At 42.5% G+C, this 70,496-nt stretch overlaps 6 protein-coding genes across 7 annotated transcripts; 5 read left to right on the forward strand and 1 right to left on the reverse strand.

The window, feature by feature from the left end:
- The first annotated feature begins 875 nt into the window (after positions 1–875).
- Positions 876–4,155, forward strand: LOC144715007 (late embryogenesis abundant protein). The gene is made up of 3 exons (XM_078589851.1): positions 876–1,049; positions 1,143–1,276; positions 3,776–4,155. The coding sequence occupies exons 1-3, from the start codon at positions 901–903 to the stop codon at positions 3,847–3,849; spliced, it is 357 nt and encodes a 118-aa protein (XP_078445977.1). The 5' UTR covers positions 876–900; the 3' UTR covers positions 3,850–4,155.
- Positions 4,156–5,053: 898 nt separating this feature from the next.
- LOC144716610 (phosphatidylglycerophosphate phosphatase PTPMT2-like) lies at positions 5,054–8,173 on the reverse strand. The gene is made up of 6 exons (XM_078591794.1): positions 7,589–8,173; positions 6,827–6,949; positions 6,280–6,373; positions 6,039–6,121; positions 5,875–5,964; positions 5,054–5,546 (listed from the first exon to the last, which is right to left on the reverse strand). Exons 1-6 carry the CDS (start codon positions 7,787–7,789, stop codon positions 5,199–5,201), a joined length of 939 nt encoding a protein of 312 aa, XP_078447920.1. The 5' UTR covers positions 7,790–8,173; the 3' UTR covers positions 5,054–5,198.
- A 12,441-nt stretch (positions 8,174–20,614) lies between these two features.
- Positions 20,615–23,287, forward strand: LOC144715017 (ARP2/3 complex 16 kDa subunit (p16-Arc)). The gene is made up of 4 exons (XM_078589861.1): positions 20,615–20,741; positions 21,483–21,555; positions 21,650–21,750; positions 23,097–23,287. Exons 1-4 carry the CDS (start codon positions 20,650–20,652, stop codon positions 23,230–23,232), a joined length of 402 nt encoding a protein of 133 aa, XP_078445987.1. The 5' UTR covers positions 20,615–20,649; the 3' UTR covers positions 23,233–23,287.
- An 18,302-nt stretch (positions 23,288–41,589) lies between these two features.
- Positions 41,590–43,665, forward strand: SHOT1 (Mitochondrial transcription termination factor family protein). Its single transcript, XM_078591795.1, has one exon. It carries the CDS (start codon positions 41,688–41,690, stop codon positions 43,356–43,358), a length of 1,671 nt encoding a protein of 556 aa, XP_078447921.1. The 5' UTR covers positions 41,590–41,687; the 3' UTR covers positions 43,359–43,665.
- A 245-nt stretch (positions 43,666–43,910) lies between these two features.
- On the forward strand, positions 43,911–47,163 carry LOC144716612 (myb-like transcription factor family protein). Of its 2 annotated transcripts, none has more exons than XM_078591797.1 (3): positions 43,911–44,420; positions 46,184–46,392; positions 46,497–47,163. In XM_078591797.1, the coding sequence occupies exons 1-3, from the start codon at positions 44,141–44,143 to the stop codon at positions 47,016–47,018; spliced, it is 1,011 nt and encodes a 336-aa protein (XP_078447923.1). In that variant the 5' UTR covers positions 43,911–44,140; the 3' UTR covers positions 47,019–47,163. The 2 variants fall into 2 exon arrangements, with proteins under 2 accessions (XP_078447923.1, XP_078447922.1); XM_078591796.1 differs by having other exon boundaries at positions 43,912–44,420; positions 46,488–47,163.
- Positions 47,164–48,830: 1,667 nt separating this feature from the next.
- On the forward strand, positions 48,831–53,792 carry LOC144716614 (GroES-like zinc-binding alcohol dehydrogenase family protein). Its single transcript, XM_078591798.1, has 5 exons — positions 48,831–49,014; positions 51,620–51,758; positions 52,137–52,363; positions 52,449–52,706; positions 53,345–53,792. Exons 1-5 carry the CDS (start codon positions 48,865–48,867, stop codon positions 53,648–53,650), a joined length of 1,080 nt encoding a protein of 359 aa, XP_078447924.1. The 5' UTR covers positions 48,831–48,864; the 3' UTR covers positions 53,651–53,792.
- Positions 53,793–70,496: the final 16,704 nt, after the last annotated feature.

Raw genomic sequence — 70,496 nt, forward strand, 5'->3', positions numbered from 1 at the left:
GTCTGTAAGTATTAACCCTGTTCTTAAACCCTAGTGTGAAATGTCTTGTCTTAACACCCAGAGGCTCCTGATAATAACTTTGCTGCAGATCCAACTTTCTTTGATTAACTTTGGATAAAGAAAGCCTGTTTGATTCTGAACGTGGGACATTCAACGCACCCGCTGGAAGAGGCTTTAACGTGGGCTGGGAAAGCTCTTCACTATCCTTCAGCCGACGAAAATAACAAATCGTTTCTTTCAGTTCTGATTTTAATCAGAATCTTTGACTCTGGGGGACCTTCCATCACTTGGACGGGCCCTAAAGTCGCATTTCATTATTCAAAAAATTATAAAAGGTGCGAGTTTACAACCAAGAGCGTTACAAGTAAATCAGACCCGAAAGAAAAGATAAATAAATTTACTTGAGTTTATTTCATAACTTCTGTTTCATCTTCATTGACTTCGAATATGAGTGTTCATCTCTCCTCGTTATAGATAGTAATAATTATTATTCTCCTTAAATTCTGACATGAACATGGTAATAATTATCAGGCCATCACTTCTCCTTGAATTCTCACATGAACATAGTAACACACTTAATATCTGTCTATGATACATGGGGATACCTGGGCTGATAACACACTTAATATCTGTTCTCATATATTTTATATATCTCTTAGACCTCTATTAAGTCTATTTTATATATCTCTTGAATTCTCGCAGGAACATAGTTTCGGCCATCATTTCACCTTGAATTCTCACTGGTAATAATTATTAGGCCATCACTTCTGCTTGAATTCTCACAGGAACAGGTGCCAAACTCAGAGACTGCATGCCACGCGCCATGAATACTAGCTGCCACCGCCAAAGGCCTTATCTAGAGGAACCCATCCAAGCGAGAAGAACGATCAAGAGTTTAACATGTTCGTCTCTCTTCGCACAGCCGTGTCGCCTCCACCATCTTTCTCTTCCTTAGCCGCTGCGAGTCGGAAGATGGCGACGGTGCGTTGCTTCAGTAAAGAGGCGAAGGGGCCGCAGGAGAAGGCCGTGGAGACTAAGGACGAGGCAGCGTAAGAACTGAGCGACTCACTACGTGTGATAGAAACGCTGTTGCACTTTCTCTTTCGTTTTCTTTGTTTTGATTTGGTGTGGTGGGGTTGCAGAGAGTCCCAGCCAGAGTCGTTTGGGGTGGCCTACTCTACTCGCTGCGAGGAGGAGGGCTTCGGCGGCGTCTACGCCGGTCCGCCTCCCCGCCCTTCACATCGAGAATCCTCTCACGCTGCTGATCTCCCTCCGAGTATGTCTCTCTCTCTCTCTCTCTCTCTCTCTCTCTCTCTACTTATATGTTTCTTCATCTCTCTCACACACAGTCTCTCTCACTCTCTCTCTCTCTCTCTATCTCTATTTACTTATCTTTCTATCTCTCTCTCTCTCATTATTTGCTTCAAATCTCTCTTTTACTTATATTACTCTCTCCCCTTATATGTCTCTCTATCTCTTTCCCCCTTCTCTCTCTATCTCTCTCCTTATCTAGCTCTGCATCTCTCTCTCTCTGTACGTATATGTCTCTCTTTCTCTCTCCTTACTTATCTGTCTCTGCATCTCTATCTTTCTCTGTACGTATATATCTCTCTATCTCGCTCTCCCACTTATCTGTCTCTCCTTCTCTCTATTTCTATCTCTATCTCTCTCCTTACTTATCTGTCTCTCTCTCTGTACGCATATGTCTCCCTATATCTCTCTCCCGCTTATCTGCGTCCTTATTTGTCTCTCTCTCTCTCTCTCCCTTCTTATCTGTCTCTCTCTCTCCCACTTATATGTCTCTCCCACTTGTACGTATATGTCTCTTTTTCTCTTTCTCTACCTTCTTATCTGTCTCGCTATCTCTCTCTCCCACTAATCTGTCTCCTTATTTCTCTCTCTCTCTCTCTCTCCCTTCTTATCTGTCTCTCTATCTCTCTCTCTCACTTATATGTCTCCTTATTTGTCTCTCTTTCTCTCTCTCCCTCCCTTCTTATCTGTCCTTCTATCTCTCTCTCTCCCACTTATATGTCTCTCTTTTTCTCTCTCCCTTCTTATCTTTCTCTCTATCTCTCTCTCCCACTTATATGTCTCTCTTTCTCTCTCTCTCTCCCTTCTTATCTGTTTCTCTATCTCTCTCTCCCACTTATATGTCTCCATATTTATCTCTCTATCTATCTCTCCTAACTTATCTTTCTACTTATTTGTCCCTCTTTCTCAATCTCCCTTATCTAAATCTGTTTCTCTATCTCTATCTCTCTCTCTCTACTCATCTGTATTTCCTTGTCTGTCTCTCCATCTCTCTCTCCCTTCTTATCTATCTCTCTATCTCTCTCTGTACTCATCTTTATGCATCTCACTATCTCTCTCTCCCGGCTTATCTTTCTCCTTATTTGTCCCTCTTTCGCTCTCTCCCTTCTTATCTAAATCCGTTTCTCTATCTCTATCTCTCTCTCTCTACTCATCTGTATTTCCTTGTCTGTCTCTCCATCTCTCTCTCCCTTCTTGTCTGTCTCTCTGTCTGTCGGTCTGTTTCTCTCTCTCTCTCTATCTCTCTCTCTCTCTCTCTCTCTCTCTCTCTCTCACACACACACACACACTTATCTGTCCCTCATCTCTTTCTCCTTACTTATCAGTCTCTGGATCGCTCTCTCATTATTTATCTGTCTCTATGTATGTCTGTACCTCCCTTTCATATCAATACCTTATCTTAAATGATATCAATACCCATATAAAATAACATCGGTGTCTGTAATTGTAATCATGCTTCTATTAATATCTATGTCTTTATCGGTGTTTATTTATGTATCGGTTCCTACATCTACAGATACGTCTACATTTTTTATGTATTATATCTGACGCAATATCTGTGTCATCCTCCATGTACGTCTCCCCCACACTCTCCATACAAATTTGTCTCTTTATGTTTTCTCAATGTTTTATCTATAAATCTATATATGTATCTCTCATGATATCAATACCCGTATAAATGAACGTCTGTATGTGTTATTGTAACTTTACCTATATTAATATCTATGCCTTTATCGTTCTCCATGTCTGCATCGGTTCCTACTCTACAGCTACATATAGATTTCTTTATGCATTATTCAGACACGTATCTATATCTGTAACGCCCTCCATGTGATTCTCTATATATCTATAGATATCTCTCATGATATCAAAACCCACAAATTAACATCTGCATCTGTTATTCTAACTTTTCCTATATTTATGTATATGTCTCAAACTATTTCTATATTCTTATATCTGTTTCTGTATCAGTAGCTACATCTTCATCGACTTCTATGTCTGTTTTATACCTGTAATTATATCTGTGTCTATATTATAGCAACACCTATACATCTGTATTTGTATATGTAGTTATGCATGACTTATATATTTGTGTATATTTCTGTATCTGTATTTGCATAGACATAGTAACAGATAAAGATAAAAATATATTTGTATACTTGTATATGTAAATATACATACCTATACATTTTATACGTACATCTCTATTGATGACAATTTTATACATACACTAACTATATATATCTTCATTGATTTGCATCTGTATCTACATCAGCACCTGCATCTACCCCGATATTTGTATCACATTTATAAACTAATTCCATTCTAGTATCTTTATCATATTTGTATCTGTATCCACCAATCTACCAGTCAAACCTATCCGTCAATCTTTTATACAAATTTATATATGTTTCTACATCACCACACTCATGAAAATATGAATAATAATGGTGGGATCATCAAGGTTACGAGGAAATGAAGGAGAAAAAAGAGCAAGAACATGAAGAGGAGGAAGCAGAAGCGCCAAGATCTGCCTGAGAAAGAAGCTCACTTTGCCAATATGAATATAAGAATAGACATGGATCTTATATCACCAGACGGCTAATAACATAAGGAAATGGTCTTTGTTGTATGAAAGGAGTGGGCCTAGAGCATAATTTCAAAATGATAGGAATTATATCACTGGAACGGGGAGGCCCGAACGGAGCGGCCGGATGGGCTTCGTGGGGGAGCCAGACACATCTCTTGATACTTCTCGCTCCCTTCTGGCTGCCCTATTTAAAGGAATTACACAAAGGTCACATAACTTGAATGCCCTTACTGGGCTGGAGTGATGATAGATATGACAGGAATTGTATCAGAAATGAACTCAGTCTACTGTCATGTGTCTTGTTAAATAACATGAAAAGGAGACAGCAGTGGGTTGCCTAAATAGAGAAGAGAAGAGTCATGCAGTGAAATGAAATGAGTATAACTATAGGCATGCATGTTATCTTTCTCAATGATGGGCAGTAGAGGAACAAGGAAGGTAATCTTCCTAGGATATTGTACAGTAGATGAGAAGAAATGGAGGAGTGTAGACATCCATGCCATGTCCATTCACGAAGAACATGAGAGAAAAGGAAGCAATTCAATGAGTAGACGAAAATCATGTAGTGAAAATGAGCAGAATATATCTGCATATATGCATATATGTCTCTAACTAAAACGAATCAAGGTGTTTTTCCAGGGATAGAGACAAGAAATATACTGTGAAAAGTGAGATGAATATATGTATAGGCATGCGTAACTTGTTTCTTAATGAAGAAAATGAGAAAAAAGAAGCAAGGTGTTGCTCCAGGGAAACTACAGATAGCTGTAGACAAGACGCATTCTGTGAAAATGAGCTAAATATTTGTATGAACATGCATGGTATGCCTCTTCATGAAGGACATTTGAGAAAAGGAGGCAAGCATTGCTCCTGTGATACTTGAAATAGTAAGAAGATGAGATTAACATATGATAGACATGCATGTTAGATCTCTTGATTTTTTTTAAATGTTGAATTATAACAAGGGATGAACACCCGACAAATTGGTGAACTTCCCATTAGGACCTTAGAGGCCCTATACCCTCCTTTCAATCATCTTCAATATCTCCCTTCCCCTCCATGCTGCCTTAATTCCTTCTGCTTCATGTATTACTCCATCTGTAGAAGCCCTTCTTCATCTGAACAACACCTCGTGGGATATTACAGCTTGCATGAATATAAACAAGAAGCGCACTGTGAAAATGAGCTTAATACATGTACAGGCAAGCATGCTATGTTTCCTTATGGACAATACAATAAAGGACGCATGGATGTGTTTTTGAAACAGTGTAGGTTGTATGAACAGACTGGCCCAGAGTCATACTATTGAAGCCCCCAGAGGTTGACCGATGTTCACGCCGCCGAGAAGGCATGGCTGGGCAGCGGCGAGGGCGCAGCTCTCTTTTGCTGGCACCGGCCTTTGGCAGTGACGACGATGGCGATGGCGGAGCAAGAAGCAGGACAGGCTGGCCAATGCCGCCTGGCCAGCGAATTGCACCCTGTACATGACGCTCATATCGGCCCAGACGTCGTTGCCAGCATTGCTGTAGCCATCGAGATCAGCAGCCGAGACGACCGCAAATGAGCTTTCATCCAAGGGGAGGGAGAGAAGCCTCCTCGAGATGCTGGGTTTCTGCACTCTCCGCCGGTAGAAGTCTTGTACGGCCTGCCAAGAGATCGTCATAATATTAGGAATTACAACTCTGATGACGAATCTGCCATCGTCATCTACGCGCAGCTCAGATGAACAATAATGACGAATACAACAAATGGAAGACAATGATGATGATATCTCTTGGAAACCAGATGACGATGACATGATTAAATGTAATATCTTATGGATAGCGATGTGATAATGACATAATTTGTAAACTAAATGATGATGGTTATTCATCATCAACTAATGGAGGGCAGTGACGACGAAAATGATGCCGATGATAGTTTGTCATTATCATCTTCTGTCATCAACGTTCATACCAAATTCTATCACCAACCTGCCACTGCGATGGGGCGAGGAGAACCCTTGGCCGTCTTGCTCGGACATGGGCGTAGGCACTGATGGGGTCCATCTGGCGGTGCTGTACCTGAAATGGCAGAAAGAATTATATGAAGTACACATATCCGTCTCTTCCTCTCAAATACACACTTTCTACCGTACCAGATAACATAGGACAACAGTAGTACTGCGTCCACGGCCAGCTTTGCAATGCACATAAGTTGTCTTGCCGCATGAAGCGTTGCCTGAAAGAGACGGAAAAAAAGATCATCAAATGATACTTACAAGTATTCAAGTATTCCCTTTTATTATGCAGAATATATTGTTTTTGGGATCAAGCCAATTTCTAAAATTCATCTGAAACATTACGAATCAGGGATCGTTTCAAGGGAATACAACTCACTGTGGATGAAGTCGACCCCCTTGCAAATAGCCTGGAAAGACGGTGCGAAGAGGTAATCCCTTGTGGGAAGAACTAAGTTTTCAATCCCGTGTGCCTACGTCAATTTAGAAGGACAAGTTAGAAAAATAAGCCATACCAAACGCAGAAAAATACGTGTCAATATCATAAAAGTCCCTCAAAAGTTGCATATTATAGGATAAACAAGAACATAGATCAAGAAAATATTGGTCTTCCCATCCTCGACAAGCAACCATACCCTGACTGAAGCCCTTTCATATAATTAACGCACCAGAGAGGTTAAGTCATTGCATTCATCCCATTTAGGACTTCAACGTTCTAGGAAGTGTAGAATTGATTGCAAAACATGGGAACTCATAAAAAGATTACACTCATCAGTTCACTCACATAGAGGATATTCATAACTCAAACACTTCAAGCAATTACATAATTTAAAATTAAACCCAGATAATGAAAGCGTTTGTGTCTTCCGTCGTCAACCGTGCTGCCCATAAGTGCAGCAAAAATTTAACGATTAGGGAAAACTTACTGCATAAAGTGACTTAGGAACCAGCGTCTCATACGGTTCGTTCATAGTAATTACTCCGCTGACGCCAAGTCGCTTTAATCGAAGAACATCCTTGGGGAAAGGAACAGCACCTAACAGAAGGAACTGGAGGTAGCATAGAAGTCAGCAAATACAACGAGTATCTGGATTTGAGTACGCAAATTATACAAAAAATGCACCAAGAGAGTGGCAAAGAATAAATATAGAACCAAATGCAGAATCCACAAGGAAGACTGAAGTAGACAGCAGAAAGAATGACACGGAACAAAGATACTGATATTTCATTTGAACAGTCAAAGAAATGCCCTAAAATCATATAACACGCGAGGATGAAATAGATGAAGAAATTAAGATCACAATGCAGAAACAACTTTCAAAGATTGATGGATAGCTAGATTTTAGATGGGTTGAATGGTAGACAGATAAGCAGATACATAGATAGGTAGATATATGGGAAGATAAATAGAAAGATAGCTATATATAAATATATATATATATATATATATATATATATATATATATATATATATGTGTAATTCGATCGGTATGGAGGCAAATAAACAGATGTATGGAAAGATAGATACACGCATAAACCAAAGAGATATAAATTTCTGTTTGGATAAATATATAAACACAAACCAGACAATACAACGATCAGAAGAAAATCATGATGAGATAAAATTTGAAGATAGAAATTGCGAATGACCGACTGAAAAACATAAAAGTCTGGATCAAAAAGCTAACCTCGTCGACATTGTCCCACCAACGAAATTCAGACTGGATCTTGTTCCTGACAACGTTGTACAGAAGAGTCGGATAGAACAAGAACCGGGCGCCCACCCCCACAACCGCCCTTTTTCTGCCGTCCAGCACCGCACCCTCCAATTTCAAAACCCCCAATTCTCCAACCCTCGGATCTCCATCCTCCAGCTCTTCAATATGCATGCCTATATATACACACCACTTCGCAAGATAATTGACCTCGATCCCGCGACCCAGGTACCAATTCAAGCCCACCAACCCTCGCCGCAACCAAATTGAAGAAGGATCTTCACCCTCCGACGATCAAAACAGAAAACCCACTTCTCTGATGCACGAGAAAAGGGGAAAGGGGCCGCCGGATCAACACCCAAATAGGCCGATAGCTTGAAAGAAACTCAAAATTCCGGCGAGACGGAAGTTTCAACACCGAAAGAGGAGATTTTGGGCGTTGATGGGAAGATCAATTGGAGAAAGGGCGAGATTTCCCACCTCCGCAGAGCTAATTTTCATCCTGATCTCCCTCCCCGAACTCCGCGCAGTCCTCGATCCAGACCACGAAATGGGATTTTCAGGTAGCCTTTTTCTGTGGAAGACCTGTACTTTTCAACCCCTGTAAACAGACTTGTTACACATTTTAACCCTATATTTCTGCTAATTGTCTTGAACCCTGGTGCTTGCAGAAGAAGGGGTAGTAGTGCATTTTATCATTGAAGTTGTCCCCACAAAAAAATTGTTATGGAATTAACACTTTATATCTGCTAACTTGCTTGGTCCATATGATTTGGGTTAAATTTCAATTGCTGTGATTTTCATATATCAGAGTAGTAAGCAGTCCAAGAATTATTCTATCAGTGTATATTCTTCCAGCATGATGAATCTCCTGAATAACTATCAGTTAATTATTGATATTATGTATACGGTCAAAGGCTAAACTATACATATTATGTGACATTTGAGAGGAAGATGATATTTCTTTTACTCGAGTCTATCTCTCTATTAGGACTAGTGTTCCCCGTCCCAACCTCGATTTCGAATGAGGATATTGGGACGGATGCTGAACCAGGTCTCAGAAAAGGGTTTTTGATATCCGCCCATACCGATATCCGTCCATAATGATATCCTGATGTCGGATGACGATACGGGATCTCGGTTGCTACATTACCAATATCTGATACTGTTATCCGTCCCGATATCGGCATTTGTCTTCATCTCAAAGGTTGGATGACGATATTGGATATTGACGTCGGATATCAGTTTTTTTATATTTGACATACGATTCAAAATATGTTTTAATTTTTTTTTCATAACTAAGCTTCTGTAAGTCAAATATTTTGTTACCTTGCGTATTTTATGATTTTCAAAAGGTTTTAATTTATATTTCTCTTATGAAGTCACACTAAGTCTGATCCAGTCCAGAATGGGCCAGATTCTGTCACATCAGAGCACACTATGGGCCCATTAGTTTTAAAGGCCTGGCATTTGGTACAACGTATGGGCTTTTTTTCAAAAACTATTTGACGGAAGCTATTTATACTAACGAAAACTTTTTATTTGTTTCATATGGGATAATATTCCTCTTCCTTTAAGCCGATATCCGGATATTGGATATCGTTATCCGGACACGGTTGTTTGGTACGGATTTTAATATCTGATATCTGGATAATGATATCTAGTATCCGGATATCAGTTTCGATAACCAGTACCGGCATCCACCACATCTGGAGCCCCGCAATATCCGTCCTGATATCTGATGTCGGATGGATATTTCGATATACGTGCGATATCCAATATCCAATATCAGAAATCGATATCAAATATTGGTTTGTACCAGATATCGGTTATCAGTTTCTGATATTGGATATCAGACTGATATCGGACGGGCAATCACTAATAAGGACATTAGTTTATTTTCTTTTGTAACATCATATTATACTTTGTTTGCTTTCTTATACTTGTTCTCTTTAAAAAATCTTATAAATAGATTATTTAAGAGAGATAATATGGCGAACTAGTTTTGACATTGATTTTACTTGGAGAATTATTTTCAAATGCATTAATGAAAATTTTCACTGATAGTTCTACACCTTGTAACTGTAATTCACATGGCCCTTCAATGTTAGGATATCATTAAACAGTGAATGTTAATTGTATACGATATATGCACTAATGAATCTCTGATTGATCTAACTGATAACATGATATATGCATGTATATTTTCATATATTTTAGATGTTTTGGTATTATTAATTTAGAATTTATCATGTTATCACTCAAATGAACCAAATATTATGCACTAGCTATAAATTCTAATTTTTTCACATTATGGTTATTTTGGACTAAACTCTTTGACTTCATTGAAGTCAAGAAATTGTAGTACTGATGAGTATTCTATAGTTTCACATGTGCAGAAATTTACAAGAATGAGGAGATGGGAACTCTTAAAGAGTTGGAGAATTTTTGTGAGCTTAGTGATTCTACAAATAGGCTTGAAAAAATCACGTGCAGTTGTGGACCTTCAAAAGAGAAATCTGAGGAAGGTGGGCCACTACCTGACCTGTCCATTGGGCTCTCAAAATCCTTATAAAGAAAGAAGCTAAAGATTATAAGGGGAAACTCCCAACCAATGGAGAAAAAGAGCCAAAATGGCAATAAAAGATAATAGAAAATGACCAAAAGGGTATTTTAGTAATTCTTTCAATTTATAAATAGACTTTTCCTTCCTCATTTCTCCTTATTCTGGACGTACTAGCAAGTGGCTGGCCAGAAGGACAAGGCATTTTTCAAATTCTATGTTGTTCAACCTACTTAATGTAAGTTTATTGAAGTTTTCTCTTAATCTCATCTCTTGTTGGCATTGAAAAATGCCTGATCCTGGCCAAATATAAGGATACAGACTTGAGAGGAAGCTTTGAGGGCTCAGTGAACGTGCATTGAGGTTTTAGGAACTTAGATTTTTATTTTCCACATCATTATCCATCCATTTGCCCTTAAAATTTATCATTTTCTCACTCTAAACACTCACTTTCTATACTTTATCTCTCTAAAATATGTTATTTCTCTCTCTATACATTCATTCATATCCTTAGTTACTCACCTAAAAATTTCAGTAAAATCTTCTTCATTTGCAACTTTAAATTCTATCTCAAACTCCTACAATCTCTCCTCATTTTCTCTCTCTATCTCCTCCTTTCGGCATTTTCTCCCTCTATAATTTTTTATTTATCTCTCTAAAATTTCATCCATATCCCTAGTTCATCCCATAAGAATTTCATAAAAATGTCCTTCATTTACACCTTCCAGTTCCCTCTCGAACCCTCTTCATTTTGACCTTTTATCTCTCTAAACACGTTAATTTCTCTCTCTCTAAAATGTATACCTATCTTTCTCTAGATCCTTAAGCATTCCCCACTTAGAATCCCAAAAAAATCACATTTAAATTCACTTTTTATGGTTTCAAAACAACGTTTCCCTCTTCTAGTCGCCACCGTGCGCTCCTGTGTGATGCTTGTGCGGCAAGGATAACCCTCTGCCCATCACTCTGCACGAGGGCAGCACACATGACCACAGGGCATTGGGTAGCCCTGTGCAAGACTTAACAAAATTGGCTAAATCTTGACCATATTGGTTCAAGCCCAATACGGCTTAGCCCATTTGGTCGACCCACTAAAACCAGCCCTATATGCGACACACTAGGCCCATTGGCCCATCTGGTCCGCTGCCGCTCCACCGCCTCCGCTGCCACAATAGCCGCCAATCCACCGCCACCGCCCCCACCGCTGGCGTCGCCGGCGGCGAACGCCGGAGCACATAAATTTATATTTTTAGTATTTGAAAATTATTTAAAAAATCAATAAAAATCAGAAAATAGAAATAACTATTTTCTGCATTTAGAAATTCCAAAAAAAATAGGAAAAACCAGAAAATTCATATAATCAATTTACATTCATTTTAACATCTAAAAAATCTATAACTCTCGTTTTTAATATTTCTAGTGGTTTTTGGTGTAAATTAAATTCCTGAAAATTCTAAAAATATTTTTTTATTTCTTTTGTTAAGAAAAATTAGGATTATTAGTGTAAAAATATTTTTTGTGTTTTTCTTTGTATTTCTGCTTCAATTTAAATCATAGGAAATTACAAAACTACCTAAACATCTAGAAAAATCCCAAAATCTGTATTTTCACTTTTAAAATCATTTTCTTCATCCCAAGCTTGAGAAATAATTCTGAAATTAAATTTCTGCCTGTCTATGGATTGACCCCTTACTTTCCCTATATTATAGAGTATTTAAGTAGAAAATTTTCATAAATATTGTTGGTTGAGTCTGAATAAAAACAACATAAAATGCCTAAATTTAGACTTATCAATAACCGAATTGATAGGACAAGTCTAATGGATATTTTGTTGCCATCAAGCCAAATCGCACCACCATGTTTTATTTAAGTTCATTGAATAAAGTATTATGTTCATTATTATTCTAGTGTGATGTTTATAATGAAGTCTATGAATGCATGCAAAGACATAATGAATTATGATGAGATCATAACACAATGATCACTAGTCTATAAATATGTATTCTAATATTCCTATTCGATGGATAGTAGAAATGGACATCAAATTATCCAAATAGAATAAGTATGGTTGATCTTGTGGCTATTAGTGTGGCGACACTAGGGACAAATAGTGGGTGCTCTTTGGAGAAAGAGTTCACTGAATTGATCGGAAGAGTTCCTGAATGGTATTACATCTAAACGTCAATTAGGTTAATTCATGTCACAATTGTATAAGTGATCCATTGACCTGAGACATTAAGGACATCTCATGGATGAACGACTACATTTTCACTATGACTTACAAGCCTCTAATTATGGGATTCATACAAGTCATAGCTCGCATGTAGTAAGAAGCTTAGGGAGGTGATTGAGTGGTCAAGACCGGGTCATCTGCCCTTGGTATAAGAGGAGATTGAATCAAGGAAGATGATGTAGTAAATTCTTGGCCATGGTAGTGACGATATTGGAGAAGGCATTCTCCAATAATTTCCATTACGCATTAGTACTAATCAAATGAAGGATTAGGGTTTGATGATCAACCATGCCCTAAGTCATTTGAAAGTCTTGCGCGGGTGGTGGATTATACGTATACGGTAACCGATAATAGTAAAGGTGATGGAAATATATCTGGCCGGCAAGCCAATTACACTTTCCATATCTCATTCCATGTTCATTAATAGAAACATATTTATTATTGTGCATGTATGATTCTTATAATGAAGTTAATGAATATATGATCGAACTTAGTGAATTATGATGAGATTGTAATACACAGATCACTAGTCTTTAAGCATGTATTATAAATATTTCTATTTGAATGATACTCGAGGAGATCATCAAAGTATCAGGATAAAGTAGCAATATTAAGCCTCACTCATATGATGGGTATGGCAGTTTTCATAGCTATTAGTGTGGAGACACTAAGGATATATAGTGGGTGTTCTTTATGTTGGATTCGGTGCCTTGGTTCGTCCATAGAAAACATGTTTCCATGGATGCGGAAGTGTGTCGATCAATAAAAAATTGATCTTTAAAATAAAACATAAAATATACATTTTTAGGAAACTTTTTTCACCCTTGACATGCTCACTTTGAGATTGTTCGGAAGCCATTCATGCATGCGGCTTCAAGAAATATCCATGTGATCACTCGGTGCTTGGATCTCCACCTTTTCTTGTTCAACTCTCCTTGGAGACTCTCTCCTTCATTGAGTAGTGATGTAGAGAATGAAGAAAGGGAGGGGCTCTCAAATTAGGATTGCATGGGTGCTTGAAAATGAGAGCCCTTACCCTCTTTATATTTCATTTAAGGTTTTTCTCAAAAACCCTACAAAGTAAAATACATCCACCAATGCCCGTATGAACTTGTGCGTGTGACCCTCTAGGCCCATGTATCATTCTAGTTAAGAACTTTAGTGGCCCAATAACATTTATTTGCCAACCTTATTAATTAACTATATCAACATATATATAGTAATTAAATAATGATATATTTAACCAAATCAATAGGTTAAGTTTCCAGCCCGTGGGGTGCCAAGCTACACCTCACGCTCTAGACGATATTGAGTAGTCTTAAACTCTTCTATGGAACCTTTACCATCATCGGTTATCGTATATGTATAATCTATCATATGTGCGAGACTCTCGAACGACTTAGGGTATGGTTTGTTGTCAAACTCTAATCTGTCATTTGATTAGTACTGATGCAAAACAATGATAATTGGAGAACGCATTCCCCAATATCCTCACTACCCCGGCCAATGATTTTTATGCATAGTTTTCCTTAAGTCGATCTCCTCTTATACTGAGGGCGGATGATCCCCTCTTGACTGCTCAATCATCTCCGTGAGCTTCTTACTACATCCGAGCTATGACTTATTTGAATCCCATGAACACAGGCTCATAAGTCGTAGTCAAAATGCAGTCGTCTATTCACAAGATGTCCTTGGTGTCTCAGGTGTTGAATTCAATTGTTCTCCTCTTATCGAAAATGGATGAAATGCAATGGAATAAAATTTCTTAAAATTAAACTTCACTCAAAACATTGAAGCTTTCTAGCAGGGCTTATTCTTGATGAAGTGGGATCGAGACGGCTCTCTTGACGTCCTCCAAAAGAGTCCACACCAGAAGATAAGCTTTGGGACCCCAATGCGAGTTAGGTCTTACATAGGTGAACTTAAATTTGCCCCTCTCTTAACCTTAAATAGGTGCCCATTTAGGGAAATCTCATTACCCTAATTATATTGGGCCCATATACTCTTGGGCTTCCATATAATAAATCACATTTATCCAATGGATCATTACACTAGATAATATCCCATACATTCTCATGCCTTACTTGCGTGTGACCCTCTATGCCCATGTATAACCAAGTTAAACGCCATTTGAACATAACAACACATGTTTGTCCAATCATCAATTATGATCATCATCATGAACCATAATTAATGGTCCAACTAATCCGATGGATTAGGATGGCTTCCAACAAGTGAGGGTGCCAAGCTGTTATCTCAAAGGAGATGTTATCTCACTTCATAGAACCTTCCAGTCATAGTTCCCATGATCGTATTGTCCCTTATCCATCTTATGACTCCCTAATGATCCATGGGATATGGTTAACCGTCAAATCCCAATTCCATCATAGGATTTGTACTAATGCTTAGTGTTGTGTTTCATCATAAGATAACTCTTTCTCTTTGAATGAATCACTACCCTGGGCAGGGTTTGTTTAAGAATTCTCTTCCATGAGTCAATAACCCTTTTGATAGGGATGGAAAATTCCCTGAAATTTATTCAATCATCTCCATGAGATTGTTGATGCACCCAACACATAGTAGTTGAACTCCTTTGATAAGAAGTCATTTACTATGGTCAAAGTGCACCCTTCCTCTCACAAGATGTCTTTGATGATTCAGGTCAAAGGATCACAATCATAACTACGACATGTGAATCATTCTGATTGACATATTAGTTTAACCACCATTCAGCGATTCACCTTTGGATCAGCTCAGTGAACTCTTTCTTCAAGAGCACCTCCACTTGTCCTAGGCATCTCCTCACCAATGACTTACATGATCAATCATACTCACCTAGTGAGTTAGATCAAGTGACGCTATTCTCTCAGGATTTATTGATGCCCTTCTCAATAATCCAAGAATAGGAACAAGTTTAAGGTTGTGTGATTAAGATCTAATGATTCCTATGTTGACATCTCATGTCAACTCATATGATCTCCACATCAATCCTAGGGCTCCATCAACAATAAACTTAATAATGAATAAGTAAACTTGCATTGCATTCATTAATGATATAGAATTACATGTTCAGTAGTGATTTTGGCTATTAGGCCCCTTATATTTCCATCATCAGGTCAATGGACCACTTATACAACTATGACATGAATAAACCTGATTGACGTTTAGGTATTATACCATTCAGGGATTCGTACGGATCAATTCAGTGAACTCTTTCTCTAAAGAACACCCACTATCTGTCCTTAATGTCCCCACACTAATAGCCACATGATCATCTATACATTGTATAAGTACGATCAACGGGTGTTATTCTATCTGGATAATTTGATGTCCGTCTCAACTATTCATCGAATAAGAATATTTAGAAGATGTTTAAAGATTAGTGATCACTGTATTATGATCTCATCTTAATTCACTAAGTCATTCCACGTATTCATGGATTTCATTATAAACATCACATGGAATAATAATGAATGTAATACTTTATTCAATGAATTTGAATAAACATGGTAGTGTGATTGGCTTGATGGCCACATAATATCCATTACTTAAGTGGAAAGAGTTCACTAAATTGATCAATAAATATTCTTGAATGATATTATGCGAAACTTCCAATCAGGTTGATTCACATCACAATTGTGTAAGTGGTCCTTAGACATGAGAAATCAAAGACGCTTTGTGGATGAACAGTTGTACTTGGATTATGACCTAGATGTCCATAATCATAAGATTCTAAACTGTCATAGTTTGGGGGCATCAAGAAGTTCACGAAGATGATTAAATGATCAAGATGGGATCGCCCACTCTCGGTATAAGAGGTGACAGCTCAAGGAAGACAATGCAATAAAATCTTTGGCCCAGGCAATGAAATATCAGAGAAACGTTGGTGTACAATGTGTGATAAATCTTTGACAGGTATTGATGCACAATATGTGCCGAGACAGTGGGGGCACGTGATGCCCCCACGCGTAGTGTTGAGTGTGTAATGCCCAGCTTGAGGCACCGAGCACGGTGACGTTTGGGTGGACCGTGTGTGATAGGTATCAGTGTGGGTGTTGGTGAAGCGTGAAGTGTCAAGGCTCCATGCCCATGGGAGGCGGATGGCCAAGCGCCATGCCCATGGGGCGCGCAGCGCCCGGCCTAGGGCCGTGCATGTAGCGGCGGGGCCGACGGGCGAGCAAAGCGGCGGGCCTCAAGGTGCAAGGGTGACACTACCAGGGCATGCAACGCCTCATCTTGTTACTTCGATATCTTTCCTTGTCTTCCCCCATGTAAAGTCCATGACTACGATATAACCTCTTTATGATATGAATACAATGACCCTATTCCTGTACGGGGCTGCATCCCCACCTCCTCCTCTAACCCCTTCTATGCAATCTTAAGCTATTGCGAAGACCTCCACTACAACAAAGCAAGGATGCTCAGTGTTCTACTCTAAGCACTACTCCACTCAATGCGTCATATTTGAGCATTGTTCCGAGCTCAAAATTTGACTGTGTGACAAGAAGATATAGTTAATTAATTTGAAAGCCTAATAAAGATTATTGTGCCGCTAAAGTTGTTACCTAGATTGATATATGGGCATATAGGATCACAAGCATATAATCTTTTGGACGTCGAAATATATACTTATGTTTTGGGAGTTTTTATGAAAGATACCAACTTAGTAGAAATAAAAGAAGGCCTTGAACAAAATTCACCCACACCAAAATTGTTCAGGGTCCTTCCCTTCTTCTCCCTTCTCCCTATGACTCCTCTCCATTCCCAATGAGATCAAGATGATGTGATGATGTCAATGGAGATTGAACGGGTCTCGTCAAAGTGAATGAGGATATTCTATGTGCCATGGACTGCATGGATATGTCTAGAGGTTGCACACTTGAGCAACTTGATTCGTCTCGCTCTGGGATCCAAAAAATCACTGATGTAATTCATGCACAAGTTCTTCGTTGTATGTTTTATTGGTGTTGTTACGACTATGTTTAAGTCTTTTGTTGTAGATCATTTTGATTTCTTCGAATCAAGGCCTGTAGACCTAACAAAAGGTTCCATGAGAGAGTTCAAACACTAGTCAATATCTTCTTGAGCACCATGTGTAGCTTGCCACCCCACGTGCTAAAAATTTAACTTATTGATTGGGTTAAATCGACCATTAGTGAATTAATCAATATGTTGTTATTGTTAATTAATAAGGGTTGGCCTATAATTGTTATTGGGCCACTAAAGTTATTAATTAGAGTGATACATGGGCCTAGAAGGTAACACACATAAGATCATAGCGGTAGTGGTGAATGTATTTTACTTTATGGGATTTTTGAGAAAATCTTAAGTAAAATAGAAATAGGGAAGGGGCACTCATTTCAAGAACCGAAGCCAGCCAGAATTGAAAGCCCCCCTTTTCTCCACTCTGCCCTCTTCTCTACTCAACCCAGGAGAGTGTCTTCATATTGAGAAGACATGTAAGATTTTTTAGGAGAGTTGAAGAAGAAGAGGTGGAAATCCAAGAGCAACATGATCGTGTGGATACTTGTAGAGGTCGGGCAACGAGGAGGTCAAGGGCGGAATGAGTTCCCCATAAGGTATATGGGATGTATGATTTCATAGATTGATTTAGAATCAACAAACACCTCCACATCGATGGAAACCAGGTTTTCCATGATTAAACCAAGGCATAGAACCCAACAAACTCACAATCACACAAGGTATTATGTTACACCACATGCACACCATCACACAAGGTATTATGTTGCACCACATTCTCTCAGGGTATCAAGGATCTCATTAACTCTTTTATGGAACCCTTTTTGTCATTAGTTGTCGTGTATGTAACCCTGCTAGAAACACTTGGGTATGGTGAATTGCCAAAGCCTAATTAGAGCATTTAAACATGATTAGAGATTTTTTTTTCAAAATTTTCTACATTTACCAAGGACCTCATCGTATCATTTTCCTTGCATTGGTCCTCTCTACCAAGAGTGAAAGATCACATCTTTATTGCTTACTTCATATATATATATATTATTGTGTATATATATGAGCTATGACTCTATGTAATAATCTCATCATGGATCCAAATATGATAATTAAAATAAAAATCTGATCCATGGAATCTCTTTGGTGTTTAAAGTCAAAAGACCACTAACACAATACATCATAAATCAACAAGGTTTATATTCTTAGACTTCATTATGAGCATCACACATTCCTTATAATAATAAATAATAATATACGATAGTACTCATCCCCAATAATAAAACTACGTAAAGTGTTCAATTTTCTTATAAGCTATATATAATTCCATCACATGATTTTGTAAAATGTGCTTTGATTGAGTGTTTGAAATCAAATGTCATGAAGCGTAGTGGAGAAGGTCATAATTGATCAATAAATCATAGATGATCACATCACCTTGTGTGGTACTGATTCCAACCCAACTTTGCTCCTTGGAAAAGTATGTGTTTTGCATATGCTCTAGACATATGCTCGAGTTTGATGCAACAATAGATCTATTTTTGAACTTGTTCAATTAACCCCTGAAAATATAATAAATATTCTCACCATCAAGTATAACTAGTAGAGGGAATGGTTTCACCATATACTGTTTTTTGCAGGGGAGTGACAGCCCATCACCTTAAGGGTTTGACACAACTGAACCACCACATCAACACCATTGACCCTCCTTGAAGTTGGTAATGACAATTATATAGTTGGATGATGGACAGTTGATGGTGACATCAATGAGATCAGTGTAGGAGGGTGGTGGTTAACACTGATGTTGACCACATACGTCAATGTCCTCTATCATCTCATTAAAAAATTAATGAAAATCTCCATTACATAAAACTTACATAAACGCCAGTGTCAACATGCCTTGTTATTTTTTTAAATGGGCAAAAACACCATGCCGAGTACAACCAACCCAAGGATCATGCTTGTAGACTAATCCAGCGTGCCTTGGACAACCAAGGGGGTTTAATCTATGTAAATGTTTATAGTTTGTAGGAGTGGAGCGAGCGTATAAATCCCTATTACATTGACCTTACTTGCCCATGCCCACACACAAGTAAAGAGATACAAGAGTGAGACCTCAAAAGGTTGGTTGAGAGTCCTCTGTTGTTCGTAACTTGTACTTGCCTATGCAGGACATCATGAAAGCCTTGTTAATGTTGACAACGAAAAAAAATTCTTAACAAAGGACAAGTGACATTGACAAAGACTGCATGGATGAAGACAATCACGTCGCCAACATCAACCACTCCTCATCGTCATCTGGACGTGCCAAACCTTTATACTGATTAGTATAGTGCAGGGATGCAGATGGGACGATTTTTTCGTCCCAGGACAAAAAAATCATCCCGTCTAAGGATACAGACGAATTTCGGGACACAAAACTGTCTGTCCGGAGGTCTCGGACGACGAACGGATGAATCTGGACGGAAAACCGCCAGATTCACATCCGATGTTTGAGATGTTGCCACATGGCCTCACAATGACAATTTGCATCAAATTCACATCCGCCAGATTCACATCCGACGTTTGAGATGTTGCCACTCAGAAATAATTGTAGATATGTCCATTTGAGTTCTATCTCCTCAGGAACTCCCTAAAAAACTTGAAAAAATCCATATTAATATATTAAAAACATAAAATGGGTAATTTTCATCCGGGACGAATTTCTGGACTAAAATTCGTCCCGGGAGGACTGGACGGGACGAAAAACCGTCCCGAGATTATTGCACGGGATGGTTTTTTTGTTGGTAGAAGAAAAACCATACTGTTCTTCATCCCTGAGCTAACATCGGACGTAGGACAGGATGAAATTCGTCCCGTCCCGTCCCGTCCTTCATCCACGTCCAGAACGATCCGGAACTATACTAATTAGTTAAGACTCAGAACTACATCTAATTGGTACTTGCCTATGCGGGACATCATGAAAGCCTTGTTAATGTCGACAACGGCAAAAAATTCTTAACGAAGGACGAGTGACATTGATGAAGACGGCATGGATGACGTCAACTAAGTCACCGACATCAACAACTCATCATCATCATCTGGACTTGGCAAACCCTTATACCCATTAGTTAAGACTCAGGACGTTGCAGTCCTTGGATCACTATCCGAGACCCGATAGCTACCTAAACAATAGACCCGGTAGTAGACCCGATAACCCGTTCCCTCCGACCATTAAAGACGCCATTTCACGATGGCCGGCGAGAGTTTGGAGCGGCGGAGAAGCGAATGGCGGCGGCGGCGGCAGAGGCGGAGAATGTCGATGCGATCATCGCCAGGATCGAGCACAAGTCTAGCAAGATCGAGATGCTGCTGAAACAGTGCGGATCCTCCCTATTCGTCGTTTTTTCTCTTCTCCAAGTCGTTGATGGTTGCGTTGGGGGGGAAAAACTGTCGACGGGGGATTTTTTTTTCAAGCATTCGTTCATATGATTGGAAGTTCTCTTTTATTTTAATGGTTTTTTTGGAAATCATGGAAGACCAGTTCTTAATTGGTATGAAACAAGAAAAATTTCTGGTGAATACTTGAAATAGTGCTCAATTTATGAAACTGCTCAATTCATGAACAGTGCCGACCGGCCCTATTGGTCATTTTTTCAAGCATTCGTTTATATGATTGAAAATTTTCTTTTACTTGAGGATTTTTGTTGGAAATCATGGAAGAACAGTTCTTAATTGGTGTGAAACTGTAAAATTTTCTGGTCAATTTATGAAACTGCTCAATTCATGAACAGTGCCGACCGTCCCTATTCATCATTTTTTCAATCATTCGTTTATATGATTGAATTTTTTTGAAAATTTTCTTTTACTTGATGATTTTTGTTGGAAATCATGGAAGATAAGTTCTTAATTGGTATGAAACAGGAAAATTTTCTGGTGAATACATGAAATAGTGCTCAATTTATGAAACTGTTCAATTCATAAACAGTGCCGACCGTCCATATTCGTCATTTTTTCAAGCATTCGTTTATATGGTTGAAAATTTTCTTTACTTAATGATTTTTGTTGGAAATCATGGAAGAACAGTTCTTCATTTATATGGGGATTTGCGTCCTGAGCAGGGGAAAACCGGTGGAAGCTCTGAAAATGGCTCTCGAGGGATCTCCGCCTAAGACCACCGATGAGAGATGCAAGGTATTTTCTATGAATTTTCTGGGTTTTTGCCATGTAATTTTTAATTAGTTTTTATTTCGTCGTTTTGTTTTGGCGGTGCTGAATGCGTCTTTAGTCAGCCAATTGGATTATTGTTCACCGGGCGATCATGGCAATCAAGGATGTGGATGGGATGTTCTCTTCTTTGGATCCAGAGTATTACGACATCCTCATGAAGTGAGTCCCTCACACTGCACTACCCTGATTTTGTTATATATCTGTTTTTATTTTCCTTTTTTCTTATATTTCAGAAAAAAATCCTTTTTCTTGGGGTAATTGTGAGGCCGATTATCAAAATAAACATTTCCGTCTTTCTTAGTCTTACTCTATGACAACTTCATAAAATCAGGTGATCACTGAGTTTTGATTTTTAAGGCCCTGTAGGTTTCGATTGAATTTCTACACTTATCACGGGAAATTTCTAGTCGTTCTTAGTCTTACTCGACCACAAGTTTCTTTCTAGTCCGAAAGTTAGGTTTTTTCACTGATTTGTATTTTTAAGACCAAGGTGCTTGTTTTCGATTGAAAATTCTACTTTTATGTTACGATCCCCATGGTATCTAACAAAATCAGGAAACGGGATGAGGGATAGAGAGGAGAATTGGAGAGATGGTAGAGGTAAGAGAGAAGAGGAGAGAGCGATAGGAGAACAAACTCTCAAGAACCTCCGAATCGGGAGTTCTTGCCGTCACGAAAGCCAGATACAACTATTCGTGCCAAGAAACCACAGGGTAATCATTCATCAAAAGTCCCTCTAATGACCTTACAAGGGGGTATTTATAACCTTACGATTTCAAGAATCAGCTATTTCATCAGGACTCTAACATTTTATCACTGTCAAAGCACAATAAATCAGTTTCAAAACTTATAGGTGAAGATAAGATAGAGACAGTATTAAATCCCGGATTTCAAAATTCAGGTTTTGGAGTCCAAAATTTTTGCAGAATTTTCATTTAATAATGTTGGTATCTTTAGTTTCCTCTCAGCACGAATTTTCTGGGTCCTCAAATTCGGATTTTTTTTAGTTTCGAAACCATAATTAATCGCATAAGGTGATTATTCTACTCAAACTTTAGTTCCTGTCGTCACCTCTACTCAGTGCCCTCTATGGTCTCTTAGGCAACCATTGTCATCTTGTGTTTTTAAATTTGGATCCACCCACGATTAAATGACTCTTTTTTTCAAAAAGGCCCTCTCTTTCCATTTCTGTCTTCCATTCTGTGGCTTCTCAACCATGGGTATTTCGCCTCGTAAGTTCTCAATTTTACATAAATTTTGTGTTTAATATCTCAACAAAGTTTCATTTATCTACATTTTTTATCAAAAGCATAATACCTCTGAGATAAAAATCCATGTGAAAATTTGTTTTTATGTAAGTAGCCAAACCATGAAAGAAACTATCTGAGAATCGTGTTGAGATGGATAAATAGTACTCATTTTAGAGACAATTTACATGGTGCTATCCGATAATTCTATGAATGGATATATCATGATTGATAATATCTATGCATTTGTTTCTTCAGATATTTGTACAGAGGACTGATGACAGGGGACCGGCCAACTTGCGACCAGTGTCTTAAGATCCACGAGAGGTTGACAGAAAGAGCAGGATTGGGTTGCATACTCAGGTCCCTTACCGATACTTCAAACACTGTTTAGTATTGGAAAGTTTGTAACATTCTTTGACTTCAAGAAGAGAGAGAGATGATGATGATGATGATGCCTTCAAGAGCTGAGTTGCTACACCGCCTCAACAGTGTAAATGACAACCAAGTATACATCAGTTTGAAGAGTAAATAATGAGAGAGGAATAAAAAATATATAAATAGGGTGATTAATAGATAGTCATTTCTCATTTGGAAAATATATTAAAGAATGCCCAAGAGAAAAAATCTCTTAGAATTAAAGCAAGGTTACTGCCTGTGTTCTAGACTTATTGTCTTAGAATTTAGATATAGTGCTGATTGGTCCTCTCATAATATAAGAAGAAATCCTCTTCCAGTTCAGATCAAAAGTGTTACGCCGAGACCCATTTATTCAAGAACAGAACTATAATTGCAAGGAAAATGCAAAGAAAAGGTATTTTCTCAAACCCTTTCTCCTCCATAGCATGCAATTGACAACATTGGAGATCTTTTGCTGAGAAGATCTTGGAGATTCCACGCTGCAAGTTCCACCCTCGTATTTCCTCCCTGTGTTAGATGTAGAAGTCATTAGTTTTACTTGAATAAATTAAGGAATCCAGATTATTAAAATTACCATTAGATATTCTTTTGGGCAGATATTTTCGCTCAGCAAATTCAGAAAAATGTACAGAAAATTTTGGAAATTTTTTTGTCGAATTAGAAAATTTTGGAAACAATTTATTAAAAAAATTGTTGAATAAGGCTGTCGTCCAAAAAATAAAATTTTTATTAAAATATTCTGAATTAGAAATAGCTTTCAAAATGTATCTGATGGGTACAACTTTGGTGCCTCCTCCTAATGGTAATAGCCTACTAGACAAAATTTTGTGTTCTCTGCCAATGCTGTGATTTTGTCAGCCTAAGAAGTTCTGACTTCTTCATCATAAATAATGCCTTCCCTCAACATTCAAAATCTGAGAATGAAATTATTGACAGTATTCGTAGATTAAAACAGCCTGACTTGCATTTTTATGATAAAATTTTTTTGTCAAGTTCAATAAGGATAATGCAAGGGGATAAAATCTGAACTGATATCAAAAAAGGAAATGTTGGATAGGATAGATAAGTGTTCAAAGTTGTTGATGATGTAGGACAACTAATGCAGGACGACTATGGTGACAGTAAAGGGGACGACGGGTGATGAGGAGTGTAGACGACTGATGAGGATGGGGAAAAGGATGATGAGGTGCTATATGTGGGGATGGGTTTTGGGAAGAGGTGGATAAAACAGACCACAAATTCTTGGTCGATTCTGAGAGATTTAAATTCGATGAAATAATGGTGGTGCAGCCCCTTTCCTCATCGAGGCAGGAGTACTGTCTTCAACCACCGCGATGTTGCCAAGCACCAAAATCAATACTATCGAATTGATGCTCACGGGAAAACTCAAGAAATACCTAATCCACTAGTCGTTGAAAAATCCAGAAAACCTAAAAAAATTCCGACGGCGGTGGAAGAACTTCTCACGGAACACTGGACGAAGAACACGAAGACCAAAGAGTTTGAGGGTACCTCTGCACCAGGAGTGCGTGATGTGGCTGCGGGAAATTCTCGATACGTCGTTGACGGGACGATTGACGTGCGCTTCGACAGGGTGTCAAGGGGGGAGTCGCCCCCTTGCAGGGTGCGGGCCAGCGCCCCGACACCAAAACGGTATGCATGATGACCTGTGGCGGCGAGGGCGTCCGGGGTGTGAGCGGTCGGCGTGACAACCTGCGCAGTGTCGCTTGCGTGGGCAGCTGGCAAGGCGGTCTGCGCGGGCGGCTGGCGTGGCGCCCTACACGGGAGGCGCTGGCATGGGCGGCTGGCTTGGCGACCTGCGCGGGCGGCGCTCGTGTGAGCGGCCTGTTTGGCTGCCTACGCGAAGGCGGCTGACACTGGAGCTTGGCGGCCTGAGTGCTCGGCAGCCCTAATGGGGCGGCCTGGTGCTTGGGCGTCCCTGGCGGGGGCGGCCTGACGCTGGCGACCCTAACCTGGGCGACCTGGCGCTAGGACGGCCGGGTGCTTGGGGCTGGGCATGAACAGGCAAAGAGAAAGAGAGAGAGAGGGTGGTGGTCGGCGGCGTGTGGCGACGACGACGGCGGCGGCGATGACCATCCGGAGAAGAGGGATGGATTAGGGAAAGTCCTCCAAGAAGAGAAAAACTCAATTCTTGAATATAACTTTGCCAGATGTTTCTTGCAGCATTGGCCTATATATATAGGCCTTGGAGGAAAGAGAAAATGCGAGAGATAAAAAATAAAAGCAAAGATAGGCTACGTGATATCATGTCACGTCAGAGGGCAGTTCTTGATCTGGCGTTGACAACGTGTCATGACGCGTGACGGGGCGTGCGTAGGTGGAGACGTGCTTGATGGGGCGTGCGTAGATGGAGACGTGCTTGATGCCGATGCGTTGACTTGGTCGATTGACGGTGGCGGTGCGTCCGCAGAAGTCGTGTTGACGTCGTCTTCATCAGTTGATCACCTGAATGTAACCATGATTCAAACAATCTCGAAGGGAAGGTAAGCTCGGGCTCTACGAAATGAGATGATATTAGAACGGAAAAGAGAAAGTCTTCAATTGACTTCTTGTTAGGCCTAACACCTTCATAAATAGTTTAATGGGCTTGGATCTTGATGTCTGAACCTGATAAGCTTATGAAGGTCATAAGTTAGTGAAATTGTTACATGGGATATAAACACAACTGCAACTCTAATAATATAGGACTGTAAATGTGGATTTCTAACACTCCCCCCAAACTGGGAACGAATCTTTTTTATTCATAGCTTAAGAACATGCTTCTTCAATAAAGGGATGTGGACCCCTTCAGTAACAAGATCTGCACATTGCTCCGCAGAGTTGATGCGTGAGGTACATATTGTGCAGTTTTCCAGCTACTATTGGATGAAGTGATGATCAACTTCCACACGTTGTCTGCAATAGCAATGGCAGATTGATTGTTACACTTCAGTTGTATTGGCATGGTGAGAGGAATTGTGAGTTCTTAAAGAAGGTGTTTTATCCACAAGACTTCAAAGCTACGCAAGGCAAGTGCTCCAAGCTTGGCTGCTTCACTGGATCATGACACGACTAGTTGCTTCTAGCTTTTTCCAAGTGATTAGGTTACATCCAAGGAAGACACAACAGCCACATGTGGATATTCGGTCATCGATATTACGTGCATAATCGGCGTTAGTGCACAAATGCCTTTATTTAATTTAAAAATAATACTAAGCCCTGGGAGTAAACATTGTATTCATTGACTTCTGTGGTGTCCTACATGAAATGACAAACTAATCCCACATCATAGAAGATATCAGGTTGGTGTGAGCACAATAGATTAGTTTACCAACGATGTTTTTGGTAATGCTCTTTGTCTACTGCCTTGCTGTCCTGTGCAAATACCCAGTTTATAGTTTGGATCAGTGGGCGTAGGCCCTGGTTCATAACCTAATAGGTCAGTTTCACTCAATAAGTCCAAGGCGTATTTAAGTTGGGAGAGAACAATGCCTAAAGGGGAGAAAGCAACTTCGTTACCCAATAAATATTTGAGTTTATCTAACCTTTTAATTTCAAATTTATGGGGTAGGCGGAAATCCACTCTCTGGATTTCCTCATAGTTATCCCCTATCAGGAACATGTCCGCGTGGTGTGTCAAGGGGGCGCGCCGCGTGCGTTATACAAGAAAGAGCAGTGGGCGCACGGAGTGGTAAGGGCGCACATGGCCGGCGACGAACAGGCACGCAACGCAACAGAGAATGTGCGTCGCTGGTTGGAATCCGCGCAGGCACACGCAATTTCTTGGACGTGGTTCCAAGATCGCGGGCATGGCAGAGAACCCAAGAACGAGGTTTCTTGGGCGTTCCTGAGCGAGCAAATCCAAGATTGGTGGTGATGCTGTCGTAGTGGCCGATGGCGAAGGTGGAAACAATGCAAATCTCCATGGACGACAAACTGATGAACAAACAGAGGGCAATCGAAGCGTCAAGATGCCCAAGAACGATCTTTCCTGGTTGCTTCTTGAGCGTAGACAATCAAGAACGGAGTTCTTGATGTTGATGTCGAACCAAACAATAAGGACGTGGGCGCAGGTGACTCTCCTTGGAAATGCGTCGTGGATGGACCATGTTCTTCCCATGATCTCTCTCTAGAGGCACTCTACAACTATCTATGGGCTATGGCTAGGAGGACACTAGAAGAACAACGAAAATAAACTCAGAAACTTCACTTGATTTTCCAAATTCCAGTCTCCTGTCCTCTTGGGCATGCCATCCTTATATAGGGAAGAGGGCATGCCCAATCGGGCCAAACTGGAGGGAATCATCTCGAGACGAGCAGTTCTCTCAAAGCGATGAAAAATAAAAGGTTCGAAATGGATGAGGCCAAAACACGACAGGCCCGGTCCAGAATCCGGTGAAGAAATTACAACAATAATAAAAAGAGAAGTAAACGAAAACTGATGCGGCTTCAACTTCATGCGGAGTACTTAAAAGAAGCGTCGCGGCCGTCGGCTCGTGCGGCTCGGTGAGGTTGTTGGCATCGTTCCGTCTTGATGGCGAGATGGTCTGCCATCAAGGTGACTATTTTGTGTAGTATTAAATGCAGGGGGAATATGCTTATAATGTCTTCCTTTAAATGCCAATTAGGAAATCGTTCTTGAAATCAAGTTGATGAAGGCTCCATCCTTTCATAGTGGCTAGGAGATGAGTATATGTACAGTGGTCATCTTGGCTATTGGGCAAATATTTTCCCGTAGTCAATGGCATGTCTTTGAGTGTATCCGTTATCTAATAGGTGTGCTTTGTATCTCACTGTGTCCCCATTTATTTATACTTAATAGTGAAGATCCAACTGCAACTGAGCAGTTTCTTCCCTGAAGGAAGGGGAACCAGAGAATAAATATTGTTATAGCTCAATACATGCATTTCAGTTCTCATTGCAAGTTTCAAATTGGAGTCCTGCACAGCTTCTGATATAGTTTTTGGGATCGTGACTATAGCCACTTAAATGATTGATGTTGCATGGATAAGTGAGTCGACAAGACAGTGCTAAATGGGATAAAGAGGGGTACTTACTTCACTTGCAAACTGGAAAAGGAGAGAATAGGAAGGGGATTAGGGAACTGGTTTAATCTCCTATTGTAGGGGGAACTTCTTTTGATGATATATCTGACCATACAGAGACTTAGGATTGGACTAGTTCATAGATGGTTCCAAGTGTGTGAGGGCTTGTTCCTCGCCACTAGGAGAATGGAAGTCTAACTGATTATGATTTCTGACACTTTCCCCTAAATTGCTACACACCTAAGGTCTAGACTACGGTGTCCATCATATTATTTCCAGGAGGACCATAATAATATTTTTGTTATCAAAAGTGACGACTTTAGTGAAATAGTACTTCTTTCCAAGAGGATCATAACACTGATATCCTTTATAGGTCAATGAATTCCCCAAGAAAATACATATGAGGGCCCAAGGAGCTAACTTTGGAATGGTAGAGAGGTGCACATATATTACACACCCAAAGACTCAGAGGGGTAAGTCTGATATCAGTCTTACTGATCAGTAATGGTGCTCCATGACATTAAGGGAACTTGCCTCGTTTAGCACCCTTGTAGGCCGGTGGTTAATCAAGTATGTGCTTGTGAGGAGAGCCTCACCACATAAAAATCAGGAACATGACTTTTGTAGAATCAGGGAATGGGTTACTTCCAATAAATGTACATTTTTCCTTTAAGTCACCTCATTCCAATGGGGTGTATTGATGCATGAGGCTCATGGATTACACATTGATCATAAAAGAATTTTTAAAGTTCATTATTCAGAAAATCCTTAACATTGTTTGAACTGTAGTGTTATATGCCCTTTCCAAACTGAAATTTAATCATCTTGAATAAATTAATTATAATTTGAGATGATCACTCTATGGGTCATCAAATATACCCATGTCATATGTGAACGATAATCAATAAGTGATATATACTAGTGTTTCCTACTTCAAGTGCATGTTGGAGATGGACCCTAAATGTCATTGTGAACTAAAGAAAAAGGGCAATTAGACCAATGAAAACCAGAAGCGTAGCTATCACAAGTGTGTTTAGCCTGCAGATAAGTGTCACAAGTGCAGTCTATCAAGTACACTAGATATATTGGAAAATAAAATTTGCAAACTAGAGAAAGCGGAGTGTCTCAGATGTTGGTGGAGCCAAATTATATGCTGAGTGCTATGGAGAGCAGTTGGGATGGGCATTAGATCATCCTTGCGGTGTTGGTCGATGAGACATTAATGGCCATGCCATTCTTCAGAGAGTGGTCAAATCTGCCTCCCCGTCCTCTTGTTCACAATGATACAATCCATCTTAACGATTAACATGTCATGTGTGAAGGAGCTTCTAAGTCTACTTGGAGAAATCAAGTTAGCCAATAAGTGTGTCATATGTAGAACCGCTTTAAATGATCCCAACTTTAGGGATAAGAATGGTACCATATCCTACAATGGGTAATAGATTCCCACTTTTTTTTATTACATTCATACCTTAAGGAAACATAATGTATTGAGTCATACGGTCAGTGGCACCTGAATCTTGGATCCGCATGCCCTTATGTGTCCACTATGTGGCTGGTATATGGAGGAAATTTATAGACGAGGTTGTCCACCATATGGCTGAAGAATATTTGTTGTTGGCCAAATTGTGGTTTCCCGTGCAGCTTCGAGCATGATTCACTAAAGTTATGGCAGTAAGAGCACCACAACTTGGCTTTGGGGTCATCCAACTAAAGGAGGTTACCCTTGAGTAAGATGAGGATCTTTGGACTGTTCTTGTGATCTTGAAGTTGCTCATTTGTGCAAAGGATAATTGAGTTGTCATGAGCCAAAAGAAGTGTTCATTGAGAGTTCAGGGCCACCTAGCATTTTTAGTTGGCTATCCTCTAATGGGGCCATTCTGTCAGCCTCGACAAAGGTTGAAGTACTTCCTCATTCATCATCATTGTCTTCAATGTTTCAAACTGTGAATTGACCCCAACAATAAATTCATGGACTTGATCTTCTAGCAAATGGTCCTTTTCCTCTGATTCTAGATTTGACTGGCCAGTGTTAGTCCAATTCATCTCAAATAGGTCCAAAGGCAAAGTCATATTCTCATATACTTATATCCCCTAGATTTAGGGCTATGGATTTCATTACCAAATATGTGATGTGGGATTTGTCATTTTGTTTGGAGTGAATCAGGTGTACCCTATCCTATAAATCCTCTACTGGTGGTAGTCGAAGAAGATGGAGAGCAATGGTGTCTAACATCCATCCTCTAATGAGGGTATCAGCTTCCAACAAGATCACATAGACTGGGTTAGTGAGAGACAAAGGGTTCTCCAATAAATTTCTAACCTTGCGCCATCCTAACCAAGATCATCTTCACATTCCAATATGTTGGGACCTTTTAGTTTTTGTTATTCAGGAATTCTTGGAAGTTCATTTAAATTTTTCGCATACTCAACTGAAGGGGTTTGGGACTAGATATAAGATGGGAAGTTCATATGCCATCAGGAATTAACGACAAGTGGAAGGCGTAGAAAATAATGTATACTGCAGGTAACCAAGAAAGAAATAAAAACTTTCAAGAAAATAACTTGTTAAATGTTCATTGGATTCTTCAGGTGTACCAAATAATGTAGATAATAGCTAACCAAGAAAACCAAGTAATTATTTCAAGAAGATAACTTTAAAGTGTTTGTTGGGGTCTGGTTCTATTAAGGAGGTTCCCATGAATTTAGAGAGGGTTACAACCTTATTCAAGAGCAGTCCCTCAAAGACAAGAACATATGCTACAAAGATCACCAAAACATGGAGATAGCCAAGGTCTCCAATTGCAGGTTTAAGCAAAGATGAAAGGGATAGGACTTGCATTAGGCTCTGATACCATGTCAGCAGTTTTTTATCACCTCAATGTACCCAAAACTCCAGAAATCTCGAAGGGAAGATGAGCTAGGGCTCCACAGGATAATATGTGAGAACAAAACAGAGAGACTTCAGAGGAGAAATGGCTTGTTCACTTCTTGTTTAGGGCTAAGACCCTTGTAAAGAGCTTAACGGACTAAGATCTTGATGTCCAAACCCAATTAGCTTACACCAATCATAAGTTAATGTAGCTGTTACATGGGATATAAACACAATTACAATTCAATAGGGTAGAAATATGAATGCAAAATTTTAAAAATAAGGACAAATGTTTCAATAAATGTTGTGTTATCTGAATAATTTTTTATTCTGGTATTTATATGTGTTATTCTGTGAGTTTTTGTTTTAAAATGGTCCCCATATTTGCATCATTTGTACAAGGATTATTTTAATAATTGGCAAGATAAATTTTCTGTATTTAAATAGGTTTATTACTGGCATAATTGGTAATCAACTTATACAATAGTACTTGTATGAACCCTCTATCTCAAGATGTATATGATGAGTAGAGGGGTCTCCACAAGGAGTTGACGTCATGGATTATATTAAAGCTATTTAGAATGGTCATTTATTTAATCTTGATTATATTTGATATATAAGAAAGATCAGACATCTAAGATTAAATCAGGATGATCTCTATTGATTTTCCTTCTTAATAAAGGGTGGATCCTTAGAGATCATAAGAGCAAAGAATCGAGAAGAGGAAGGTTGCAGAGATTAGAAAATATGAAGAGAATATAGGTCCTCACTTACGTTTAACCTGATCCTCGAAATAAGATTCAGAATGAAAAATCGAATGAGATAAGGATAGTATTTAATATAAGGTTTTAAACAATAAGGGTTGATGAAGAATGTAGGGATTAAGAGTAAGGAAAATAATACATAATCTATCTATTTTTAGAATATTTTTATGTCTGATTATTGATTTTCGTCCTATATTAAGTACTCTCTTTCTAACTTCCATCTTAAATCAAGATAAATGCTAGTACATTTTGCCCTGGCCAAGGTGATTTATAAAAACACAAAGCAACATCAATAAAAAAAGAAACTAAAAATCAAATAAAATACCATGATAAACTTTTATCCAAGGCTATCTCCCCCCGAGTGCAAACTGTGTTTGCGCATACCAAGAATGAAGAATGGATAGAAAATTTGAAATTTTATACCTAAAGTAGTGGGGTGAGACAATTCCACTTTTCCCCCTGATCTTTTTTAATTTTCTGTACTTTAGGCTTCTACTGGTCGATTCATCCATACATATGAAAATAACTTAAAATGAAAAATATCCCCCAAAAGCTGATCCCAATCTAATGGTTGGATCTATAGATATCATTGTTTGAATTTGGAGCAACCAAAGCCATTAGACTCTTTTGACCTTTTTTCTCTCCACAAAATTTGCAGACAAATCTCTCCGATGTTGTGAAATTTAATTTGACACCGGTCTTAGAAATATTTAGATATATGCCCTGTGCATATCTATAAGCTTTATTATCTCTCCCATTTAACCTACAAAATTACAAAAACCATCTATTCTTCCAAAAATAGTTCAAATACCAAAATATTTCATGAAATTGGAGATTTAGACCTACAAAGACCACTGAGAGTAGTTTTAGAGCCCTTTCATTCATGTTCTACATGCAATAATTTCAAAAAAAATGGTAAAATTTTGGAAAGTTTAGGAGAGTATAATAAAGAACAATTTATTTTCTTGGTATAATGATAACATAAAATTATAATCATTTTAGTGAAAAAAATACACAATATGTATAAAGTTAATATTGTAAATTATGTGTTATCATATACCCCCACATTTTGATCATTCCAAGTTCCTAGCTTTGGCATGTATGAAATATTTAATTTGTCTATTGATAATGTTTCCCTTTAGCATGTTGCATCCTTCTTGAGAATGGATATGGAATTGAAAATCCAAGAAACCATCCTCACCCGGCATAGTTTGCCACCTCTTTGATGGTTTTCGAATAGTAGAGGCTTCACTCCATAACTCTTCTTCCCACCCCTCCATTGACTCCTTATCTCCCTCTTCTTCGAACCCCAAAAGAGAAACACATGTCTTTGTCATCACTCTGCCTTGTTATTATACAAAAGATTTAATCCTATCTAAAGTAGTCGGGTGTCATTCCCCCTCTTGTTGTGCCAACTACAAAGTAGTGTAGAGAAGGCTAAAGGGGTAACTAATTTAATAGGATATGTAAACATGATTCAAATGAGTGAGGAAGATGATGGAATAATGTTTTAATTAGGCCAATCTATTTTGTGCCTTCACCCCCAAGATTATATAAGTAGTGAGAAAAATAGATGTAGAAAAGAAGAATCTCCCTTATATTTTCCATCTTTGGAGCATCAACTTAGAGCTTGATGATGTGAGTGGATTACATTATTATAGTTAAAGCCTCCAAAGGAGAAAGAATGATTGAAATGTTCATCAATAACTTTGGAGTTACTTTTTTTAAAATCATAGACCTATTATATTCTTGTGTGATACCAATGGTGGTATTGCACAAGTTAAGGAGTCTAGGTCTCATTAGAAGTTAAATAATTTGCTAATACACTTCACTTTTTAAGAAAGATCATCTGTAAAAGGAAATTACATAATGGAGTGTTCAATTGACTAACAATATAACAGATCCATAGGCAAAGCCATTAGCTCAATATATTCTCATCATCACGAGAAAACAAATGGGTTATTCAATAAGAGTGATAGCTTTTGTCCAAGTGGGAGATTGATGGAAAGATGTGTGATTGGCAAGCCAATTACACATTCCATATCTCGTTCTATGTTTATTAATACAATATATTCTTTATAATGCACATGTGATACTTATAATGAAGTCCATCGATATATGATCTGACTTAATAAATTATGATGAGATCATAATTCAAAGATCATTAGTCTTTTGTCATGTGTTCTAAATATTTATATTAAAATGATAGTCCAGATGAACATCAAATTATTGAGATAAAATAACACTATCTAGCCTTACTCGTATCATGAGTATGAAATGTCCTGTAGCCATTAGTGTAGAGACATAAGGATAGATTGTGGGCGCTCTTTAACATTAATAATTTATTGAAATGATTTTACAACTCCCTGAGTGGTATTGTACGAAACATTGACTCAAATTGATTCCCGTCCCAATTGTGTAACTGTTCCTTAGGCATGAGATACCAAAGACGTATTATAGACATATAGTTTTTACTTCGGTTATTACCTACGAGTTCTTAATTATTGGATTCTCAAAAGTCTTAGTTCAAGTGCATCAACAAATTCACAAAGACAATAGAGTGGTCAAGATGGGATCATTCGCCTTCGGCGTAAGAGGAGACATCTAGTAGAGGATGCAATTAAGTTTTTGACCAATAAATGAAATATCAAAGAAGAGTTCTCTGATGATTTTCAAACACATCACTAGTAACTCAAATGATCGACTAGGGTTTGATAGTTGACCATACCCTAAGTTGTTTAAAGAGCGCCAAGTGGATGAGGGATGATGTATAAATGATAATGAATAACATACAAGTTCCATGGTTAAGTCAATATATACTCATACATATCTTCTAGAGCATGAGGTGTAGCTCTGTAGTCCATGGGTAGGAGACTCGACCTATCTTTTGGGTTAAATAAATTTGACATTAATTAATTTATGTGATGATATAATTAATTAGTTTAGAAGACCAATGAAGGTTATTGGACTACTAGAGTCATTAACTAGATCGATACATGGCCCTAGAGGGTCACACTAATTGTCTTTTAGTCGTCGGAATATATAATTAAACTTCATGAGTTTTATAAAAGATAGCCACGTAGTATAAATAAGAGGAGGCGCTGAATGAAATTCAATCAGGCCAGAATTTTGAGAGGTCTTCTACTTCTTCTCCCTTCTTCCCTTAGCTCCTCTTCATTCTTACCTTATACAAAGTTTTTTGAGGGTCTTCCTTATACTGCCCTTATCCAAGGAGCAGGCACAATTCAAAATAATAATGATAACCAGACTAAGAATCGATAATACTAAATGAAAAATAAACTCCGAAGTGCAGCCATAATTCCAAGAACAATAAAAAGAATAAGAAACCCTATAGGGTTCATAACTTTCTAAAACTTATCTTTCAAAAAAGATGATTTTCCAAAAATAAAGCCTAAGAATCTACAATTTGATTATTTTTTTTATTATTGTTCTTGCCTTATCAACATAGTTCATCCTCTGAGGCAGGTCGGCGGAAGAATCCGTAGAACCAACTCCAAAGAGCACTCAGAATTCAAAATAATAGTAAAAATAATGACTAAGAATTAATAATACTAAACTGAAGATTAACTCTAAAGGGCACCCAAAATTCCAAGAATAATAACAAGAATGAGAAACCTAATAATTAGTTCATAACTTTTCAAAAATAATCTTTCAAAAAAGAATAGTCTTCCGAAAATTAAATTTTTAAAAAATAATTTTATGAAAATAAAGCCTAAGAAGTACAATTTGATTATTGTACTGACCTTATCATAGTTCATCCTCCGAGGCAAGCTGACAAAAGAAACCCTCTACTCAACTCAAAAAATCATGAACTATTCAAAATAATACTAATAATAAGACTAAGAATTGATAATCCTAAACTGAAAATAAACTCCGAAGAGCACCCATAAGAATAAGAAACCCAATATTATTTCATCACTTCCCGAAAACATAAATCCTAATAATCAATAATACTAAACTGAAAATAAACTCTGAGGGGCACCCATAATACCAACAACAGCAACAAGAATAAGAAACCCAATAATTCATAATTTTCAGAAAATAATCTTTCAGAAAAAATCCGAAAATAAATACCAAGAGTTGACTACTGTACTGACCTTATCCAAATAGCACATAAAATTCATAATAATAATAATACAAATAATAATAATAATAGTAACAACAACAACGACAAGAGTGAGAATTGGAAATACTAAACTGAAAATGAACTCTGAAGAGCACCCATAATAATCAGAAACCCTATAATTTGTCCATAACTTTCCAAAAATAAATCCTAAGAAACTACAAGTTGATAATTTTACTGACCTTATCAAAATTCATTATAAATAAGAATAATAAGAAGAAGAATCAATAATACCAAAAATGAAAATAAACTCGGAAGAGCGCCCATAATTCAAATAACATCAACAAGAATAAGAAACCCTGCAGTTCATAATTTTCTGAAAATATCTTTAAAAAAAAAAGTAAAGTCTGAAAAATAAATCCTAAGAAACCACTATTCCTGTCTTAATCATGCTCTCCCTTTCTCTCTATATATATCTCTTAATCATGCGCTCTCTCTCTCTCTCTCTCTCTCTATTTCTATCTTGATCACGCTCTCTCTTTCTCTCTCTCTCTCTATATATTTCACTCAATCACACTCTCTCTTTCTCTATTGCTTTCTTAATCACACACTCTCTATTTCTCTCTTCTTCATGAAATTTGAATATATTTTAATGAAATTAATGAAGTTTGAATCTATTTTCTGCTGAAAATAGATCAAAGGCAGATGTTGTTGAATTTGGAATCTATTTTCTGAAATTAATGTATTTTAATGAAATTAATTAATTTTGAATCTATTTTCTGCTGAAAATGGATCAACGGCAGATGCTCTTGAATTCTGAAAATGGATCAACGGAGAAAGAGACAGATCGAGAAACATCTCTTTTTCGTTCGCCCTCTCTCCTCTGGTGCTCTCTATCCCTTTATCTATATAATTTCGCTCTTATGCTATCTATATTTCTATCTTAATCTCCCTGTCTCGCTCTCAAAATCTCTCTCTCTCCCTCTCTTTATTTCTCTCCTAATCACGCTCTCTCTCTCTCTATTATTGTATTAGTCATGCTCTTCCTTTCTATCTATATATCTCTCTTAATCACGCTCTCTCTCTCTCTCTCTATTTCTATCTTGATCACGCTCTCACTTTCTCTCTCTCTCCCTCTATTTCACTCTTAATCACGTTCTCTGTTTCTCTATTGCACTCTTAATCACGCACTCTCTATTTCTCTCTTCTTCATGAAATTTGAATATATTTTAATGAAATTAATGAAGTTTGAATCTATTTTCTGCTGAAAATAGATCAAAGGCAGATGTTGTTGAATTTGGAATCTATTTTCTGAAATTAGTGTATTTTAATGAAATTAATGAATTTGGAAACTATTTTCTGCTGAAAATGGATCAACGGCAGATGCTGCAGACTTTTGAATCTTTTTTGGGAATTAATGCATTTTAATAAAATTAATGAATTTTGAATTTATTTTCTGCTGAAAATATATTTCAATTAAAATTTGAATGTATTTTAATGAAATTAATGATTTTTGAATCTATTTTCTGATGAAAATTGATAAATGACAGATGCTGTTGACTTTAGAATCTATTTTCTGAAATTAATGTATTTTAATAAAATTAATGATTTTTGAATCTATTTTCTGCTGAAAATGTATTTTAATTAAATTTTGAATGCATCTTAATGGAATTAATGAATTTTGAATCTATTTTCTGCCACAAAAGGATCAACGTCACATGTTGTTGAATTTTCTGAAACTGTATGGACGTCTCCACTTTTCTATTAGAGGCAGTGCTCCATATGGTTTTTTATCAATTGGGAAAGCTAAATGAGGGGGAGTTTTATAATTGATTGCGCTTTTTAATCTATTTTGAATCTATTTCTGAAAATAATGTTTTTTCTAGACTCTGTCAAAATTTCGATCGTGCCTTGAAATTAATCTATTTTGAATTTTGAATCTTCGAATGTCCCAAAATTCCCTTATTGGTCTCATCTCTATCCCTGCTTCGTATTTTCTGAAATTAATCCAAAATTTCAGAAATTTTGACCGTCTCTATTAAATTCAATCTGGATTTCATTTGATTAGATCCATTTGTGAATTTTACATGCGTAGCTGTTGACTATTGTTAATTTTTTATATGATTATCTACTCCTTAAATTCAATCTAGATTTCATTCCATTGTGTATTTCAGATCTATGGTAATCTACGGAATTCTAGATTTACGGAAATCTACGTAATTCTTCTGATACAATGTCTACGAATACACAAATGAAAATCGTGTATTCGAAAATCTAATATGAAATGAAAAATCTAAAATCTATTTTCGATTTTATAAAATCTTCAAATTCTACGGAAATCTGCGCTTGAATCACGAAAATCTATTGTCTATTGGATTCAAGATTTCCAATTCATCTGCTATGTTCTTTATTAGATTCAGATTCTAAAAACGAAATCAGCGAGCGGCGCTGCAACCGCGTTGCCGCCAAGACGTTGCATGCATCTTGATATTTAAGTATCAAGATCCTCTCTCGCCCTGCCTTCCTCCGCCGGCGGCCAAGGAAAACCCTCGAACACAAATGAGAAACATTCGCCAAATCAAGACACAAACTACACCCAATACAGATCGTAATATTATAGTCCACTTTATTTTGAACTATTTTTGTTACCGTTGCAGCCTGATAATTCTCTTGGGGGATCTGAATTACAGAGTTTCGCTGACGGTGCTCGCGGCGAGAAGCTTGGAGGCGAAGAAGGAATGGGCAGCATTGTTGTAGAGGGACCAGGTGAGGTCTGTTCCGTCACCCGTCGTCTATGCTACTGCCGGCATGCAACCCAAACGAACGAGCCTTCGACTGTTTTCTTCTCCGTCGTCCGTGATGTGAAACGACGACGGCCGGGATCGATCGCCGCGTTTCACGTCACAGGGTTATGATGCGAATGTAAGGGATGTAAGCCGAATGATGAGAAAATACGAATGAGCAGATAAGGACTTGACGGATAGCGACGTCGGCCGTACTGATCAACGAGAGAGGAGTGATCCTAAGATCAAACTCCCAATGACCCGCTGGACCTACTAGACGTCTACTAAGTGAGGGGCGTCTAACAGCCCTGGAGCGTTCAGTGTCCAAGTCGGATGACAATCCGTCTACCACAAGAATCCCTACGCTCGACAAAGTGGCTAGTCCTATCCGATGATGTTCGAGAATATCACGGTAGCGGACGCGATAGGGGAAGACGAGACTGTCGAAGATAATAATACTGGAGTTTATGGAGGGCAGACGAGATTGACCTTTGTATCGCTTAGTCCAAGGCGTCTAAGTCGTCGAGCAGATGCTTAGTATCGGGTCGTGCGGACGAGTGTCGTTGACGAGGACGAAACCGGGTGTGGACGGTGCGGTCGTAACTACCAGCAGAGAGCTGAGTCCACGGGTGGCGTGCAGCAAGAGGCGCGCGCTTGGCTGGCGCACGGCGTAGTCGTGTGGGCGGGCAAGACAACGAACCAAGTATCTTGGGAATAGCAGTGTGGGTGGGGTAGATAACCAAGTAATCGGTTATGGCGTAGAGGGTGGGAATCAAGAAATCAAGAAAGATGAGGGCTAGGGGAGGGCGAAGGAGAGGACGAAGGGGAATCAAGGAGATATGGTGAGATCAAGAAATCAAGAAATCATGAAATCATGAAATCAAGAAATCAAGAATTCAAGAAATCAAGAAATCAAGAAATCAAGAAATCAAGAAATCAAGAAATCAAGAAATCAAGAAATCAAGGGGAAAGAAAGGTGGGCGATCAAGAAAGACAAGAGGAGGCGGTTGGGAATCAAGAAACAATGGGGAAAGGAGGGTGGGCGATCAAGAAAGGCAAGACGAGGCGGTTGGGAATCAAGAAACGATGGGGAAAGGGGGGTGGGCGATCAAGAAAGGCAAGACGAGGCGGTTGGGAATCAAGAAACGATGGGGAAAGGAGGGTGGGTGATCAAGAAAGGCAAGACGAGGCGGTTGGGAATAAAGAAACGGGGGATATGGTCAAGAAGCGGGGGAGGGGTGGCGTCCAAAGAAAGGTGGGCGAGAGGGGCTGGATGAAGGAGAAGGGAGGGGTGGATGTAGAAGAAGAGGGGTAGGGGATCAAGAACCTGGCTGGCGTCGGGTTCTTGATGGTCGGGACAATGCTCCCTCGATGGAGCGGATTCCCAGCTTGGTCGCGGCGTCGATGACGTTCAGGAACCTCCAAGAATTCCCGGAGTGATCTCAACGGAGACTCTTCTCAGCCCTGAAGGACAGCGACTTCTTGAAAATCTTTAACCCGTGCCGGAGTGATCTCGACGGCACGCTTCAGCACGATCCTCCCGGAGTGATCTCGACGGAAGAAACGTGGGCTCTCCCATGGAGTGATCTCGACGTGGGGTGGGGCTAGCCAAACCCCCTACACTATAACTACGATAGGGGGAAGATCAATTGCAACTCAATTTTCAACAATGATTTCCCAAATGTTCTTTGGGCATGCCATCCCCTTATATAGGGAGAATGGGTGCCAAGAGAACGTGGGAGAGGACGAACCGTCACAAGACGTGGTTCGGCCTCTCCTTACAAATTCAAATACAAACATGAAAATAAAAGGAAATGACGAAGGACGGGGCCTAACACTGGCCCAATCCATAAATCCATAAATATAAGAAAACAAACATAAATGAAAATGCATACTTACCTGGAGTACTTAAACCCCTGGTGGCGAGCGTCGGCACGAGCTGCTCGGCGTGGCTGTCGTCGTCCCGTCGCGTCATCCTCAATCTGGCTCCTCGTCTTTACGGCGGCATCCTCGAGATGGTCCTCCATCAGTCCGTCTACGAGCTTCAGTTCTGTGTGGTTTGTCTGAGTGGCTCAAGATGGGAATTTTTTCTTATCTCTCAGAATGAGGACGGCCTTGCTTTCTCTCTCTTCTCTCTCTTTACAGGTTTATCCTTTTCGTTGATTTTTGAAGTTTCTCAAAATCTGGCGATGACTTATTGATAACATTTATGACTTAAAGAATTCTAGATATTGATTTTCTTCTCTTCCAACCTTGCTTCCTCTATCTTCTCTCTCTGTGGCAAGCGAGCATTGAGAGCAGGCCCTACTAGTAATAATAATAAAGAATAGATAATTCAAAAAATGCGAGGTAAACTCCAAGTAAACTCTCTGAAGAGCACCCACAATTCTTCCTCCATGAGCGATCTTTCCAAAATTTTCCCGAAAAAAATCTTTCAAAAAAAAGGATAAAATTCCCTCCCACCGTGAGCGATATTTCCAAAACTTTTCCTAAAAAATCCCCTCCTCCATGAGCGATCTTTCCAAAATTTTGAAGAAAAAAATCTTTCAAAAATAAAATAAAAACCCCTCCCACCATGAGCGATCTTTCCAAAACTTTTCCTAAAAATCCCCTCCTCCAATGAGCGATCTTTCCAAAATTTTCCGGAAAAAAATCTTTCAAAAAAAAAAGATAAAATCCCCTCCCACCACGAGCGATATTTCCAAAACTTTTCCGAAAAAAATCTTCCCAATAAAAAAGAAAGCAAATTCCCGAAAAATAAATCCCAAGAATCTAGAAGCTGATTACTGCACTGACCTTATCCTCCGAGGCAGAGAAAGAAACCCTAGATCAAGAAATCCCTTCTTCTCCGGCGATCAATCGCTCCCACCCGCCATGAGCGATGCGCAGTTGGGCCATCTGGAAATCCTTCTCCTCGGCGGCCAGTAGCCCGGCCCTGAAGAACGTCCCCGCGCGCCACCGCGCGGCCACCTGGCGCCACGCGCGCATCGCCCTCACCGAATACCTCCACGTGACCCGCTCCCTCCAATACTCCCACGCCGAGAACATCGCCGCCCACTCCCCCTCCTCCCTCTCCTCCCTCCTCTCCCGCTTCCCCTTCCCCGCCCGCCCCTCCCTCCTCCACTCCGCCCTCCGCCGCTTCCTCTCCTTCCGTCCCGTCAACGAGTTCGACTTCTTCTTCGAGAGCATCGGCCTCCGCCCCCCCCCTCTCCGTCGCGTCTTCCTCTCCGATGACGCCCCCCTCGTCCCCGCCGTCACCGCCCTCGTCCTCTTCGGCTTCCCCTGGACCCGCCTCGGCCTCCTCTACTCCGCCTCCCCCTCCCTCTTCTCCCTCCCCCCCCACCGCATCTCCGACCTCCTGCTCTCCTTCCAGTCCCTCGCCTTCGACCGCGTCGTCGTCGTCGGCTTCTGCCTCGCCTTCCCTTCCCTCCTCTCCGCCCAGAATCATGATCTGATCTCCGCCCAGAATCATGATCTGATCTCCGCCATGATCGACGACCTGAAGCTCTTGTTCTCGGACTTCTACCCCGAGGGCTCGGCCGAGGAGAACGTCGAGGTCTGCTTCCGCCTTTGCCGCCGGCTGAGGACTTTCTACCGGTTTGGATCTCGGAAAGGAACCCTAGGGGAGCTGCTCAGGTCGCGGAGAGATTTGTTGCTGGAGATCGAGGACGAGGATTTGAATTCCAAGTTGGATTTCTTCTGCCGGTTGGGGATGAGCGGGGAGGAGGCGGGATCGATCCTCTTGAACCGCCCCGAGCTGCTGAGAATTGATCTGGAGAGTCGATCGCTGAGAATGCCGGATTTTCTCCGGGGGATCGGGTTTGGGGACGAGGATTTGGAGTCAGTTTCCGTGAAATTCCCCTTCGCCATGGGCGAGAATCGGATCGGGAACTTGCCTGCCGTCCTCAGAGCGGTGGATTTGAGCGAGATCTTCGTCCGGAAAATCAAGATGGACGGAGAGCACCGGATTCTCTGTGTCGACGACGGCTTGGCGTCGGCGGATGAAGATTTCTCCGAGGAATTGGCGTCGCTGATGCGGTCTTCCAAAGGCAATCTCGCGGCGAAAAAGCTCGAGTTCCTGCTCGGAATCGGATTCGGGAAGAACAAGATCACGCTGAAAACGCTCAGGCATCTGAACAGCTCCAAGGATCAGCTGCGGGAGAGATTCGACTGCCTGATTAGCCTCGGATTGGATCATTCCAAGGTCTGCAGGATGGTGAGCGCGACGCCGAAGCTGCTCAACCAGAATGCGGAGATGCTAATCGCGAAAATCGAGCATCTTCGATCCGATCTCGGCTGTTCTCTCGATTACCTCAACAATTTCCCGGCGTACCTCTGCTTCGATCTGGAGAACAGAGTCAAGCCGCGGTATCGGATCTTGAATTGGCTGCGGGAAGCCGGATTGCTGAAGAAAAACTTCGCTCCGGCGACCGTCCTCGCCACATCCGAGAAGAAATTCATCGCCTGCCTCCTCGACATCCATCCCGCCGTTCCCAAGCTCTGGTTCGAAATCTTCTCCTCCAAGAACAACCGCGGCAATATAAATAAATGAAATATTCTTTCCAAGTTTCCATTCGAAAAATAAAAATGTTAGCCCCAATGGGTTACGTGGACGAATCTGAGCCGCACGTTCCGGACTAGTGTCCGGCATGCAAAGGATTGGCACGTGCGTCATTCGTTCCCTACATCCTAGCGTCATTCATCGTCAACCGTCATCGAGCAAGACGAAATAAGGTTCCAAGACGAAATAAGGTTCCAAGACGAAAACACCGTCCCGTCCGTTTCTGAGGAGGGTGAATAAACAATTATATATTTTCACAATTTATGATTACCTATTTGTAATTTTGTATCGATCGTTCTGGGAGTTTGGGGGGGGGGGACGTGGAGGAGCCCACGCCGCACGATCGGGAGCGGAGGTGTCACCGGGGGAAGATTCGCACGTGCGACGGGGGGGGGCCGGAACCTAATCCGAGATGGATAAGGCTGTGTCGGGTATCGGGTCCGGACCCGAAACGAAGGCATCAGATGGGAATATGCGCCACGTGGACGGTCCTCCTCTCTCCTCCCTCTAAAATTGGTACTAGCTGCTCAGACGAGTCTCGTTTTCTCTCTATGTCCTCTTTCTCTTTCTATGTCCTCTCTCCGCAATCTTCTTCTGTCCCTACGTTCCCATTTCTTCTTCGCGCGCGATCGGAGAGGAAGAACTTGAAGATGCGTTCGAGGATCTGCATCTAGCGATTGATCGAGGAATGGCACCGCGGATTTTGAAGATGATCGATTGATTGGCCGTGTTCTTGCGGGAAACGTCGTTGTTGGGGAGGATTTGGGGGCGCGATGACGCGGCGGTGCTCCCATTGCAGCCACAATGGGCATAACTCGAGGACGTGCCCTAATCGTGGAGTGAAGTTGTTTGGGGTGCGACTGACGGATGGATCCATCAGGAAGAGCGCTAGCATGGGGAATCTTAGTCATTATGCTGCTTCCAGTGGAGGAGGAGGTGGATCTTCGCCCGCGATCGATGGCCATGAGACTCCAGGAGGAGCTGCAGCGGAAGGGTACGCGTCGGAGGATTTTGTTCCTGGATCGTCTTCGGGCAGCCGCGAGCGCAAGAAAGGTGAGAGTTTGGTTCTTATATGTGCATTTTTTGGTGACATATTCGTAGATTTATGCATATGTTTTCGTATTGATTAAGAAATATGTTTGTTTGTTTAAATAATTTCTTTTTGCACTCATTCCATTGGGCGATTGAGGGAATCTTCGTGTTTTTTTTTCAAAAATAAGATTATATGCGCGTTGTCGTATAGTTCAAACTTCTTCGATTGTTCTTGTCGGTCTTTCGTTCTTTGATTCCCGGAGTTTTTGGTGTATGATTTCTTATCATGGTGTATTGGGCCATCAGATTTAAGTTAGGTTTTTTCACTTCCATATAAAGTCAAGTCACTCTTTTTAGTTTGTAGGAATTAGAAATGAACTCATTGAACATGGGGTTTTCGGAAAATATCACTTAAATAATTAGTATTCCCACGAGCCGGTGATGAACAAAGTTTATAATAAATCAGGACGAGATTTTGACAAGTGGTTTTCTTGGGATCTTATTTTTTGTTCTTGCTGTTTTTGGAGTTGTTCCATCTTGCTTTATCTTGAGATTCATAGAGTGCCCAAGTTTATCGTATGTCTTTTCCGGATTCGATGTCTTATCCTGAATTCTCCTCAAATTATCATTTTTTCCCGGAGCATTCATTGCTCATCAGAAATGATCAATCGTAATCGTATTAATATGATTCCTTATGGAGTTATGCCACTATTTTCAGTTCATAAAATTTGGAAATGAACGCATTCAGCATGCGGGTTCGAGAAAAGACCATTGAACCTATTATTCCACTTGTCGGTGATGCGCGCAGATATAATAAATTAGGAGAAGCCTTTGATTCGTATTTTTATTGGTTCTTATCTTTTGTTCTTTATGTTTTTCTCGTTATTGCTGATTGCTATATCTATAAACTCAAATAATGCATTAGTGGGGTTTAATTGATTAAGCTTATCGTATTTTTTTTTTGGACTACCGATGCCTTTGCTTGAACTCCTCTCAAATTATCTCTCATGTCTGGAATATTCATTGCTCATCAGAATCGCGAATCACAAATCACGAATCATGTCTGGAATATCAGTTCTACTGTTTCATCTGAATTTTTTTTTTAATTATGATAATCAGCTGTTAGAGAAGATAATCACAAATCCTCGGGTCACCAGTTCCACTCTTATTAGTGTGAACTGATAAAAAAAAATAGTGTGAACTGATAAAATTTTTGGAAAGATATAATGATCATAAAGTTCAGCAAGAAAGGAAGGTCTGGTTCATCGATTAAGAATGATACATTAGGAACGGCAGGCAGCCTGCGACTGGGCAGCCTGTGGCGGGATTTGGATGACAAGCAATGAACGGGCTGTGAATATTTTTTCCAACTTTTGGCTCTCGTCCTCTTTAGGCGTTCAGGAAAAAAACCGCTGCGTTTTAAAATTTTTCATGTACCCATTATGCTTCTTTTTAAAGAAAATGTATCCATTATGCTATTTGGGCTATTTTTATTACTTTTCTTCAGACTTTCTTCAAAAAATTAGATCAACCCTTGGCTATGGGTTGGGGTCAACGAAGGGTTGGGTGGACTTTGGGTCGGTCAATTGACCAACCTGAACCAACCATCTCACCAGACACTGGTCGTGCAGAACCCTAAATGTGATCTAATTACTTAAATTACTCGTATATTTTTTAAAGTTCTGATCTCTTTACTTAAATTATCTCCTTTCTCTGAAAAATTCAATGCTGATCAAAATGAGGAATGCTAATCTGAGTAATGCGAGTCCATTTGGTTTGGTCAGGTATCCCATGGACGGAAGATGAGCACAGAATGTTCCTCTTGGGTTTGAAAAAACTTGGCAAGGGCGATTGGAGGGGGATATCTCGCAACTTTGTGGTCTCCCGCACGCCAACTCAGGTTGCCAGCCATGCACAAAAGTACTTCATCCGACAAACCAACGCCTCGCGGCGGAAGAGGCGATCCAGCCTCTTCGATATCATCCCAGACGAGGTAAATCCGAAAATATTTCGACAAACAGTTTAATTTCGAATTGGCCTTTTCTGATTAAAAACTGAAATAATTACTTAACTCTGCCGCCAAACAAGTTGCCTCAGCTTCAAACAACCAGTGGTCAGGAGGCGGAGGCCCAGGAGGAGAACTTGCCGGGGGCAGAAGCAGCGGCGGCATCGGCGGCGTCGGCGTCGGTGCCTATCGAGGAGGACGAGTGTGAATCAATGAGCTCCACTAACTCGGCCAAGGCCGAGGCAGACGAGGGTCTGTGCCATCCGGTCATCATCCCCGCCTACTTCTCGCCCTTCTTTCCGTTGCCGTTCCCCGTCTGGCCAACGGGCTACGGAAGTGGCGGTGGCGGCAGTGGCGGCGGAGAGGGGCACGAGATCGTCCGGCCCACCGCCGTCCACTCCAAGGCACCCATCAACGTCGAAGAGCTCGTGGGTATCTCCAAGCTAACCCTCGGGGAGACGGCTGCCCCGTCGCTGTCGCTGAAGCTTGCGGGGGGTCCCAGCCGACAGTCGGCCTTCCACGCCAACAGCTCCTCGGCAGCGGAGGCCGCCGCTGCCACCGGCCCGGATGTCGCCTCGAGTGCAATCCGAATCCCATCCATGCTTTCCAGCTAATCAAAGAAAGGACAGCATCCATGCATGAATAAGAAGAAGCTTCATATCCTGGTCTCTGTTCAGTCCTCTTATGATGTATCTAGATTCTGGACTCCAATTTATTCCTTCTCTAATGCAGATTGGTGTCGTCTCCGTTCATGGTCAACGTCATCTACGATTGACATGCATGCTTGATTAGGTGAGAATGCTTAGGGTACCAGATTAATTTCAATAAGAAGAATACAATTTTTCGACACCAAGTTTTAATTTCAACCAGTCCTTATTTACAAATTGTGGTGGTTTTGGCCACGGCTACGGGTGCATGATTCAAGTTTCCTGTGATTTTCATATCTTCTGCTATGAAATCCACAAGAAATGACAATTCTCAACTTTAACTATTACTCTCTCATGGAAGATAGAACACCTGGACCGGGATTATAAGATGGATAGGGACAGGCCTCATCGTAGTCCTAACATCCTTAATATATACTAATTTTCCAGGTGGTATGTGATAGCGCCCCCTTGGCTTAGAGTGTTACGTTAACTCGGACTGAAGAAAATATAACCGGCAACAGCACAAAGACCTCCCGACGAGAGGAATGAAACCAATGTGATAACGTTGACTAGACCCTTGGACGAACGAGGTCGGAAAAGAGACGAGAATTCCAATTTGAGTGTTCTAGCAAGAAGAAATAACAAAGAACTAGGGATTCGCCTACAAGGTCGTATTGACCCTTGACGATCGGAGATGAGACGGATCAGCAACTTCTCCTCCTCCTCGAGAGCATCTCTTGCGGCTGCTTCAGAAGACATTCAACCCCCTCCTCCTGGGACAAAAATTCCCTTTATTCACCTTTTCCAGTAACGTCTTCATTCGTTTGAACTTCTCGACTCCAGGCTGTCACGTGACGTGGCAACCTTCCTCCTTTTGCTTTCATACGTCCGAGGTAGTGCCTTATCAGTATGCTGAGCTGAAACTGCTGTATTTGAATATATAAATTGGATAGAATTAGCTGTGGCTAGGAAGGGCCTGCCAAAGATGATGGGTGCATGACTCAAGTTTCCTTTGATTTTCATATCTTCTACTATGAAATCCACAGGAAAATGACGACTCTCAACCTTAATTACCACTTTCTCTTGGAAGAGAGCAGGGTGACTGGGATGGTAAGACAAATTGAGACAGAATTCGTCCTCGTCCTCGTCCTAACATCCTTAATACGGAATAATATGAAATCCACTGGTTGAAAATGACAATTTTCAACCTTAACTATCCCCAGGTTGGGACTGACAAGTAGACGTGGTAGTTCTGTTCTTTTTGTGCGAATTTGTGCGAATTGTTCGTTCTGTTCGGTTTTCCGAACATAACAAAAACGAATTTGAACAGAACATCGCACCGACCCGTGTGCGGTTCTTTTCTTCGCTTTGTGCGAATTTTGTTCTAGTTTTATGCGAATGTGCGAATTTGTGCGAATGTGTGAAATTTGTTTGTTTTTTTAAAAAAGAACAGAACAAAGAACAAGGCCCTGTGCGGTTCTTTTGTGCGAATTTTTTGCTCGTTTCAAACAAACAGAACATAACAACCATGTCTACTGATAAGACAGACTGAAACAGGCCTCGTCCTCGTCCTTGTCTTCGTCCTCGTCCTCGCCCTCGCCTTCACCCTCCTCCTAAGATCCTTAATATGGAATAATTTGCCAGGTGGTATGCTGAGCTGAAACTGGAATATTTATGTATAATTTTGGTAGAATTAGCCAATATAGTCCAGCTTGGGACGGGACGAATTAATCGTCCCGTCGTCCTACTTATTTATAGATGAAAAGAATTCAAAATAGATTATTGACGTCAGGAATGCAAAGGAGGAGGAGATATGCAAACGAGCGCCGTGTTCTTGCCAATTTCTCAATTTTCATCGAGACAGTCGCGATCTCTGATTACCAAAGTGAGAGCAGAGGCCGTAAGAGGAGGTAGTCTAGCCATGGTGAAGGCCATCGTTGTTCACGAGCTGGGCGGTCCCGAGGCAAGTGGGAACGGTGATTTGCATGTTAATGTTTTTTTTTTTCCTTTCAGTTTGATCTCCTTTGCTTTCGGTAGTGATTCGTCTTCCAAGGTCGCCTTAATCGATAATGTTTGTCGGTTCATCTTTTTTCAGCGTCCCTAGATGGAGTTGTGGATTCAGACTAGGTCATGCTTTTTTACTTGTAGATTTAAATAGAAATTTCTTGGAATGTCGAGTGTTAGATATCCATTCCATCAAACTCTCGAAAAAAGCAATAATTTTGTTCGTACATACACACAAAGGCTCGCAGTCAATCGTCTCTTCTTCAGCAAATCAAAAAATTCATGTTTCTGATCGTTTATTTTCTAAACAATAATTTTTAAGTTGTATTCTTTATAAATTTGATATAAATCTTTACTTTCCCAAATTCATCGGAGAAGAAAGATTTTGACTGTTAATACTCATCCCTGGTCGCGCTATTTACTTGACCAGAGGTTCAATTGGGACTATCTTTTTCTGAATGTTGATAATTCAGATTCTGGGTGGATATCTATCTTATTGTTTTTTTAGCTTGTCAATATTGGATCTAAGAAAGCTTCGGTATCAGTCCAACATGAATCTTATGGTTCCTACCATGAAATTTACAGAAACTTCCTAGCCTGGCTTACAAATCCTTGCCTGTCTGATACCATTTTAGTATCTCATGAATATTTCTGTGCTAACATCTTGGTATAATACTCCCTAAATAATAGTCCAGACAGGATCAAGAACAACATATATATGGAGTTTCAACTTCATTGGAATAGAGCTCTGATCCGAGTTGAGAATCTTGAACAAGAAACGAGAATGAAAACAAGAACGAAGGAGCGAGAGAAGAAACGAATTGAGGTGGACTGAAGGTTCCTCCTCCCTTCTGGACTCCAGCCTCAGCCACAGCGGTCTTATGTGGGACTAATTTCTTGAAAAGAGTAACTTCTGGACTCCTTTCTGGTCTCCTGCTCCTTTTATTTATTGGTTCCCTTCACACGTTCAAGAGAGCACTCACGTGCGTCCTGGCTCAATGGGCTCTTTAAGTGGTGTGTCAGCGATACGTTCTTAAAAAGAAAGTATCACTGTCCTCCTTATAATACAGCCATACACTTGATAATAGGGGTTTGGGATTCAAATATTTTCCCCTGCCTGAACCAGCTTCAAGCTGCGTTTAAGACATTTTTCTTGTTTATTTTAAAAGAAAGTCACTTTTTTTTTAATATGGGTCTAGTGGCCCCAAATAGGCCGTTGGTGGGAACTGCACTGGCTGAAGGATGGACCATGTTGGACGGTGATTGAACTACTGGCTGGATCATGGCTGAACTGTGGGCTAGACCACGGCTGACTGCTGGCTGGACCAGGGTTGGATCGCAGGCTGAATCGCGTTGGACTAAAACAGGACTGCAGCCTGGACCATGGGCTAAACCACGGTCCTGGTCTGCAGGCTGGGCTGTGGCAGGACTGCAGGCTAGACCCTTGGTGGACCATGGGTGGGTCCCATGGGACAGGTGCTGTTTGGGGTGGCCCTTATTGATCTTCCATGTAGCAGTCCTGAGGTTTTGGGACTGGGCCAGCTGGGCAGCCCATACTTGGCTTTCTCCCTTAGCAGGTATGCCCTGCAGCAGCAGCACAGGTTGGGGCGGCAGACGGTAGCACCATAGGCAATCTCAGCAGGCATTGCACCAGCAATAAGTGGGGTAGTGATGCAATGGTGGCTGATGAGCATTGCGGATGACACAAGGATGGCAGCGGAAGTGGCATCCGCAATGGTGGTTGAATTGGTGTCAGTTGTAGGGGCAGTGGGCGTGGATAGCAACAGGCAGAGGGATGGCGCCAGCTGTAGTAGGCGGAGCAACATGCAGTGAGGTGAAAGCAGACTGAAGGCTGTGAGGTGAAGCCAAGATCTGCTCTCCAGCCTTGTCTTGAAGTCCCTCCAGCTCTTGAAGGGTAGTTTAGCTTCTTTGAACAGGATCCAGTTCTGTGCCTCCCCCTCAAAATGTAAGAGGATAAATTGGAATCATTCATACTTTTAAGTATGATTTCATCTGAGATATAACTCTGATTTCATGATCCATTCGTCCATTTTGTCTTTGGAAAAGAGTGGGAAATTTCCTTTGCGGTCCATCCACCTGGTGCCAATTTGGTGCTATGATACAATCGATAGAGACCTCAGCTAGGTCATCAACAAGAAGGACCCCATAAGGTAGAGAGAGATAGAGAGATAGGTAGATAGAGCTAAAGAGAGAGAGATTTAGAAAAAGAGCTGTTGTGAACAGTTCCAGGAGATCCTCCCGGAGGGGGCACAAGTATTTAAGGAATTTAAAAAATGTCAAAATGACCAAAATACAGCTGATTGGGGCTGGGAATCGTAACATTCCCTTTCTCTCTCTACCTGTCCAAGGTCATTGTCAATGGAGACCTACTTGAGGTCTCTATCAATTTCTTTTTTCATTTCTCTCTCTGCCGGTTGCTGTCTATTCGTTTGCCATAAAATGGCGTCTTAGTTTGTTCTGTATAACTTTTCATTTGACATTCCAAGATATTGACAGTTTATGTCCTTCAAAAAATGATACTTTTATGGCTGTGAACTGTGCAGGTGTTGAAATGGGAGGATGTAGAAGTTGGAGAGCCCAAGGAGGGTGAGATTCGTGTAAAGAACAAAGCCATTGGTCTCAACTTTATTGATGTATACTATCGCAAAGGTGTCTACAAGAGCAATTTACCGTTCATCCCAGGTGGGAATCCGCAGCCGTTAGTTTTACTTTCATCCAATTGTTATGGGTTAACACATTTATGAATAAAAGCTCTATGAATACTTAACACATTTATTTCAGTTGTTCTTTCTCCTTAATTATATATAGCAAATAAGGAAGATACCTGAATCTATTTCAATGTGCAGCTCTTATATTTATTAAAAAATTGTGTGAGAGAGCTCGGCTTCTTTGCTCTAATGTTTAGCCATTGTGGCAATTATGGATTCTGTCAAGTGTTGTCAGACTTCTTAGTGTGGGCCATTTCACACACTCATTGGTTCGGATTCAAAGGGTGTACCCAGCACATTTTCATTCTTATGTTAATAATTTAACCTTTCCTCTTTTCCTACTCTCCTGTAGGCAGAGAAGCTGTCGGCATCGTCACAGCAGTGGGGACTGGTCTGACTGGCAGGAAGGTTGGGGATATTGTTGCCTATGCAGGTAATCCAATGGGTTCCTATGCTGAAGAGCAAATAATTCCTGCAAACGTTGCAGTGTCAGTTCCTCCATCCATGGACCCTGTAGTCGCAGCTTCCGTCATGCTGAAAGGCATGACAGCTCAATTTCTTCTTCGGAGATGCTTCAAGGTCTGATTAAATTCTATAAAGATCTTCACACTAGGTGTTTTGGGTTTATGCATAAGATGGTGAAGCAAGGCACTGATTGGAGCAGGTTGAGCCTGGCCATGTTGTTTTGGTTCATGCTGCTGCAGGAGGTGTTGGATCACTGCTTTGCCAATGGGCTAATGCATTGGGGGCGACTGTGATTGGCACTGTTTCCACGAAGGAGAAGGCTGCTCAGGCAGCTGAAGATGGCTGTCATCATGTCATCATCTATACCGAGGATGACTTTGTCCCCGCTGTTGAGAAAATAACTTCAAGGAAAGGAGTGAACGTGGTCTATGACTCTGTGGGCAAGGACACATTCAAGGTACCTCTCTCCATCCATCCATCCGTCCGTCCGTCTGTCTGTCTGTCTGTCCGTGCATCCATCTATCTGTCTATCTGTCCTGTCAGCCGTCCACTGGACTGTCCATCTATTCGTCCATCCATCTGTATGTCCTTCATTTGATCCACACATCCGTCTATCTGTGCATCCATTCATCCCCTGTCCATCTGCCATTTATCTGTCAATCCATCCATCTGTCTGTTAGTCCACCCACCCGCCTGCCTGTCCATGCGGCCAACCCTCTGCCCATCCGATATATTAATCTGCCATCCTGTCTGTCGATCTTTTGGACCATTTATGCATCCATCCATCTGTCTCTCCGTCCGTCCATCTGTTCATCTGTTGTTCCCCTTGTCTGTATGTCATTGATCTGTCTGCCCATCTGTCTATTTGTCTCTCCGTCCGTCCATCTGTTCATCTGTTGTTCCCCTTGTCTGTATGTCATTGATCTGTCTGCCCATCTGTCTATTTGTCTCTCCGTCCATCCATCTGTTCATCTGTTGTTCCCCTTGTTCGTATGTCATTGATCTGTCTGCCCATCTATCTATTTGTCTGTTCATCCACCCATCTATGGATCCTCCCATCTGAGCTGAGCATGGATTGACGTCATTATCCTGCAGGGTTCACTCCAATGCTTGGCCAATAGAGGATATATGGTCTCCTTTGGTCAGTCATCGGGCCTCCCAGACCCGGTCCCACTCTCAGACCTTGCTCCCAAGTCTCTTTTCCTTACACGGCCATCGCTGTTTCATTACAATGCTACACGTGATGAGTTGCTGGAGTCTGCAGGGGAGCTCTTTACTTGTGTCAACTCAGGCGTGCTGCGTGTCCGTGTCAACCATACATACCCCTTGTCGGAGGCAGCAAAGGCCCATGCTGACTTGGAAAGCAGGAAGACCTCTGGCTCTGTTGTCCTTATCCCTTAGTGGCTCTCAAGAAGATGAAAAGAGATAGATAGTAGTCCTTTTCTTAAATTCAATAAAAAAAACGTACTCCTTTTCTTTGGGAGAATCCTTGTGCATGACACATACTGAGACCCTTGCAAACTGTGTGTTGCTTTTCATCTTTTGTCGTGTTGCAATGCATGTCTATACTATAAAGCAAGGTATAACGTCAGGACTGGTAGCATGGGGTCCTTTGTAATGAAGATATGGCCCATTATCATTCCAACTTATTTTCTTCAACAAAAAAGATCATTCCAACTTAGCTTTTTTTGGTGGACTAAGCCAGAGAGGTGGATGCTGGTTTCTTGGGTGAGTATGTGATCTAAGAAAGGTGAAGTTAGGATTTGGTTCCTTAAAGTTCCCTTGTCTTTTTATTTTTCTCTTAGGGTGTTCCCTTATCTTAAGAACTTTTCAAAATCCTTCCAGTTATCTGGGTCCACTCTCTTTCAAGTTTACTTTGTAGTTTCAAGGTTACTTAAGTAGATAAAAAAGTATATATATATATATATGGTCTACTTAATTAGACAAATATTGTCTCAGATTTCTGCATCGTCCTCAATCAACAGGTACAAGAATGACATGTGTCTCTCTGCAGAATAAGATGAGAAAGTGAAAAAATGATTGGAAGTGTGATGTGGCAGTGTGTCAATGCATGCGATGTCTATGTTTTATGCAATTTCATTGAATAGAATGGGGCCACGCCTAGCTGTTTGCTGAAAAATTATGTGCAACGGTTGAAGACTAAATGAATGATGCTGTGATGTAGTTTGCACGCGCCACATCATCACAAATTCCCTTTTCTGTGAATCAGAACCTAATTTGTTGAGCAATCAATACATGTTAAATCATGTATTTTATGTGCTGATGCGTGCCCTTTTTTTCGTCAGTCTTTCCAATTGTATTTGTTGCAATTTTGATTGGTCTTTTTTTTCTATTGGTCCATGTCATTCTGACACAGTAAAAAAAGATGTGTCAGCTCATTATTCTCCAATATGACCTTTTGATTTGTAATGCCTTAATGACACCTTCCTTAATGATTATATGGGCTAATCATTGCAGAAGAACATGATTAATCACCATTAAATCAAATTAAATGTTGACACGTGGCAGGCTGGAAAAGAACATCAGAAGCCCTTAAATGGTTTACATCGAATAAAGTATAAGTCATACAATATAATAAATATGTATTCTGACTTAAAAAATTAATATCTCATATTTAATATCAGGAGATTTATTCTGACTTAGAATTTTTTTAAGAATATTATGTCTAGAAAATCCTTAAAAGTACCACAAAATCTGAAAAACCAGAATATAACCTTTAAAATATATAATCATTTTAGGCTTCATAGCACACACATATAATCATTTTAATCCTGATAAACCTGTAAATTTAATGATAATAATCCCGGCTTAAAGAATGTCACCAATTTCCAACCCCATCTGATGAACTTTGTACGTAATGACGCACATAATACAAAGGATGATAGAGTCTGTTCCCCAATAGTCCGAGTGCATTCCTTTCCACTCGATAATGCGAAGACTGAATACTTTGTCCAATCTTCAAGAAACATCTTAGGTTATCGTTAAGAAGCATTCTGACGGACAGTATTCAATCATGTGATTGATTCTTTACCCTCCACTTTACAGGTATTGGTCTTCCTCACATTATATCAAGGTCTGTTTCTCTGTCTCTCTTTCTCTTTGTCTCTCTCTGTCTCTCTCTTTGTCTTTGTCTCTGTCTCGTTGTCTCTGTCTCTCTGCCTATTTATTATCCTCATTTTCTCTCTTAAGGTCTCCCCCCTCTCTCTGTGTCGGTCTCCCTCTTACTCTCTTTTTCTCGCTCCATCTCCCGCATCTATCTCTCTCTGGCTTGCTCTATCTCTCTCGGCCTCTCTATTACTCTCTTTGTTCGATTGTGTTTCTCTCACTCTGCCTCCCTCGTCTTTCTGTCTCTCTCTTGGTCTCCCTCTTACTCACTTAGTCTCTCTGGCTCTCTCTTTCTCTCTTTGTCTGTCTCTCACCCTCTTTTCTCTTAATGTGTGTCTCTCTCTCTCGTGGTCTCTCCCTTACTTTCTCTCTCCCTATCTCTTGGTCTCTCTCAAAAACTATTTCTTGGTCCCTCTCTTACCTTCTCTCTCCCTATCTCTTGGTCTCTCTCTTACAGTCGATTTCTTGGTCTCTCTCTCCATGTCTCACTATCGATCTCTAGGTCACTATCTCTCTCTCTCTTCCTCTCTCGCTCTCTATCTCCCTCTTCCTTTATTTCTCTCTATCTCAATTTAGTGCCTCTTATTTATTTCTCATGGTCTCCGTCTCATTCTTCTTGTTTATATGGCTGTCTGGTTCTCTACCATCTTTGATTTTGGTCTATCTCTGTCTTTCTTTCTTTCATACGGATCTATTGTTCTCTCTCGCTGTTTCTGTCTCTTTCTATCCTTGTCCCTCGCTTTCTTAATGGATCTCTCTCTCTCTCTCTCTCTCTCTCTCTCTCTCTCTCTCTCTTCTTTGACCAGGGTTGCTGTTTCTTGCCTTCTATATTTGTATTTTATCTTCGCTCTCTCGCCATCTGTTATGTGGTCAAATTTTGAGCTAGGAAAATTGCTCGAATCTGGCTCGTGCCGGCCTTAGTGCTTGGAGCAAAACACTGAGCAGAAGTTTTTTGCAATAGCTTAAGATTGCTAGAAGGCGTTAGAGGATAGGGTGGGGATGCAGCCCCCTAGAGGAATATGGTCGTTGCATTAATATGATAAAAGGGGTTACATAGTTGTCGCCCACATTACATGGGGGAAGACCAGGGTTGATACTCCAGTAACGAGACAAGGCGCCGCGCACCTCGGTAGGAATGCTCTTGCGCCTTGAGGCTCGCAGCCTCGCACATGTGCCCGTTGGGACCGCTGCTACACGCGCACCCCCGAGCCAAGCATTGCGCGCGCGTGGGTGTGGCACCCGTTGGACCGGTGCTACACGCGCACCCCCAGCCTGGGGCGATCCCACACGCCACATCACACGCACTAACACCTTTCGCTTGGTCCGTTCAGATGTTGACGTGCTCGACACCTCAAGCTGGGCACCGCATGCCTAACACTACTCGTGGGGGCGCCACGTGCCACAAGCCATCTTGGCGCTCACTGTACGCCAATGCCTTAGTCTTCTGGCGAGATATCTCCCACCCCCCCTGCACACGTGATGTGCGCGATACCCACACAGCTCCGCGTGCCACGTTGCGGCAGTACCACCCCGCATGCGTGTCCCCTGTGCTTGCGTGGTGTTTAGTGCACGCATGCCCGCTTCTACCGGCATGCCCGCCCCAGTGCGCGCGAGTCACCCTTATCCGTCGCGCAGAGTGATGAATCAAATAGTAGGTGCTAAATGACATGCTTGAATGACCAGTTTAATGAAAATAAATATTTAAATTTATCATTTAAACATAGAGTCAAGTGGAACAAATCTCACTTTTCTTTTAGAGTTTTTGACATTTTAAGGTTTAGGTCTCATTTGAGGATTATTGAGCTAAGAAAAAGAAGTTCAAGAAGGCCCAACCACGTTCAGAGCTCTATGAGTGGCCCAGAGTTACAACTTGCATGACTTTAATGAGCATTTAATCTCATTAAGGCCAAATCTTCAAAAAAAAGAAAGCCAAGTGAGCGACCATAATGAGGAGCAATCAGAGGACTCAAACATGATAGGAGGACACCTCTTCTCCAAGATTGAGGCTGGAGAAAAGATCTGGACCATTTATGGCTTTGGGAGATCCAAGGGTCATCATTTCTCTCTCTTCCCTATATAAACCCCTCACAATCCAATGTAATACTCTTGTTTCAATCTAAATCCAAGATTTAGTGGTCTGTGTGTAATTGTTATTTAGTCCTCTTATCTTTAGTGAGAGTTGGGTAGAGTAGGGGCATTCCAGAGCAAGAGCTGTTGGAAAAGTGGAAGAGTCTTTGATCGCCTTGGGCCTTGGCGGGTGTGACAAAGAGGTTCGATCACTATTTCTTTCTCTCATCCATTTCTGTTCACTTTTGTCTGCAGGTTAGTCTTGGAGCAGCTAGCCAACATCCAGACGTTTCCAATGCCTCCAACATCTAGACGGTTAAATATATTTTATTTATAATTTAAAATAATTTCCTAAAAAAACTTAAAAATACTAAAAAATCATACTTTGTCTAACATTCCCTTCTAACATTAATTTTCAACTGGATAAAATTTATTAATTATAATTTTAGTAAATCTAGTTACTTTGCTTTATAGGTAATAAATTATAAGTATGAAACAAACTTATGCAAATCTACCAAAAAAATATTTTTAAACTAAAAATTCACAAACTATTACTTTGCTCTCTGAGGATTGACCCTTACTCTCCCTAGGCTAGTAAGACTTATAAATATTGTTGTTTTAATTAAGATTACCTAAACGACTATAATTAGTAATTACTTAATCACAGAGCACCGATGAGCACACACACCATCCATAGTGTGTTACCACTACAGGGGCGATGGCCTGAAAGATAAGGGTTGGGTGTCACCACCCTTTGTGCGCTGCATCGCACTAAATAGGACTTAGTCGATAAGTATTGTGAGTCAAAATGCAACCACACCCTCCCTATAAGCACACAGGCCTCTAGACAGGGATGCCGCCTAGTTAGGGGCCTAACATGCCCCACTGCCTGAACTTGTCGACCCTCTTGTCGACGACGCCAGCTGAGCCACTTCATACGCCTACAACAGGTCCTCGAATCGCCACAAAATCAATTCACGCTCCCATGTCGTTGATTTGGCAGGTCTGTTCTTCCACTTGACGGGGTACTCAATCTTGTGGTAGAAAACCATGATGTTCTCAGTCAATTTCTTTTTTTGCTAGGACTGCCTCTACCTCCTGGTCAAAATGCACCCGCACATTCGGCGATGCTCCTTGGGGCTGGTTCCTTGCTGTGTCTTTAGGGTCTGATATATACTTTTCAGTACCGATACATGGAAGATCGGATGGACCACTAGCTGACGGGTATGTTGAGTCGGTAGGAAACTCGTCCAATCTTTGCTACCATCTCAAAAGGCCCATCACAGTCTCAAGTGACGAATGCCACGTAGGCGAGCTCCGGTTGATTCCCATTAGCATATATTATATCCTCCTCAACCCAAAATCTCCTCATCTCGCCCGCAACAATGCACTTCATAAGGCGAAAAACTTCTGGATCATCTTTCAATGCCAACTTGATATCATTTAGAATGCTTCCTTGGACTACTGAAAGTGCGACTACAAAAATTTCAGGTTCTTTGCGGCTTAGGGCATCAACAACTTGATTGGCACGCCCTGGTTTGTACTTCAAGTTGAAGTCAAACTCTGTCAGGAAGTCTTGCCATCTGGCTTGCTTTGGGGTCAAATTCTTTTAGAACTCGAAGCAACCTGTGGCCACATTATCAGTGTAGACCACAAATTTACCTCCAAAGAGATAGTGGTGCCATACTCCTAGGCAATGTACCACAACCGACATCTCCTTCTTGTGTACTAAGTACATTCTCTCCGCATCGTTCAACTTCCGGCTATCATAAGCCGTGGGATGTCCTTCCTGCATCAAGATTGCGAAGTCAGAAGCATCGAGGTGTACCTCGTACGACTTGTCGAATCTTGGCGATCGAAGCAATGGCTCATTGGAGACTGCACTCTTCAAGTCGCCAAATGCTCTCTGATAACGTTCTGCCCACTGCCACTTTGAATCCTTCTTCAACAAGTCTGTTAACGGAGCAACTAGTCGGGAAAAGCTTTTGACGAATTTTCGCTAGCCCGAGAAAGGATCTCAAATGGGGTACTCGCTTCGAGCTATCCAATCCCAGATGGCCTTCACCTTAGAGGGATCTATGCGTACACTTCCCTTCCCGATGAGGTGTTTGAGGAATTCAATCTCCTACAAGGCAAACTCGCACTTTTTCGAGTTGAGGTAGAGTTCATGCTCCTTCATCTTGACCATCACCTTCCTCAGGTGCCTCACATGGTCATCCAAGCTTTGGTTGTATACGAGAATATCATCCAAGTACAGAACCACAAAGTCCTCGATATAATCCCCAAAAATATTGTTCATCAAGCAACAAATTGTAGAAAGAGCGTTCGTGAGCCCGAAAGGCATCACGCAGAATTCAAAGGATCTATAGCGCGTCACGCATAGTGTCTTCGGTTCATCCCCCTCCTTGATCCGCACTTGGTGGTAGTGATTGTCCAACCGATATCCGATATCGGACAACTGATATCCGAAAAAATAATGGGACGGTGTCTGATATCAGATACCAGATATCAGCCGATATCTGATATCTATTTGATATATTACTTCCTCGTCCAATAAATACAACTAAAGATTTCTATTTTCTTCCATATGGGATAAAAGGATTCGGAGTTTGCTAATAAACTGCGAATCCTGTTATCCCATATGGAAGAAAAAACAACTGCACAATGATGGATTAATTATATTTTTATATAACCTCTCTAGGTTGGATAGCAAAATCCGATGTCCACATCCGATATCCGATATCATCATCCTTTTCTAGAGACGGAAGCAGATGACGACATCGAGACGGATACCGATATCGGATATCATTACTATAGTAACTGATTTCTGATATCGATATCCGATATCCGGATATCGAAAATTTGATTATCGGTATCCAGTACAACATCCGTCTCGACAATGTAATTCAATACCGTTATCGGGATGGGCGAACCCTGCTTGGTGGTACCCGCTCTTCAAGTCCATCCGTGAGAATAAGCGAGCATCCCCAAACCTGTCAAAAAACTCTTCAACATTCGATGTAGGATATTAGTTACCTTGTTCAACGCTCGATAATCCACGCAAATTCGAAGCGTTCCTGCTTCTTCTGCTGGAATAGGACTAGTGTGCTGAAGGGTGCCTTGGATGGCCGGATCAATATGCTCTCCTAAAATTCTTGCAGTTGCTTCCGTAGTTCCTTCAAGTAGGCAGGCGACATCTTCTATGCTACACGCGCTGGCGGACGAGTACCAGGTAGTAATTCAATTTTGTGGTTCACATCCCGCTTGGGTGGCTACTTGGCTGGGATTTGCATAGGCATCACCCCAATAATCTCTCTCAGCACATCCACTATCGGCCCCAGTAATCCACCCGCGGCAGCACCTGGGTTATTGTCGTCGTTGTCACCCCAACTAAGTACAATCAAATGGGCTGGTGTACACCCCTCCCTTCCACCCTTTTTCTGGGGTGCCCGTCCTTGTATGGTGACGAGGAAGGTCTCTTCCCAGACTTGCATTGCAGAGAGTAAAGAAATGTTCCACACCTTCTGGAACCCTTGGTCTCTCACGAAGCATGGGTAAGATCCCTCCGGTAACAATATGCTGCAATATTGGGGGAACACAACTGCATTGTCTCCCATCAGGAGGTCGAGACCGAGGACGACGGCAAAGTCATCCATGGGGGACACCATGAAGTTGTTCTGACCCTCCCACATTTCCACCTGCAGTAACACCCCCTTGGCCAGGCCGACAATGTCTCGCACCTCCAAGTTGACGGCCTTGATCGTCTTGGTGCTTGGGGAAAGTTTCAAGCAAAGCCTTTTTGCCTGAAAGGAAAGTTTCAAGTCTTTGACCTTCGAACGTTGGCGCCACCACAACTTGGCATCCTCTAAGAGGAAACAACTAGCCTGGAGGACCTTCTTCTCCTCCGCGGTATCATGGATCTCAAAGTACTCTCTTAATCACACAAGAAGTTGACCACATCTACTTCCTTGCGTGCACCATTGAACTTTGGTTGAGGCATAAACATCGTAATCCTCCACTTCGAGCTTTAGAGACATCAGCATATCTGCCAGCTCGTGTACCGTGCCTTCTAGGTACTCTTCCCTTTGTCTGAACTTAGTACTCAGGTCTTCAAAGTTCAAATCTGCTTCCTCCTTATTGGTGTCCACTTGGGTCTTCAAACTGGAGATATCCTTTCGCAATAGGCGGAACTCTTGCCTATGTTGTTTTTCCTTGTGACAATTCTCCTCTAGTAACTTGGAGTGTCTTGCCAACTCCATCTCTCCTCCAACTGGGTTCAGGAACACAAACTGACGAAGCCCAACCTGGCTCTGGTACCAATTATCACATGGTCAAATTTCGTGCTAGGACAATAGCTCGAATCTGGTGTGTGCTGGCCTTAATGCTTGGAGCAAGACACTGAGCAACCTTGATCTTTTGCAGTGGAAGTCTTTTGCAATAGCTTAAGATCGCTAGAAGGGGTTTGAGGATAAGGTGGGTGATGTAATACGACTACACCGGGATCAACGGTTCGTATTACAACACAGTATGAAAGAGGTTACTTGATTTAAAACTAATCAAATGTAACGCATGTCGATAGAAAATCTCTAACTGAGCAATATAAGTTTTCTACTAAATGGAGTGAAGAATCGATTAATTCCTATAAGGGAGGGGATAATCAAGATTGGCTCCCAATGATCCTTTAGACTAACTACGATGACAATGACGTAAGGGCGTTTGACGGCCCAAGGTTGTCCCCAACTAGATCAATGAGTATTCGTCTACCTCAATAAATCCCTATCTCACGACAAGTGGCTATCATATTCAGTGACATCTTCGATCTAGATAGAGGAACTGATAGGGGAAGACTGCATTGCACTAAGTAATCAAGCTGATATGTAAAAGGGGAAGACGAGAAGATACCTTGAGTGAAGCTAGTCTGTTGGCGGGATATCATAGACAGCTGAATTTGGTGGCGCTGTCGTAAGGCTTGAGGGACCAGCCGCGGGAGCACGATAGCACACGGATGAGGGGCCCGCGGTTACAAGTGACAATGCACGGGCACCGGTCAGGTATGCGCGGTCTTGCGCGGAGGAGTGGGCGCGGGTGCGAGAGGCAGCGGCGGGCCGGCGCCGGGTGGTGCGCGGTCCCGCGCGGAGGAGAGGGTTGTGGGCGTTGGGCCGGGCGCGGGCACTGGCGGGGCGCACACAGTCTTGCGTGGAGGAGGGGGCTGTTAGCGCTAGGCTGCACGGGGGCACTAGCGGGGCGTGCGCGGTAGCTGTGCACGGGGCGTCGGCTGGCGCGCGGGGTCTCGCGCAGGAGAGAGGCCGCGGCGCGGGGCGCTGGCGCGGGCGGCAGTGTGCTGGGCTCCAGCGCGATCTGCAACGTGTGGGGCACCGGAGCGGGCGGCAGCGCATGGGAGAAGCCCGCAAGCGAGGGCAGTGCAGGACGCCGGGGGGACGCACGCAGATGGTGTACCGCAGGGCTGTGCAGGATGCTCTTCTGGGCGATCCTGCAGGCTGGGAGGCCACCCAAGACTTCCAAGAACGAGGATCCCCTCCTTGTTTCTTGAAGGTTCTTGATGGCAAGAACAAGGCAGCTCCAAAGAATGGGACTGCCGATGACGGAGGATCGAGGACTCCACGTCCTCGGAGTGATCTCGACGAGGAAGGCGTGGGCGACGATGGTTCCAAGAGACTACGAATCTTGAAAGTCAAGAAATCTACCGAGGCAGGAGAAATGCGTCCTAGCGGCGTCGGAGCGTCCTCAGAGTGATCTCAATGAAGGCATTGACGACGGCAGCTCATGGAGTTGTCTCAACGTGAGGCAGGGTGATGCAACCACGTTCCCTCTAATCCTCCCTAAGCACTAAGATTGAAGAAGAAATCACAATTCTCAATTCATCAAAAGCCTTCCTTCACTTGGGCATGCTATTCCCTTATATAGGGAGGATAGGTGCCAAGTGACGTCTCTAGAGGAGAAACCATCGCAAGACATGGCCCGTCCTCTAGGCAGCGGTTACAAATCAGAATTGAAAATATGTGGACAAGGCCCAAAACACGCTGGCCCAGTCCATGAGCTCAATAAAATGAAAATACAACCAAGCAAATAAAACACGAAATGAAATAACCACTTACGATGGGATATTTGAACGAAGGGTGGCGAGCGTCAACGCGAGCAGCTTGGTGTGGTTGAACTTGTCCCATCCCGGTGTCGTCACGATGGTCCCCCATCAGCGGGAACGCAACCCCGACAAGGAATAGGGTCATTGCATTAATATCATAAAAAAGGTTAGATAGTCGTCACAAGTATTACATGGGGGAAGACCAGGGTTGATACCGGAGTAACAAGACGAGGCGCCACATGCCTTGGTAGGGGCCTCCTGCGCCTAGAGCCCCGCGTGCGTGCCCGCTAGCACTGCCGTTACACCCCCACCCTAAGGTCGGGCATTGCGCGCCCCCGAGCCGGGCGTTGGGCGCCACGCGCCCGTGGGCATGGCGATCATACACGCCACCCCAGCCTTGGGCGATCACACACTCCACAGCACCCCGCGCTGACACCTTTTGCTTGGTCCACTCGGATGCTGCCGTGCTCGGCGCCTCAAGCTGGGCGCCGCGTGCCCAACGCTACTCGCCGGGGCGCCACGCGTTGCAAGGTCTTGGCACTCATTGTGTGGTAATGCCTTAGTCTCTTGGTTGGAGGTCTTCCGCCCTGCACCTTGCACACGCGACACGTGCGATGCCCGCACAGCGTCGCACGCCACACCGCGGCACTACCACCCGGCCTGTGCGTCCCTCGCGTGTGCGCGGCGCTTAGCACACACGCGCGCGCTTCTGCCAGCCTGCGCGCTTCAGCGCGCGCAGGTCACCCTGATCTGCACCACAGAGTGGCGACGGGCATACACGCCATCCATAGTGTGTTACCACTAAGGGGTGATGGCCTGAACGATCAGGGTTGGGTGTCACCACCTATTGTGCGCTGCGAAATCACAGTAAATAGGACTTAATCGTTAAGTATCGTGAGTCAAAACGAGAACACGCCCTCCCAATAAGCACGCAGTCCTCCGGACAGGGATGCCGCCGAGCTAGAGCCTAACATCATCTTTCACGCACTATCTCCCTTTCGTTGGTTTTTTGTTTTTTAATCCCCCAGCCTCTCTGTAGTTCTTTCTGTCTCTCTCCACTTCTCTACCTCTTTTACTAGACGCTGACTCTTCTACTTTATCGACAGTTTTGGTTGCTCCCTTTTTTTCTTTTTGCCTTATCTCCTCTGCTCTACCGCTCTTGAACTTCCGTCTCTTGGATTGTCTTCCAGCTCGTGTCACTTTCGTTCTCCCCCCACACGCAATTGTACATTTATCTCTCCCTTTGTTTTATTCTCTCTTTCTTTGTCCCTCTCTCTGCCCTCTTTCTTTCTCTCTTGTTGGGTCGCACACACTCTCTTTTTCTCCTCTTTGTTTAGCTTTCTTGCCCTGTCTCTCTACCAATATCTGGTTATCTATCTCCCTCTCTCTCTCCCTTTCTCTCTCCCTCTCTATCTCCCTCTTTCCTTTTTGCTTTCTGTCTCAATTTAACGCCTTTTTTTAATCTCTCCTGGTCTCCCTCTCAATTTCACTCTCTCTCTCTCTCACTCTCTCTCTCTCTCACTTTGTCTCTCGTCATCTCACTCCTTCTCAACCTTTCTTTCACTCTTGCCTAGAGAACGACACGTCCGGGATGTGACGCCCGGGACGTGACGGGACGGTGATGAATCGTGACGGACGGTGACGTGACGAACTGGTTGTCACGTCATCGTCACGTCACTCGTCCAAGGATTTTCAGGAAAATCGTCACAGAACCGTCACTCGTCCACAGACCCTCGTCACCGTCACGTCACTGTCACGTCACCATCACGGTGACGGCGTCACCGTCACCGTGATGGAATTTTTTTTCATTGTTATAGGTTATGTATTTTTATTCTTATGGACCATTTGTTATTGTTATGTGACATAACGGCACGTCCGGGAGAGAGAGAGAGTGAGAGAGAGAGAGAGATCGGGAGAGAGAGTGCGAGAGAGAGAGAGATCGGGAGAGAGTGTGCAAGAGAGAGATCGGCAGAGAGTGCGAGAGAGAGAGATCGGGAGAGAGAGAGAGAGAGATGGGGAGAGAGAGTGTGAGAGAGAGATCGGCAGAGAGTGCGAGAGAGAGAGAGAGAGATCGAGAGAGAGAGAGTGCGAGAGAGAGAGAGAGAGAGAGAGAGAGAGATCGGGAGAGAGTGAGAGAGAGAGAGAGATCGCGAGAGAGAGCGATAGAGAGAATGAAAGAGAGAGAGCGAGAGAGGGAGAGAACGAGACTACGAGAGAGAGAGAGAGAGAGAGAGAGAGAGAGAGAGAGAGAGAGAGAGAGAGAGAGAGAGAGAGAGAGAGAGAGAGACTTATTTAAAATTCCGTCACGGACGTCATCCATGACAGATTAATCGTCATGTCACCGTCATGGGCTACCCGTCACCGTCACCGTCACCTTTACGGGCTATCCGTCACCGTCACTGTCACGGGCCCTCTGATTCGTCACCGTCACCGTCACTTCATCCGTCAAGTGACCGTCACGGTGACGCGTGATGTGACGGATGACTACTGTAGTCTCGCCGTCTCACTTTGTCTCGACCTCTCTTTCTCTAACGCAATCTTCTCTACCTCTCTTTCTCTCTTGCAATCTCAGTCTCCTCCTCTCTTTCTCTATTGCTAGCTCATTCTCCCTCTCTCTCTCTCTTTCTCTCGTTTTCTCTCTCTCGCAAGCTCACTGTCTCCCTCTCTCTCTGTTTTTCTCTCTTGCAAGCTCACACTCTCTCGCACTCTGTCTTTCTCTCTCTCGGAAGCTCAGTCTCTCCCTCTCGCTCTCTTTTTCTTTCTCGCAAGCCCACTCTCTCTCTCTCTCTCTCTCTCTCTCTCTCTCTCTTTCTCGCTTTCTCTCGTTTTCTCTCTCTCGCAGGTTGACCCTCTCCCTCTCTCTTTCTCTCTCTCATTCGCAAGCTCACTCTCGCTCCCGCTCCCTGTCTTCCGATCTCTCGCAAGCTCGCCTTCTCTCTCGCTCTCTGTCTCTCTCTCTCTCGGAAGCTCACTCTCTCCCTCTCTCTCTTTCTCTCCCAATCTAGCTCGCTCTCGTTTCTCTCTCAGCCTCGTTTTTTTTCTCTCTCTCTCTCTCCACATATATATAGATAATGCTCCAAACATATTTCTGTGGCTCGCAATCTTTCTCTCTCGCTATCTTTTCTTGTCGGTTGTTCTGTGTCCCTAGCCCGGTTTCGTTATCTCCTGCTCTCTCTATATCTCTCTGGCTGTCTTTCTCGCTCTCTTCTTTGCGATCTCTCTCTCCCCCCCCTGCTTCGCTATTTCCCTTTTTTTTCTCTCTGGCTCTCTTTCTCGCTCTCTTGTTCGCTATTTCTCTTTTTTTTTTGTTTCTCCTTCTCTCTTCTCTCTCTCTCTGACTATCTGCCTATCTCTCTATGTCTATCTACATCTCCTCTATCTCTCTCCCCGTGTGTCCTTTTCGCTATCCTTCACTGGAGCTCTGCTTCGCTCTCTCTTTTAGCTATCTTTCTCTCTCTCCCAATCTCCCCTCCCGAATTTTACGCCCTGCATCTGTCTTCGTTTCTTTCTGAACTCCTCTTGCGGTCCGTCCGCCTCTCCGTCGCGCTCGCCTCCCCATTCTCCGTTTGCCCAGGGGTTGCGTGGGTAAGGGCCACATAGGATTTTCAACGGGTGGGTTGGGCCAAGACCCAGTTGTCCATGTTGTAATTTTTTTATTTCTGGATGAGGCCCGGCCTTTAATACCCGACGCTGACTCCCAAATGAAGCCCCCTTTTCTGGAGTAAACACTTCCTTAAATATAACAGCGTCCAGTGGAGCCCGAGGCCCACGGGCGGTTAGGAGTTAGGAGCTGGCCTTGTAGCCTTATGGCCAAGGCCGTCTAGCCTTGTAGATGCGTATGATGATGTCATTGGTGTCGATGGCAGATCTTTCGTGGTTGCCGAGGGGATGTGATGCGGGAGACGTGTAATGACGACGGAGAGGATGGTGAAGTTGTTTAGCCAGATGACAGAGGCTTTCTAGAAATAGTGAAAATGATAGAGAGATGCAGAATGGAGTTGAAACTCACGACGCAATCTCAGCCGTGCGCACGGGACTAAGATTAAACTTCTAGCCATATCTCACAGGGCGTCATAACTAAACTGGGATTTAGCAAGCGGATCTCTCTCTGGAGGCTTCCCAGGCCCCAAAGGAAACCTAGTAAAACGGGGCCTTTCATTTTGGTGAAGGTACTTAATCTAACTCAGGAACATTTCCCACTTTCCGAGCTTATCCGCCTTTAAAGCTCGTTATATAGTCTTGTGCCGTCCAATTGTCATGCGAACGTGGCCGTCAGCTTATTCTGCCCTCGCTGGCGCGACGCTGAGAAGCATCGCCCATGATGTTGAGGATGACCCAATGTCCCAACGCTGGATGTGTGACGCTGGCCCCGGTCCCTCAGTTCTTCCAAGCATCAGGTCGCGTCCACATCGACCTCCAAGTCCAAGGCTGCCGTCCTCTTCTCGGTGTGGGTTACCCTGGCCACACAGCATATCTTTTTGAAATCCATGTCGCTGTTTTCTGGCCTTAACATCAGTCCTTCAACCGTGAGAAATTTGTTTTCTCGTTTCTCGAGGGGCAAGGCTATGCAAAAGGAGGCCACGAGGGCGTGCCACTCTAGCTATCCCCCACCCCGCTCACCAACTGCTACCGTCATCAAACCTCTCTGTTTCAGTGTGACTTTACGTGCACGCTCGGACCCGGATTGTTGGCCCCTCTGGGTTCCCTATATATAGCGGCCCATGCCACCTACAGAAATCATCCGGGCATCCATATTTTTTTCATATTTGTTTCCCTGTCTTCCGTTGCCACCCCTAAGTCTCTACTTTACCATGGCTGGGAAGACTGAACTTGTGGTGGCCTTCTTGATACTAAACCTGGTTCTCTTCCCTCTTGCATCCACACAGCTGCTCACAGCCATTTAGACATGGTTGTGCGGTGCGGTGCGAAAATTTGCACCGAGTGTGCGAATTTTTGCATGTACAAAATGGCCTGTGCGGTGCGCTTTTGTGCAGAAAAGCGCACCGCACAGCGCACTAAATTCGCACATTTTAAAGTATTTTTAAGACTTTTTTAAATGCGATTTGGAAAATAAATAACTATGTGTTATTATTAATATGTGGTAAAATTACTATGTTTAATTATTAATATAATTACTAGTTAATAATTAAAATTACAATGATGCGACGGCGCCGCCGCGTCGCCTAGACGGCAGCGCCGGAGAAGTTGGTGCCGGGGGAGGAGGGTGGGGGGTGGAGGGTGGAAGAAGGGGGGGGGGGCGCGGCCACAGGAGGGCGGCGGGGAGGAGGGGGTGGGGAGCGGCGGGAGGGGGAGGCCGAGAGGGGCACGGGCAGAGGAGGCGGCGGAGGAGGGGGTCAGGGGAGCGGCGGGAGGGGGAGGGGCGCGGGCAGAGGAGGCGGCGAGGAGGGGAGGGCGCGGGCGCCGGACGGAGTGGGGAGAGCGGCGGGGAGGGGACGCGGGCGCGGGAGGTGGAAGGGGGGCCGCGGGCGGAGGAGGGGTGGAGAGAGAGCGACGACCGGGGGGTGGAGGGCGGAGAGAGAACAGCGGCCGGGGAGGAGGGCGGCGGGGAGGGGGGCGGGCGGCAGCGGGGGGAGGAGAGCGGAGAGAGCGCGGCGGCCGGGGGGGGTGTGGGTGGCAGCGGCCGGAGGGCGGAGGGCGGGGAGAGAGCAGCGGCCAAGGGAGGAGGGCGTGGGGTGGAGGCCAGCGGGGAGGGGGGCATGCGGCGGCGGGGGTGTGGGCGGCTGCGGGGAGGGAGGCCAGGGGGTGTTGGGGGCGGCAGCTGAGGGGTGGAAGGCAGAGAGAGAGCGGCGACCGGGGGAGGGGGGCGGGCGCCGGAGGAAGGGGGTGGGGGGGTGTGGCACCTTCAAATTTTTGCACATATGCACAAAACCGCACTGCACCGACCCCTGCGCGGTCTGCGGTGCGGTGTGCAAAAATCGTGTGCGATTTACCGCACAACCGTACCGCACCTTCACCCAACCGCACGAGCGGGATTCGCTTGCACAGTTTGGACAATGTCTACAACTATTATTAGTTGCATTGGTGGCCTCCTCCAAGTTGTCATGTGGGGTCCTGCACTCAACCTCATCAAGATCGGTGGAATCACCGACGTTGTAAAGAGTATCTGCTGTGCGTTGATTGCAACTCTTACGCCTGTGCAGGCCAGTAAATGCCTCTGCGCCGTAGCCAGGATTAAAGTTCTTGGGCTCGTCGTCAATGTCAACCTCCCAGGGTACATTAATCTGTTGCTCAAGGCCTGCGGCCAGCAAGTTCAACTCCTTGGATGCTAGAGGACCCCCCCCCACCCCCCCGTGATGTTCTCCGCACTGATTTGATGCCCAGATGTTCCGTCACTTTGTGCTGGCCCTCGCTTGCCGCAACCCATCTTGTCTTTCCTAGTCCTAAGCCATCTGTTTGTGTCGCTCTCCCTGTAACAGTCTCTGTCTCGACCCCTTCCACCCGCCCAGGTACAACATCTTGTTTAAGTCCTCAGCCACTATGATGCGTCCCCTGATAATAAAGCGAGGCATCCACTCTTATCCTCCTCATGTTCTATCGTCAGAGCACCGTGCTAGATGTCCGTGGTTGACACACATTTATTTCAGGATAGTGAACCTCAAAAATCTTGTGGTGTTCACCGTGATACACATGTGTGTTGGTCTTTTCCATAATGGGGCAGAGGCTGACAACATCCGCTCCCTCCTTTGAGTATCTTCTCTCAAACCTCAAGAACTCTCGATAAGAGCTCAAAAAGTATCATTAAAGTGCGGAAGCTAGAGTGGGAAATGAAATTACCGAATCACCCTAGGAACCTCTACGTGGGACATTAGATTTCATCAGTATAACGCAAGACAAAGATGCATCCCGAGTGGCGAATGATTTCGGAGCACTTGCCTAAGAGAGGAATGAGGATGAGTCGCCGGAGAGGTTATCGGGCTAGAGGCACTAATC

The sequence above is a fragment of the Wolffia australiana genome, chromosome 2 (genome assembly GCF_029677425.1).
Source record: "Wolffia australiana isolate 7733 chromosome 2, ASM2967742v1".
Classification (NCBI taxonomy): Eukaryota; Viridiplantae; Streptophyta; class Magnoliopsida; order Alismatales; family Araceae; genus Wolffia; species Wolffia australiana.

What these genes read in the sequence shown, in the direction of transcription:
- LOC144715007 (XM_078589851.1), top strand. Translation starts at nt 901, where the DNA reads ATGTTCGTCTCTCTTCGCACAGCCGTGTCGCCTCCACCATCTTTCTCT. An exon ending in GAGACTAAGGACGAGGCAGC is followed by an intron (nt 1,050 to 1,142) that starts GTAAGAACTGAG and finishes GTGGGGTTGCAG; the next exon opens with AGAGTCCCAGCCAGAGTCGT. An exon ending in CGCTGCTGATCTCCCTCCGA is followed by an intron (nt 1,277 to 3,775) that starts GTATGTCTCTCT and finishes GGGATCATCAAG; the next exon opens with GTTACGAGGAAATGAAGGAG.
- LOC144715017 (XM_078589861.1), top strand. Translation starts at nt 20,650, where the DNA reads ATGGCGGCGGCGGCGGCAGAGGCGGAGAATGTCGATGCGATCATCGCC. An exon ending in ATCGAGATGCTGCTGAAACA is followed by an intron (nt 20,742 to 21,482) that starts GTGCGGATCCTC and finishes CGTCCTGAGCAG; the next exon opens with GGGAAAACCGGTGGAAGCTC. An exon ending in TATTACGACATCCTCATGAA is followed by an intron (nt 21,751 to 23,096) that starts GTGAGTCCCTCA and finishes TTGTTTCTTCAG; the next exon opens with ATATTTGTACAGAGGACTGA.
- LOC144716614 (XM_078591798.1), top strand. Translation starts at nt 48,865, where the DNA reads ATGCAAACGAGCGCCGTGTTCTTGCCAATTTCTCAATTTTCATCGAGA. An exon ending in ACGAGCTGGGCGGTCCCGAG is followed by an intron (nt 49,015 to 51,619) that starts GCAAGTGGGAAC and finishes TGAACTGTGCAG; the next exon opens with GTGTTGAAATGGGAGGATGT. An exon ending in TGGGCAAGGACACATTCAAG is followed by an intron (nt 52,707 to 53,344) that starts GTACCTCTCTCC and finishes ATTATCCTGCAG; the next exon opens with GGTTCACTCCAATGCTTGGC.
- LOC144716612 (XM_078591796.1), top strand. Translation starts at nt 44,141, where the DNA reads ATGACGCGGCGGTGCTCCCATTGCAGCCACAATGGGCATAACTCGAGG. An exon ending in CAGCCGCGAGCGCAAGAAAG is followed by an intron (nt 44,421 to 46,183) that starts GTGAGAGTTTGG and finishes TGGTTTGGTCAG; the next exon opens with GTATCCCATGGACGGAAGAT. An exon ending in TCGATATCATCCCAGACGAG is followed by an intron (nt 46,393 to 46,487) that starts GTAAATCCGAAA and finishes CCGCCAAACAAG; the next exon opens with TTGCCTCAGCTTCAAACAAC.
- SHOT1 (XM_078591795.1), top strand. Translation starts at nt 41,688, where the DNA reads ATGCGCAGTTGGGCCATCTGGAAATCCTTCTCCTCGGCGGCCAGTAGC.
- LOC144716610 (XM_078591794.1), bottom strand. Translation starts at nt 7,789, where the DNA reads ATGCATATTGAAGAGCTGGAGGATGGAGATCCGAGGGTTGGAGAATTG. An exon ending in GGTGGGACAATGTCGACGAG is followed by an intron (nt 6,950 to 7,588) that starts GTTAGCTTTTTG and finishes TGCTACCTCCAG; the next exon opens with TTCCTTCTGTTAGGTGCTGT. An exon ending in CTGTTGTCCTATGTTATCTG is followed by an intron (nt 5,965 to 6,038) that starts GTACGGTAGAAA and finishes CTGCCATTTCAG; the next exon opens with GTACAGCACCGCCAGATGGA.